We start from the raw sequence: 71,810 nt of genomic DNA, 5'->3' as shown, positions 1-71,810 counted from the left end.
GCGTGCTCCCGGGTATGTAGGCAGATGATAAAGCTGGTAACGTGTGCTGAGGGTGGTGTGAAGTAGATTACAGGAAAGATGAGCCATAAAACATGCCAGATTTCTCCCGGACCGAAATGTCACACGCTGCTCAACTTTGACAGCCAGTCTTGGCTGAATGACCAGGGGGATCATCCTTCGAGAATAGTCTCAGCTGCCTCCACACCGGTAAGTTAGTATGATGTCGAAATGCCATGCTGTCTGTAACTGTCTTCCACTTCTTTTCACCCTGTGAGTTAGTCTTTGATAAGCTTGCGGGGGGGTTAGGTCGACGGTGGGGTCTGCTGCCAGAACAATTAAGGCCAGGACCCTCAGGATGTAGGGGTCAGTGTAGCATTGTCCAATCGACCCATGGGAAAATCTCCCTCTCAGGGTAACTGAGGAAGACAGACCAATAAAGATGACTTCTTCAGAGTCATTGGTGTTGCCTTTTCAGAGACTTGTGTGGAACTGCTCAAAGCTATGAGGATGGGGTGCCTGGGTGGCTCAGTCGGTTGAGCATCTGACTCTTGATTTTGGCTCAGGTAGTGATTTGGGGGTTGTAAGATCGAGCCCCACGTTGGGCTCTGTGCTGGGCATGGAACCTGCATAAGATTAAGATTGTCTCCCTCTCCCTCTGCTCCTCCCTCCCCCGCTCCCCCTCTCCCCCACTTGTGTGCACTCTTTTTCTCAAAATAAATAATTTTGTAAATTTTTAAAAAGATTTTATTTGTTTACTTGAGAGAAAGAGACAGACAGACAGAGACAACAAGAGAGGAAACAGAAGCAGGGGGACCGGGAGAGGGAGAAGCAGGCTTCCCACCGAGCAGGGAGCCTGACATAGGGCTCCATCCCAGGACCCCGGGATCATGATCCAAAAGCAGGCGCTTAATGACTGAGCCACCCAGGCACCCCCAAATAAGATAATTTTTTTAAAAATTAAAGGGATGCCTAGGTGGCTCAGCTGGTGAAGCATCTGCCTTTGGCTCAAGTCATGATCCTGGCGTCTGGGGATCGAGCCCCACATTGGGCTCCCTGCTCGGTGGGAAGCTTGCTTCTCCCTCTCCCACTCCCCCTGCTTGTGTTCCTTCTCTTGCTGTGCCTCTCTCTATCAAATAAATAAAATCTTTTTTAAAAAGCAAAAACTAAAAATAAACTGCCTAACTGTGTGCATAAGAGGCGGTACCATTTTGCATTTCTAGCAGCAACGAATAGGAGTTCCTGTCGCTCCTGTGCTACAGGTTTGGGCCATTCTAACAGGTGCATGGTGGTATCTCATTATTCTTTTGCTTGCATTTCCCTGATGACACATGATGGGAAGTATCCTTGCTGCCATCTGTTTATCTTCTTTGGTGGGGTGTCTGTTAAGATCTTTGGCCCATGTTTTCAATCTAGTTGTTTTGTTTTTGTATTGTGGAGTTAAAAGAGTTCTTTGTATATGTCAGATAATAGTCTTTTGCCAACATTTTCTCCCAGTCTGTGGCTTGACTTTTTTTTTGCAGAGCAGAAGTTTTTAATTGGAATGAAGTCCAACTTATCAATAATTTCTCTCATGGATTCTGCTTTTTGTATTACATCTAAAAAGTCATCATCAGGGGCCCCTGGGTGGCTCGGTGAGTTAAGCATCTGACTTTTGGTTTCAGCTCAGGTCTTGATCTCAGGGTTGTGAGATGGAGTCACAGGTTGGGCTTCTGGTTCTGGGCAGAATCTGCTTGGGATTCTCTGTCTCTCCCTCTGCCTCTGCCTCCCCACGTACTTGTATACACACACTCTCTCTCAATAAATAAATAATAATAAATAAATAAATAAAGTCTTAAAAAAAGTCATCACTACACCTAAAGTCATCAAAAAGCTTGTCCATCACCCCAAATAGAAGCTTTGTATCCGTCAAGCACTCTCTCTTCCCCGCTCTGCTCAGGCCCTGGTGACCTCTGTTTTACCTTCTGTCTCTGTGCATCTGCCTGTTTTAGATATGTCATGGAAGTAGAATCACACAATATCTGTTCTGCCATATCTACCTTATTTCACTTAACGTCATGTTTTCAAGATTCATCCACGTGGAAGCGTGTGTCAGAATTTCCTTCCTTTGTATGGCTGAATAATATTCCTTGGTGTAGATATACCTCAACATGTTTATCCATTCATCCATCAATGGACTCTTGGGCTGTTTCGACCTTTGGGCTATTGCAATCATGCTATAAAGGTGGTTGGACAATGCTGGTATGCTCTGAGTTCTTTTCTTTTCTTTTTTTTTTTTTTTTTAAGATTTATTTATTTGGGGAGTGCCTGGGTGGCTCAGTTGGTTAAAGCCTCTGCTTTCAGCTCAGGTCATGATCCCAGGGTCCTGGGATCAAGCCCCGTTTCGGACTCTCTGCTCAGCAGGGAGCCTGCTTCCTCCTCTCTCTCTCTGCCCGCTTCTCTGCCTACTTGTGATCTCTGTCTGTCAAAAAAAAAAAAAAAATCTTAAAAAAAAATTTTTTTTAAAAAGATTTATTTATTTGAGAGAGAGAGAGAGAGAAAATGTGTGAGTGGGGGGTGGTCAGAAGGAGAGGGAGAGCAGTCAGACATAGTGCTGACCACAGAGCCTGACTCAGCTTGATTGCAGGACCTTGAGACGATGACCTGAGCTGAACACCCACGTGCCCCTCTAATTGAGTTCTTGCTTTTAATGCCTTTGGGTACATGTCTCAGGATCGAACTGCTCAGTCATAGGAGTGTATTACTGTCTTTTTTTTTTTTTTTAATGATTTCATTTATTTGACAGAGGGAGAGAGTATACAAGTAGGAGGAGCAGTAGGCAGCGGGAAAGGGAGAAGTGGGCTCCCCAGATGGGGAACTCGATCCCAGGACCCTGGGATCATGACCAGAGGGCTGATGCTTAACCGACTGAGCCACCCAGGCGCCCTGAGCGCATTACTGTCTTAAGCGCTCTTTTAGGCGCCTTACATTCTACAAGGAAAAGGAAACAGTGAATCGAGAAAAGAAAAAGGCAGCCCAGATAGACGACTCTTCTGAATATTTTGCTCCTTTGGGAAGCAGAGGCATGGGGTGGTAGCTGCACGGGGAGGCAGGCTCACGGGGAAGTTCTTTAAGATGGAAGTAACTAGAAAGGTTTGTATGCTCATGAGACTGTGTAGAAGTGAGGGAATGATTAGCGCCATGGAAGAGAGAGGAGAAAAGCCCCCTCGCTGTGCAGACAACTGGGCATGGTGTTGGCTTGAGGCAGGAGCAGGGGACGGTCCATTCCCAGTGGCCAGGCAGACACAGCAGAGGTTGTGCAGGTAGCTGGGCTGGGGGAGGCTGCACAAGTCGTCTTCAGTCGGCTGGGTGAGCCAGGAGGCCAGGCCATTGGCCTTGAGTGAGGATGGAGGAGAAGGCGTGGGAGGTACGAGGACATCGTGGGAGGTGGGAAAGTGGAAGGATGAATGGACTGGGCAAATACAGGATGACAAGTGGACAGTGTATAGGATGCAAAAGAAGTTCATGGCCATTACCTTAGAGTGGGCTCAGTCAGCATGCTGGGGACTTTTCTCCACCTGCGTGTGGGCCGGAGTAGGTGCTGGAGCTGGTGGGAGCTGGGCTGTGGTGCTGGGCTGCAGACACAGGGCAGTGGATGTGGATCAGTGGAGGGTTCTGTCCCAGAGCGGTAGCAGTCCTTAGGCATGGCATTTGAGCAGCGTCAGGAGGAAACAGAGGCCATCGGGTGGGAGAGGGACAGTGGGAAGGTGGAGCCTCAGTGATGCTGGAAGGCTGGTGCCATGGGAGGATGTCAGAGCAGGAGTCCTGAGGACATGAGCTGGATGGAGTGTCAGGAGGCCGCAGAAAGAGCAACGCGTGACCCTGAGTCGGAGGAGAAGCTGTAGTGTTTGGGTGCAGACCTCAGCTTTTGCTGTAGAGGTAAGTGACTAAGGGAGGCTGGGGACGAGAGAAGTGGAGGACTGGAGGGCAGAGAATGGAGAAGCCAGCCTAGCAGAAGATTCATCTCCCCATCGATGGACCTGGCTCCCTCCTGGATGAACACATGCTGCTTCTGGGTATTCTGAACGCCATCAATAAAGGTCAAGGAGAAGACCTGTGTTCTTTGCCCCTCCTTCAGCAGGGGTTCAGAGGGGACTGTGGGTAGCAGACAAAGATCACCACCCCTCCCCCGAGCCTTCTACTCCACTCTCTTCATGGGGGGGGGGGCATCCAGGGTCCTGTGTTTATTGAGCACCTACTCTAGGCCAGGCAACAAGACTAACACTTTATTTCTTCTACGCCCAGCAGTTTACATTTCTCTTGTTTTGCCTGAGAGGAAAGTACTGTGGGTTTTGTTGTTGTTTTTTTAAGTAGGCTCCATGCCTTGCATGGAGCCCAACACAGGGCCTGAACTCAGAACCCTGAGCTCAAGACCTGGGCTGAGATCAAGAGTCAGACGCTTAGCCGACTGAGCCCCGCCAGATGCCCCAAGAAAGTAGTGTCAATGGGTCCATTTTACAACTGAGAGAAATGGAGGCTCAGAATATAGAAACCCTGGTGGGCCTATAGCGGAATCTGAAACCTTAAACAGGCCGCCTCTCCCATAGTGGGCCATCTGGAGTGAACCGGATCCAGCCCCTGACCTCAGGCATGTAAACAAGTAATTGTAGAATTTACCACTTTCATTCTTTGTCTCGGGTTCCCCCTAGCCGCCTCTCCTGGGAAGCCCTGTCCAACCACACCCTCTCCCTTCCCCAGCAGCTAGGGTAACCCGAGTCCAAGGTTGCCCGGGACCCAGGGTTTTCTGAGCCTTTAGTGGTGAACTTGGGGCGATCTGGGGCCTGCCACGATGGTGTGGTCTCCCCAGCTGCAGCTCACCCAGTGGCTGCTCCTCTAGCTTTTTTTCCCCTTCCCCTTCAGTGGCTTTGCTCATCTCTTGCATGACATTTGTTTGACCTCTGCTGTCTCCTCGGGGGCCCCAGGTACTTCTTGAGCTCCCTCTGGGAGCCGAGCAACGGGTCAGAGGGAGATCAGAGGCTGCAGTGAAGGTCTGGAATGGGCGCTTTTAGATAAATGCCCTCAGGGTGCCCATAGTCAACCAGAACATCACCCCCAAACAGACACATCATTCACATCAACAGGCTAGAACATTCTGGGCTCTGCTAACACCTGGGGAGAAAGAAAAGGGCAATCTCTTAGGCAGGTTCCCCATTCAGTTCATTCATTCATCAAATACTTGCTGAGCACCTATGGGCCTGGTCCTCCTCTAGGCAGCAATGAACAAACCAGACCAAATCCCCGGCTTGGGTTTCCGGGTCTCCTGAAGCATTTGTCTCCCTGTCTCTTCAGTTAGAAAAGAAAAAGGCAGTGCTGAAAGTCTTCGTGTGCCTCGGTCCCCGGCACCCAGCGTGGGATGTGCTTCGTAGAGGTCTGGTAAACTTGAAATGAATGGCTGCATGAGGGATCCTGGCTTCTGACATTAATGCCATAAGTTCCACCCTGAGAGGTCCGCTAACTTTGATAAGGTCTCCCCATGTGGAAGGCAGGTGCGTCCCAGAGGGACAGGAGCCGACTGTGCTTAGCGCGCTTAGTGCGAAGGTGACCGCAGTTGGAAGATGGAGGTCTGTGGGAGGGTGTAGGCCACCATGGCAAAGCGAAGGGGACCTCAGGGAAGCTGACAGCTGGCTTGCGGCCCCAAAGAAGCAGGGCCAGCAGAAGGCACCGAGCAACGGGGGGAGAGACCTTGGAGGAAGGTGAGCACAGTAAAGAGAAAATGGTGGCGCTCATTAAAGATGGCGGCAGACTTCCTTCAGGACCTTCCTGATGTGTGCAGGGACCCCTGCAATGGGTTTAGAGAGCCTGCCTTGCTTTCACATACAAGAGGACAGGTGGAGATTTATGGCCAAGGAGTAGGGCTGGAGTCACTGGAATGAATGACCCAGAGGAAATGCCAGGGGTAAAAGGGATCCTGACAAAACCAACTCGATGGGACTTTTGCTGAAGGCAGGCGGGCGTGATGGGATAAGGAGGGTGGGGGGTGAGAAATTTGATCAGATACCAAGGGTGGGGGATTTGGGTTAGACAGAGTCACCAGGCTTCTTGCTGAAACTGGACTAAGGAGGCAGAGCCACTGGGCCAAGGACAGAGCCCAAGGTTGAGGCCTAGTCAGGAGTCCTTGGGGGAGTCTGACTCAAGTTTGGTCAAAGGAGAGAGTCTTTGTCAGCACAAAGAAAGGCACCCACAGCTGCCACCCTCTGCTGGCCCTGAAGAGGGGGACCTCTAGGAGGAAGGTGCTGGCGGCGGGGAAAGGGCTCGGAATTTTCCTCAGAACAAATCCTGGTCCCATGCTGAACACGTCACCCAGGAAGGACTTTGAGCGCTGGGGTTGACAGACTGGGTTCTCATGCAGCTCCATGGCTGACTACGTGACCTGGGGCAGTCCCTCTGCTGCCGCGTGCCTCACTTTCCCCATTTGGCAAATGAGGGTAATACTCCTGTTCTCAGGATCATCTAGGGCAGTGGTTCTCAGAGAGGTCTCCAGACCAGCAGCATTGGCTGGGAACTGGCTAGAAATGCAAGTTCTCGTGTACCCTAGACCTGCTAAATGGGAGTACCCTAGACCTGCTAAATGGGAAACGCAGAGGCTTTTACAAGCCTCTAGGGGATTCCCACGCACTCAAGCGCTAGAAACACCCTGCTAGGTCAGGCCAGCTAGGTCAGGTCAGGGCGTGAACAAACCCCTTGTAGGTGAGCAGCTCCTTTTCTCTACCCAGACCACAGAACCAGGGGCGCGGATCTGAGGCCTGCCCTCTGGGTGCACAGTAAAATCGCCTGGCCTCTTCCCAGACCAATTACTTCAGACTCCCTGGCGGTGGGGGATGCCAGCCACCACCCGCTTTTAAAGCTCCCCAGATGATTCTGCGTGCAGCCAGCTGGCGGGTATGAGAACCTCCTGGAAGGCTTGTTAAACACAGCCAGCCAGCCCCACCCCCAGGGCACCTGATTCCCTAGCTCTGGGGTGGGGCCTGAGAATTTGCATTTCTTTCTTTTTGGATTATTTATGTATTTATTAAAATATTTTATTTATTTATTTGACACAGAGAGTTCACAAGTAGGCAGAGAGACAGGTGGGGGTGGGGGGATGCAGGCTCCCCGCTGAGCATAGAGCCCAATGTGGGGCTCCATCCCAGGACCCTGAGATCATGACCTGAGCTGAAGGCAGAGGCCTAACCCACTGAGCCACCCAGGCACCCCAGATTTTATTTATTTATTTGGGGGGGGGTGAGGAGGGGCAGAGGGAAAGGGAGCATCTCAGACTCCCCGCTGAGTGCAGAGCCCGACATGGGGCTTGATCCTGCAACCCTGAAATCATGATGGGAGCAAAAGCCGAAAGTCAGATGCCTAACAACTGAGCCACCCAGCCCTGTGGAGAATTTGCATTTCTAACAAGCTGTCAGGTGCTGCTGGTGCTACTGCACTTGGACCACACCCTGAGATCCACTGGTGGGGCGTGGGCTGTAGATGATAATGGAGAAGGATGGAAAGTGAGGGAGCTCAGGGAGAAATCCCAGATCCTTCCCCACTCCGTTGCGCAGCTCCCTTACCTGCATTTTCTTTCTTTAAAGATTTTATTTATCCCTTGCCTGCATTTTTCTCGGGAGCAGGTGCTTTCTTTTATGTTTTCACTCCCCTCTGCTCCCAAGCACCCCTACTCGGGAGCGGACTAGGGAGCCAGGAGGCTGACAGGTTTTCTGTGGGGTTTTCCATCGGTCCACATTCGTTCATTCATTCATTCAACAATCATTTTATATAACAAATATACATGGCAGGGTTAGGCGGGCAGGGAGTCCTGTTTTGTTCACAGCTGGATACCCAGTGTCTGACACAGAGTTGGTGCTCAAGAAATATTTGTTCAGTGATGGGGCTGAGCTGTAGGCTAGTGCCTCCACCAGTGCCCAGAGCGGCGTGCCTAGACGAAAAAGATGCTAAGCCTGTCTTGCAGCCTTTGGTGGAGGCCCCGTCCCTGGCTTTGGGAGTCCAGGAAAGGGCTTCCCCAATGGGAGGTATATGTCAGTTGAAATCTGAAAGATGAACAAACCAGGGGAAGGACAGAGGCAGAGAGCGGACTGTCTTTCATGGGGCAGGTGGGGCGGGTGGCATAAAAAGTGGTGTAACCACTTTGGAAAACTGGTAGAATTGTACTCTTGACCTGTGAATGATCTGGGGCATCCGGCTCATTCAGTAGAGCGTGCAACTCCTGATCTCAGGGGTTGTGAGTTTGAGCCCCACACCAGGTGTAGAGCTTACATTAAAAAAAGTGTGAATTGGGTGCCTGGGTGGCTCAGTGGGTTAAAGCCTCTGCCTTCGGCTCAGGTCATGATCCCAGGGTTCTGGGATCGAGCCCCACATCAGGCTCTCCGCTCCTTGGGGAGCCTGCTTTCTCCTCTCTCTCTGCCTGTCTCTCTGCCTACTTGTGATCTCTGTCTCTCAAATAAATAAATAAAAATCTTAAAAAAAAAAAAAAAGTGTGAATTGGGCACCTGAGTGGCTCAGTGGGTTAAGCCGCTGCCTTCGGCTCAGGTCATGATCTCAGAGTCCTGGGATCGAGTCCCGCATCGGGCTCTCTGCTCAGCGGGGAGCCTGCTTCCCTCTATCTCTCTCTCTGCGCCTGCCTCTCCATCTACTTGTGATCGCTCTCTGTCAAATAAATAAATAAAATATTTTTTAAAAAAAAATTTAAAAAATTTAAAAAGTGTGAATGATATTTGAATATGGTTCGAATGGTGACTTCTATGTGGTAGGAAGTTTACCTCAATAAAAACCTTTTTTTTTTTCATGAGCTGTACTATTTGTGTTTTCCTGTACCAAATGAGATAAAACATTGCACCGAATGAGGTAAAATGCTGCCAATACAGACCAAGGCCCAGGTAACTACCTTCCTGCTTCTACTCCAGGGGTAACAACCAAATGGAACTTCATGGCTGTCATTTTTGTATGTCTCTATTTGTAGGACACAGCCGTGTGCCTCTGTGTAACCCGCTGTGACGTGTGTAGTGAACGCTTTTGTGTCTCCCTGTCATCCTGCTGTCTTGCCGGGGCTCTTAGTTCAACTGTGTGTCTGCGAGGCTCCTCTAGTTGGCATATGGGAGGCCACCTTGACCACTCTCCGTACTGTTTGGGTTCTACGGTATGAAGACACTCTAGGAGGTCAGTACTATAATATATTTTAAAGATTTTACTTATTTTTTAGAGAGCGAGCATGAGCAAGGGAGGTGGGCAGAGGGACAAGCAGACTCCCTGCTGAGTAGGGAGCCCGATGCAGAGCTCGATCCCAGGACCCTGGGATCACAACCTGAGCCGAAGACAGATTTTTTCACCCACTGAACCCCCACGGGTGCCCCTTTAGTTGCTAGATCTTAATCCCATGCTGCTCCCAGTACTGTTGCTTTCCAAAACCCATCTACCCTCGGGCTAGGAGTCTGTGGCTGGTAGGGGGAGCCCAGGGCTCTGCAGGGAGCAGGAAGGCTATACACCGAGCCTGCCTCCTCCCCCAGCTATGTGACCTTGGGTAAATCACATCCTCTCTTGACCTCAACTTTCTCATCTGAAAAGTGGGATCTCTGCTTTTGTGTCTGAGGTACTTGTATCACGTCCCTTCCAACTCTAAAAAATTCTTTGCATCTTGAGCTGCCACAGAGATGGAGAGGGAGACTTGGGGGTCCACTCACTGGGCTGGGAGGGGAGGGACTCCTACTCGTGGGCTTGGCTGCCCCATTGCAAAAGTGACCACATGATTCTTTGTAAAAGGAAGACAATTGCTTTGTCTTTCTGGATCATCGCCAGCCAGGAGAGGCCCAGGACAGGGAATCCATGAACCAGGGCAGCTGGCCACACTGTGTAACTCGGAACTACTTGTACTTGTGTCTGCATGAATCAAGGCAACTCGGTGCCTTCATCATAGTAACAGGAGACAGCCCCATGGACAGGGACACCTAGATGGACAGATTGGGGCCCACAGCCAGGGCAGAGGAGGCCCAGGCCTGTCCTGGCCACACTGGCTTGGATGGGAGTAGAGGGTGTGGTAGAGAAGGGAGCTGGCCCCTGCTGCTCTGGGCGTGGCTGGAGCTGTTTGCCTTCCAGGGAGAAGCTGGCAGGAAGCCCACCCTCCAAGTGTCCCGTGTGGGGCTGGCTGGTGGCTCCCATGGGTGTGACCAAGGTAGGGCTAGAGCTCAGAGCCCAAGGGCCTCTGTGCTAACTCAGCCATCTGGCCTCTTCCTTGGAGAATTTCTCTTCCTCCTTCCCACTACCCCCAAAGTGGGCTTCCTACGGCCTGGCTGTGTTCCTTTCCAACACACAAAGTCCTTGGCCACCAGAAAAAGTCACAAGGCCTGACCTGCCACGTGAGGCCTTGTCCAGTTCAGCCACAGCCACACATCCAGGCTGACCTTTCCCAGGCCCAGCCATCAGGTGCACCTGGCCCTGGCTCCAGCTGCCCCAATGTCCCCCCTCCCCACCCCCTTAGAAACATGGCCTGGCTAAGGCCGCCACCACACAGCAAAGGCTTTCCCAGTGTACCTTCACCTGCTGGTCTTGGACACATGCCCCAACTTGCTTAGAACCCCATTGGTACCTGCTGAGCCCCATGCAGCAGCCGCCCCACCCCGCCCCGCTTTGACACCCATAGGCCAGATTGCCCACCTGTCTTCTCTCCTTGACCGCTGCCTGCATGACAGCAGGCCATATGGTCCCTGTCACAGCTGCACCCCGTGCGGTGCCCGGCACAGAGCTGGCGCCTGGGAAATAGGTGAGCAATGAGTGGATTTCTCGCCACCGGTGGCCTGCAGGGGTGGGAATTGGACTTCCCAGGCTATCAGTGAAGAAAAGGAGCTTAGAGAATTTCTTGCTCGGGTCCGGCAGCCAGCCAGGTGCAGAGCAGGTCACCTAAGTCCTGATAAATAGCCCTGCCTCTCCAGACACTGAAGAGAAAGTACTCGAAACAATTCTACCGTAGCATCTGCCGATGGCGGGCGAGAGCATGTGAATAAGTAACATTCGTCAGTGTAGCTGCATAGCATTTGGGGGCGTTCTGAATTGTGTGTGTACGCGTAGGTGTGTGTGTATGTGTGTGTGTCCTCCCAAGAGCTTGCCTTCCTTCCCCTTGCTTCCCCTTCGCTACCTCATGGCCTCTGAGAATCTTGGCTAAGAGTTTGCTTCCTAAAACTTAAGGCAGTTGAGGAAATTCCCTGTGCCCTGAGGGAGCTTTTAGAAAGCCAATGCAGGGGCCAAGCACCAGGGAGAAGCGGAGAGAAGCAGAGGGCCCTCCGGGGAGAGGAAGGAGAAGACTGTGTGTCTCAGAGCTGTGGGCGCAAGGCCTGTGTGGTGGTTAATTGTAGGGGCCAACTTCGCTGGGCCATGGGGTACCCAGATATGAGGTCAAATATTCTGGGTGTTTCTGTCAGCATGTTTCTGGATGAGACTAACAGTTAAATTGGTGGACTTTGAATAAAGTAGATTGTTTTCCCTAACATAGGTGGGCCACTTCCAAACAGTTGAAGGCCTGAGTAACACAAGAATAGCCATTACCAAACAAGAGAGAAGTCTCCAGCAGATGGACTTTGGACTACATCTACACCTTCGGCTGTTGACAGCCTGAAGACCAGACCTGCCTCATGGGCTCTTCCTGGGGCCGCAGCCTGCCCACCCACGTTGCAGATTTTGGACTTACCGACATCTCTAAACCATGAGCCGATTCCTTATAATACATTTTTTTCTCTCTATATATACATCTTATTTGTTCTGTTTCTCAGGAGGAGGCTTACTACAGCCTGCTTCCTGCCAGAGCCTCGGTTGGTGCCCGCATCCATGCCCTCGGGCAGGAGAGAGATGGGCCTTGTACCCACCGTAGTAGGAAGGAACTTAAAAACCTTGCCTGGAGCTACAGTTCTTTTGGAGCCTTGGAGCTGGAGCTGCTCTCCCTGAATGGAGAAGCTGGTCTTCCTCCCTGAACCCTCCCTCTTCCTCGGTCACCTGCCAGCTTGGCCCTCAGAACCCCGGAGCCTGGAGGTCGATCAGGCCGCCCATGCTGCTCGAGGTGCCTGAGTCCCGATGTCAGCAGGAGGCGGGGCTCCTCCGTGTACTGGACCTCTCCTTGTAGCCGGGGCACCTGGGAAGGCATGGGAGGGCAGTCTTTCTGGACATCCGGGGACCCAGTCCCCCTCTGTCTTAGTCTGCTTGGGCTGCCATCACAAAATACCACAGACTCAGTGGCTTCACAGAACTTTATTTTCTCACTGTTCTTGGAGGCTGGAAGTCCAAGGTCATGGTTGGGTTCTGGTGAGGGCCCTCCTCCTGGCATGTACATGGCTGCCTTCTTGCCAGTGCTCACACGACAGAGAGAGCTGCAGCCAAGTGTCTGGGGTTTCCTTTTAGAAGCACACCACCCCACAATAGCAGGGCCCTCCCCTCATGAACTCCCTGAACCTTAATTTCCTTAATTAAGGGCCCCAGCTCCAAATACAGTCACATTGGGGGTTAGGGCTCCAGCATCCGTGTTGAGAGGGACATCATTTGGCCCATATGACCCTTGCAGGTGAATTCTTTCCCTCAAAGGGTCTCTGCCTGGTCCCTAATACTGCTGGGCTCCCGGAGCCTTTGGAGAAACAGGAAATGCTCCGAAAGGCTCTCTGGGTACTTTATACTTATACTGCCTGTGAAGCACTAGGAAAGCGCCACCCAGAGTTGTCCCCATCAGTCACACCTGCAGCACCCACCCTGATGGGCAGGGAAATCACTGGGGGCAGGGCGGGACTAGGGTTGGGGTCAAGCCTAGGTCAGGGGTATTTTTGTCAAGGGACTCAAAGTTCATACTAAGTCAAGGTGGGGAGCAAAACTCTGTGTGTGTGTTTGGGGGGGGGGAGAAAGGCACATGGCCAGGAGGGCAACAAGCTCAGGTCACCCCAGCTGTCTTTGTAACCTCAGGTCGCCTCCCTCTGTGGGCCTTAATTTCCTCTTCTGCAAAAGGAAGGCCTGGATTAGATCACCCCCCAGGCTGCTTCTAGCCCTGACATTCTGTGATTTTCTAATTTCCTTCAGACTCCAGGGGCCTGCAGACCCCATGCTAATGTGCATGAATAAAACATGGGCGTCCTCAAGCTCGAAATATCGCAAGTATTTGCTCTGGATTTGTTCTCACTTCACTGTGTGGTAAGCAGCGTCCAGCTGGGGCCCCACGGCCTCCTGTTTGGATTGTTCTAGTGTGGCCGGGCTCCCTCAGGAGGCCGATGGTGTATGTGGGGGAGGTCCAGCCCCCCCAACGAGGGAGCACCTCCCTGTGCCTTCCCTCCCTTGATCCTCCCCCACACTCTTTGTTCTGAGGCCTCAGCCCCAAACCCACCTCCCCCAAATTGCCCTGCCCATGGGTGCTCGGGTACCTCATCCCACCGCACTGGGGCCGTCTTCCTCGGATGTCTGCCCCAGCACCTTCACACAGTACATGGCCACCTGGAGAGAGAGAACAAGCAGGGAGCACAGCAGGGGGAGAGGGAGAAGCAGACTCTCCTCTGAGTGGGGAGTCCAACCCAGGGCTTGATCCCAGGACCCCGGGACCATGACCTGAGCTGAAGGCTGATGCTTCACCAACTGAGCCACCCAGCTGCCCCTTAGGTTTTCTTTTTAAGTTATTTTTTGGACCAAAGGTTTGGGTTTACAGAAAAACTGCTCAGAAACTATAGAGAGGGCCCACATCCCTCCTCAGCCCCTCCCCCACCGGCCCCCTATTTTTAATATCTGGCCTTGGTGTGGTACTTTTGTTACCATGGACCAGACAGTATGGGTACATTGTTATTTAGTAAAGTTTGGGGCTTATATCAGGGCTCCCTCTTTGTGTTGCGCAATTCCACGGGTTTTGCCAAACATGTGATGTCATGTATCCACCATTACGGTACCATATGGGACAATTTCTGTGCCCTTGGCAGCCCCTGTGCTCCCCCTAGTCATTCCTCCCTTCTTCCTTTCCCCAACCCCAGGCAACCACTGGTCTTTTTCCCTGTCACGTAGTTGGACTTATACAGTATGTAGCCTTTTCTTTTTTTTTTTTTAAGATTTTATTTATTTATCAGAGAGAGAGAGGAAGAGAGAGCGAGCACAGGCAGACAGAATGGCAGGCAGAGGCAGAGGGAGAAGCAGGCTCCCTGCTGAGCAAGGAGCCCGATGTGGGACTCGATCCCAGGACGCTGGGATCATGACCTGAGCCGAAGGCAGCTGCTTAACAAACTGAGCCACCCAGGCGTCCCTATGTAGCCTTTTCTGATTGGCTTCTTTCACTTAGTAACATGCATTTAAGGTTCCTCCTTGTCTTTTCATGGCTTGACAGCTCATTTCTTTTTAGCACTGAATAATATTTCATTGTCTGGACGGACCATTCAATAGATAACATTTGTGACTGATGGATTGGCAGAAAAGACCGGAAGCACGAGATGAACAGCCACCCTCCAAACATACGGTCGGTAAGAAATCTAGGTCTCGGGACGGTTCTCAGTGATGTACACAGTGTGTCCCATGGAGAAAATCCAACACCCTGAGAGCTGAATTTTGAGTATTAGCTGCGAGGTGAACTACTTTTATTACCCAATGCTTCTTTCTTAAATAATTGCATTTAAAATAGGATTCAATTAACGATTTTTCTACAGCAGTTCAGGCGTGTGTTCACACTAGAAATTACCTGTAGCCATATTAGAGATTGTGAAAATAGGGACACTTTGGAGAGTAAAGAGGGGGTGCTATTAATAATTATGCTCAGACAACAGGTGTAAGCCAGGATGATCCCAGATAATATATAGTCTTTCTATTTATAACTGGTATCTGTCTGCTTAAAATAGCTGAGGGAACACGGGATATTTTTGTATTTCTCCAAAAATATTAGTTGGTGTATCATCCGAGGTTACATTAGCAGTGGAAACACAAAGTAGCAAAGCTTAGCTTATTTTTCACTCATATAAAGGCCAAAACACGCCTTGCTGATGGGCAGGGGTGGGAGTTGGCAAGGCATGGGGGCTCTGCTCCATGCACACATTCAGGGATCCCGGCAGATGGAACCTCTGCTGTCTTCCATGTGTACCTCTTCTCAGGTGGGCTGACCAATGGTCTGTTTGTCAGGGAGTGGAGGTCTTCCCAAGCTGTAGACTCTCAGTACTAAAACCAGGCCAGTTTCTGGGAAACCAGGACAGTTGGTCATCTATTTCAAGGTTGTCCTGAAGACTGACATCCAGCTGCCTGGGAGAGGAGGAAGAGATTAATAGAGAGAGAGGGAGAGAGGAGGATGGCATGGCTGGCTTTTCTGGGCCAGACCAGTCATCACTTCTGCATACTTCCTATTGGCCAGAACAGTCACATGACCACACCTGGCTGCAAGGGAGGCTAGGAAATGTAGTCCAGTTGTGTGCCTGTAGCAGGAAGAAAATGGGTTTGGTGGCGAGCTACTACTACAGGGCCCTCAGATTGAGATGGACTTTTATCCTAGCTGGCTTGTGTCTGGGAGGGACTGGTACCTCCCTTTTGTGACTCTAAGTCTCCTTTGCCTAATAGTCAGTGGTGTTCAGTTCGGGGTGTCCATATGGCCCAAGCCTCTGCTGGTGGACAATCTTGAATGCTCCAGGATTCTGGGAGGGTTGGGGGCATGGCATTGTGGAGGTTACACCTGGCAGCTGCAGGAACCCACTAAAAGGGAATCGGGATGTGACCAGGGAGGTACCACGTGAGAGGGTGTGCTTGTGCGGCACATGGAGACCTTTGCAGTCTGCGAAGTCAGTACACGGCTGCACCCATGTTGAACACGGAGCAATAGAATCCATTTTCAGCATGAGCACCCCTGTGGCCGTGTTCTCTCCAGTCCTTAGCTCTCAAAGCGTCCCGGAGAGGTGGGTTCGGGCTGTCAGCCCCACGCCGGGGGAAGCTGCCATCTATAGGGTGATGGCACATGCTTGACTTTTGCAGGTTCTGTCCTCCCCTGGGCACCCTTGATGTAGCCGGGGATCAGGTACAGAAGGCCACCTTCAGGTGCCTGACTCCAGGCGCTCAGATACAGACACTCTCTAGCTGCCAGGGCGAGGGGCAGGTGGTGCCGGAAACAGAGAAGGAAAGGATATACTTTCTCTCACTTCTCTGTCTGGACGTCTCCTGTGGGGTGACAAGGCTGGGAACTGATGGGAATGCGCATCAAGGGGCGCCTGGGTGGCTCAGTGGGTTGAGTTGCTGCCTTCGGCTCAGGTCATGAACCCAGGGCCATGGGATCAAGCCCCGCATTGGGCTCCTTGCTTGGCAAGGGGGGGATCTGCTTCTTCCTCTCCCTGGCTTGTGCTCACTCCCACTCAAATAAATGAATTAAAAAGAAGAGTGGGCATCAGGAGGACCACCCAGGGCAACCCCAGCTAGAGGGACCTTGGTATCTGCAGCTGCCAGCCAAGGGACCAAGGGTTCTTTTTTTGGAGTGTGGGCTTGGAACCCAGGCCTTTCTTTACTCCTTCTTTGAGGCGGGGTGTGTGTGTGGGGGGGGGGGGCAGACTCAGTAGGCCACTGTATTAGTTTTCTGTGGCCTCTGTGACAAATGACCACAAACCTGGTAGCTCACATTTCTGGAGGCCAGAGGTCCCCAAGCAGCATTCCTGGGCGGAAATCCAGGGGTCTGAGGACTGAGCCTCTGGAGGCCCTAGGAGAGACTTCGTTTCTTGCCTCTTCCAGCTCCTGGCGGTTGCAGCTTTCATCATTCCAGTCTCTGCCTCTGTAATGTCCCTCTGCCCCGCCCCTCTTCTTGTGGCAGGATTTCCGGTCCATCTGAGTAACCCAAGTATGTATCAAAGGAGGGGAGGATGGGAAGGAGGACACCTGCTCCACACTATGTGCTCCTGATCTCATTTAATTTTTCCAGAACCTTCTGAGAGGGTATTCCCAGTTCCACTTGACAATGTGAGGCTCAGAGTGGTTGAGTGACTTACTAATACAGCACAGCCGGAAAGAGATGAAACTAGACTTAGATAAGGCTGTCTGACTCCAGAGCCCCCGTACTCCCATGGAAACACAGTAAATTCCACGAGGGCTGACTCAGTTGGACTACAGCTAACCATGCACGGTGAGCTTCTCCCTGACATAAGAGTCTGTCCTTTTTGCCTGTGCGATACAGCGATTTATAAGAAGAAATATCTATTTGGTCTTTTTCCCAGTTGCTGGTTCAGAGCTCCTAAAACCCTTGGGGATTTCGAGAGTCTTTTGTTATGTTCATGAGGCAACTTTGGGAACCCCCACTTAAGGATGGGGGCTGTTGATCAGGGGAACCAGCCTTGAAGGGACAGTTGGAAATTTCAGTCCCAGCCCTGACCTCCGGGGAGGGGAGAAGGGCGGGATATTAAATTCAATCACCAATGGTCAAAGATTTGATCAATTGTGCCTGTGTAACGCAGCCTCCATAAAACCCCAAAAGGACAGGGTTCTGAGAGCTTCTGGGTTGGTGAACACATGGAGATGTGGGCAGAGTGGCGGGCCTGGAAAGGGCAGGGAAGCTCCTCGGCCTCTCCCCCTACCTTGCCCACCCTGTGCATCTTTTCCTTCTGGTGTTCCCTGAGTTCTGTTCTTTTGTAATCGGTGATCTAGTGGGTAAGAGGTTTCTGGGTTCTGTGCGCCACTCTGAAAGAGGAAGTCATGGGAGCGTCCCATCTGTAGCTGGTTGGTAAGAAGGACCAGTGACAACCTCGATCCAAGTCATCGGAAGTAGGAGCGGGGCAGTCTTGTAGAACTGAGCTCTTGCCCTGTGGTACCTGAGGCTGCCTCAGGGTAGACAGTATCAGAACTGAGTTGACTTGTAGGACGCCGCCCAGCTGATGTCTGGAGCACTGGCTGGATGTATGGGGGAAGCCCTGTCCAACACACATACTGGAAATTGGGTCCAGGAACCCAAAAAAGCCTGTCTCTGGGCTCACCCCTTGGTTTAGGGCTAACAAAGCCTGACCGCAGGCCTGAGTATACATTCCACAGACCCAGTTCCTGGAGAGTACCCCCCCCCCCCCCCCGCCAGCCGCTTCTTTCAGGGAGTCCCTTTCCACTAACATCATCTCTTGGTTTCACAGATAACTTCTCTAGTCATCCATCCCCTCATTTTTGGCTCCTTCTTTTATCTCCAGCTCGGATCAAGCCATCGCTTCTTTTCATCCGTGGTGTTCCGGAAAGCTCCTTTTCTCTTTACCACTGTGTATTTGGTAACTTTTTCATCTATGGGAAAACTGGCTTCACACGAAGAGACACACTTCTGAAGCTTATTTACTAGGCTCGTGCCTCAGATGTGAGGATGATAGGAGTTGAAGGATGAGGAGTTTTACTTCCTGCTTCCCCTCTGGACTCCCTTTACACTGAGTCAATTTTTCCTGTTTTTTTTTTCTCTTTTTCTTTTTAAACCAGTGTGTAAATAAATCCAAGCCATCTACCACTCCTCCTTTTTGATGAGAGCTGGGGATGGAAAGGCAAGCTAACTTTTGCATTTGAGACTTTATGGCCTCTTGGGCAACCAGATTAGCAGTTGCTGGAACACACAGGTAATTAAGAGCTACGTGTAAGCACACACATGCACACGTAGACATTCATGCACACGCCCATATACTTCGGCTGACGAAAAATTCCTATGCCTTAGAAATTGTAGAACTGGAAAAGCTGCACGCTGTAGGCTCCTCACACTCTGTTTTAGACTGGCAAGGGTGGGCTGTCAACCCTCGGCATAATAAATAATAATAATTTCTCCGCCTTCACACCCCTGTACCTTGCTCTACATTTAATGGGTGCCATCTTAAGGCATCTGGGAATTTGTGGAAAGGCCATGCCCTTAGTCTGATCTTCGCTTTGAGTCATTTTGAAACTCAGAGGTTTCTCCAGTGCCATCTCTTACTTATTCGCAAAAGAAAATTTGACTGAATATTTTGTCCTGTGTAACACGCATCACTATCTTAATGACCTCTGATATCTTGTTCCTCACTTTCTGCCGCCTCGCCTTAGGGTTGAGGTTTTAATCTTGGCAAATCCTCATTTCCAATACCAATTTCTATATTAGGATAGGATAGATTACGCTGCAGCAACAAATTAAGCCCCCAATCTCAGGGGCTCAGACAGACAGAGGTTTCTGTGCTCCTCCCATGAAGAAGTCCCGTGTGAGTTGGGCCACTGTCGAGGGCAGTATCCAGGATCTCAAATGCTTCGATCTTACCATCTCGATATGCATCCTCTCTGCTCGCTGCTGAAGGTGAAGGTTGCACAAGCTATTTTTAATGGCAAAGCCTGGGAGGAGTGCTGTACATTATTTCCACTTACAGCCCATTGGCCAGAATCCTATCACATGATCTCAGTCTAACTTCCAAGGGACATTGGGAAGTGTAGTCTTTCTGTGAGTCCAAAAAGAAGAAAATGAAGCAGTAGTCCGCGAATACATTAAGATTATTTCTGGGAACCTGGGTGGCTCAGTTGGTTAGGCAACTGCCTTCAGCTGAGGTCATGATCTCAGGGTCTCAGCGTCCCCCATTGGGCTCCTTGCTCAGCGGGGAGTCTGCTTCTCCCTCTCCCTCTGCCTCTCTCCCTGCTCATGCTTTCTCTCTCACTCACTCTCTCTCAAATAAATAAAATGTTTTAAAAAAAAGATTATTTCTTTCACATTCCCTTTGTAGGGCTTTCCACTCTTGTTTATCTGTCCCTGTCAGGTGTCTAATGCTCCCTCACTTATCCCCTACGTCCTGTGCCTTTCCAGATTTCATTTGCACTAAGGAACATAAATGGCTGATAATCGCCTAAAATGTGACCCCTCTTACAGGCAGTTGTGCATTAAAGCAAATTTTAAGCTTTTGTCTAGAGGGTTAATGCTGTGATTTGGGATTTTCAGGCATGAGGAGGCTAGTAGGAGAAATATTTTTAGGGTTTATGAAATGACAGACCAGGCAGGTCCTCTACTATCTTTTGTGTGCCATTTTGCCATGCCAGAGGAACATTAGTGTGAGATATTTTGGACTCAGGGGACATCCGGCTAACAGTATGAGTGGCCATGAGTATTGTTAGATGTGACCAGACCATTAAAGCATGATTTTCATCTGGCTGTCGAGAGGTTATTGATATGAAGTAGGGAGAAATTACTGTCCACTCCAGCTGATTTGGAATCAGCTTTCTGTTCATCCATCTGCCATCCCTCCCCCACTCCCTCCCCTCTGCAGAATGCAAGAGGCTCAATCCACAGTGGGTCTATAATGGGCCTCATGAGGGATGGGGAGGGGTTGGGGGAGGTGTGGACAGAGTTTCCCTGAGGTTCTGGGGGTACCGAGGTGTCTTATGTTCTCACTGTCAGACTCTGGCTCGCCCATGGCTGTCTTTGCTCATGCTGGCTCCAGCCCAGGGAGAAGGAACGGAAAGCTCCTTTGACTGCACCCATTCCCCAACACATACTCCAGCCCTGTGGTGCTTTTACCCTGTGAGCACCTAGTTAGAACTACATTTCCTAGAATTCCCATCCAGGTGAGGGTTGGCTGCACGAGATTTAGGAGATGGAGGTGAGGCCACAGCAGCTTTTATGAGCCAACCTCACTCCTGTTATTGCTGAGCCTAAGAGTCGAAAGGTCACCTTTGGGGCCTTAGGGTATAGCCAGGCCCCTAGCTATTTCTGCTTTTTCTGGATCTTCTCCTTTGGCTTCTGCAGATCCTGAGGCAGGTGTCTCTGAAGCTCTGGTTGAGAGTACCACTTCTCCCATCCCAGAGAGGTCAGAGGCAGTGAAATGTGGACTCTAGCTGCCCTGGTGAGTTCCAGTTTGTCTCCGCACTTCCCCACACCAGCCTCCCACAGGCCCCAGTGAATCCTACCTTCTGGTATTCCTCTCCCTGAGTCCTTCTATGTTGTACCGAGTTAGTCTATGTGTTGTCTGGACAGACCATTCGATAGATAACACGGTGAGGATGACAGAAACAATGGGAGGCCACTTATGACTTAAGCAAAAGACAAGGCACCTTCCATCTTAGTCTCTCTGCCTCTTTTTCTGAGATCGCTTGAACAGAGGAAAGCCAGCTGCCATTGTCAGGAGGATCCCTGTGGAGAGGCCCAGGCAGTCAGAAAGTGACGCCTTTGGCCAACAGCCAGCAAGGCACTTGAGGCCTTCCAGCAGTAGATACGTGGTTGAGCCCTCTCGGAAGCAGATGTCCCAGCCCTGTTTACGCTTTCAGATGACCACTGGCTCCAGTGGACACCTGAATCGCGACCCATGACAGACCCTGAACCGCGACCACTCAGCTTTACCGCTCTGTTCCCAACCTTCAGAAACAGTGAGCTCATAACTGTTTCTTGTTTCAAGTCACCAGATTTTGTCGTGGTTTGTTACACAGTGATAGATAGCTACTGCGGGGTCCAATGTTTTCATCTCAGCTGCTGGCCCTGGTGCTCTCAGGCCCTCAGGCTTTCACCCAAACACAGGCCAACGCTCTCACATGGGCAGCTTAACCAGCCCCCACAATTGTGACAGGCTTCATCTCACAACAAACCCCTATTTTGTATCACTCCGAGTGGTTCTGCTTCCTTGATCAAACCTTACTTGATATCACAAGAAACTAAAAGGAGAGATTCTTCAGATCTTCATGATTGGTTTTCCCTACTGCACTGGTCTCAGCTTTTGAGCAGAACCACCCTAAGAGCTTTAAGAGAAATACTGATGCCCGGATCCTATCTCTGGAAATTCTGATTTAATTGGTGTGGCCTGTGGCCTGGGCTTCGGGATCTTAAAACTCTCAGGTACTTACAATGTGTAGGTGGGGTTAAGAGCCACCAGTGTAGTCTGGCTGACTCTACCAGTCCTATTAGGTCTCCACTTCTCTAGCCATCTTTGGGCTGGGGCAGAGGCACCCAATCTAGACACCCATGGTAACTTTCAGCTGGGGACTCCACACCTAGAAGTAGGGGCCCCAGGAAATCTTCCCACTGGTGGTGGTAAATGCAGCACGACTGAGTTTCCAGGGTGGCAGGGCAACTTGGCAATGAACCATGGTGTTGGTTTTGGTTCCTTCATTCCATCATCACTTTCATCAATGCTGTGAGAATTACCCAACACCACTTTTTTTTTTTTTTTTTTTTTGAGAGAAAGTGAGAATGTGAATGGAGGAGAGGGAGAAGGAAAGAGAGAGAGAATCCCAAGCAGACTCCCTGATGAGCCTAAAGCCCAATGTGGGGCTCCATCCCCCCACCCTGAGATCATGACCTGAGCCAAAATCAAGAGTCAGACGCTTAACCCACCAAGCCACCCAGGTGCCCTTTACCCAACAGCTTCCTGACTGCATTTCTTTCTGCTTACATTATAGGACCTTTGGGATCTATTCCAACACTGAGAGTCTGGATCAGGCAACTACATTTCACATTAACTCCCCGAGTGAACTTAAGGGTATATAGCCCTTCTCTGGGCCTCAGTTTCCTCATCTGTCAAGGGGAGGGCTGTGTTAGATGGGCTCTAGATCCTTTGTTTTGGGTTGGGTTGGGAAACAGGCTCTGAGATGGAAACTTGTGTGCAGACAGTTTCTGGAGGAGTGCCTTGAGAGTCAACACTTGTACGAGGGGTAGGGAAGCAGGAGTGAGCAGACGAGGGCCTGAGCTATGATGCTCCCATGATCCCCTGGGAGCCTTGGAACGGGTATGGCCCTTCAGAGCTGTCCTGAATTGAGGTAAGGGGGATGAGCCTTTGTACTCCACTTGGCCATTGAGTATGGTCTGCTCCAGGGAGAATAGTGTGACTTTGAGTGAGGCAGCTCTCTTGAGCACTTTCTGGAGAGGGAATCAGTGGAGAGCTGTCAGTAGCCAACACCCCGGCAGCTGGAGGAATGAGTCCATCAGGCTTGAAGAGGTTGGGAGGAGGTTCTGAACAATGCGCCGCATTGAGCGCTGCACCCTTCCAGCTCAGTCCATGAGCCTACATAGCCTTAACCCCAGGGTGACCTTGATGAAAGGAGTAGATCTCTTAGTCCCTTTGGCAAACACCCCAGGAGAGTAGCTGGAAGGTTCCAGGAGACCACAAGCTTGATTAAAGCACGGCTCTTCTTAGAACCTCCCTCTCATTAGCAGAGGGAGAGCCAGGGGAGGGGTACTATGGACTTACTCCAAAGAAGCAAGGCCCCAGGGAAAAATTAAAAGCCACTCCTGGAGGAAGGAGTGGCTTCCAGAAGGAAAGTCTCCCAGGTATCACGCTCAACTCTCCCAGGTATCACGCTCAACTCCCAGGAGCACGGAAGATAACAGAGCTGCAAGGGACCGTGGTCGCCATGGTAATGGCATCTTGGATTCCAACTGAATGAAGGTACTAGCTGGCTTGTCAATCACACAGTGGCTGCACCTTCAGTGGGAGCCAGTCGGGCTGGCTGGGGCAGGGAGAAGAGACGGCCCTCCTGGGCAGGCACAGCAGGCTTATGAGAGTGCTGATGTTCAGGGGTGTGTCTTCGCATATATGATTATAAGGGCGTCTGTGCACATGTTTGCAGATATAGTATGGAAACCCGAGTCCAGGGTACATGTATATTGGGGCTGGGGCTGGGGTCTGCACGCTGGACCCACTGTCCATGAACGTGGGGCAGAGCAGATAACTCCACTTAAGAGGCATGATGTCAGGGCCTCTTTGCCATTCTTCAAAATATGCGCAACTGTCATCGTCCACTCATCATCCGAAAGCCATTTCTTTGAAGAAATGTTCTCCCTTCCATAGCCTCCTTTAAAATGCAAAGAACAATTGCGGTGCCCAGGTGGCTCAGTCAGTAAAGCCTCTGACTCTTGATTTCAGCTCAGATCATGATCTCAGAGTTGTGAGATCAAGCCCAGCATTGGGTACTGTGCTCAGTGGGAATCTGCAGGAGGATTCTCTCTCCCTCCTTTCTTCTGCCCTCCCCCATTTCTTCCCCCAAATAAATAAATAAAATGCCAGGAATCACTGCTTGACCAAGAATGGTGGGCTTCCCCAAAAGCTAGGTCAAGAAGCAGAGGGGAAAAAAAAACCAACAAAAACAAAACTAAACAAAACTAAAAGAAGCAGAGGGGAGAAGCTGGAACTTGCTTAGTGCCTCTCACCTGGTAGGTGCCCAGCCCGTTGGCCCACATTTACAAACGCTCAAGTACGTGAATAGAGGGCTGTGGGAGGGGAGGGGCAACCGGGAGACAGAACAGTCTCGTGGGGAAGTGGAAGGGTTCCTGATGCTGGCCTCAAGTCAATTCCATTCCATTTCCTGAGCTCCTTTCTTCAGAATTGGGCTGGGAGCAGATGGTGGGCCGGGCAGAGTAGAGCCCTCCAGAAGCTCAGAGTCTGTTAGGGATGGGGGCTCCCTTCACGGGTTTCCTCCAGACACGTCTGCTGCAGCCTGTGTGGCCCTTCCAGCAGTGTGACTGGGGCAGCTGGTCCTTCTGGCCACAGCTTACCAGATCCGGTGGTGACAGACTTCAGGAATGTTCACTGGGCAGCAGAACCAGGCCAGCCCACCCGGCAAGAAGCAGAGTCTGCTCACTTGTCTTGACGCAAGGCCACACCTGGTCTGTCAGCCGAGGACTTTGGTCCTCAAGAGATATCTGCAGGGCTCTCAGCTACCATCACCAACCCCACACCCCACCCCCCTCCTTCTGTTCCTGATTCCAGGCTGGGAATTTTCCCCGGATACTGGCAAGCACGCCTGGCCTCTGCTTTCTCGAACTCCGGCTCCTTGTCTGCTGAGCTCTGCTTTCCCACTTGGCCTCGCCACCTGTTTGAGGGGAAAGGCCTCTGGATCCTGCCCCTGTAGCCTCCCTGCTCTGAATGGAGAGGAGACATTCCTTCCCAGATTAGAATCATCTCCATCCTCTGCAATCCTCCAGCCAGAGAACTGAAGACAGGAAGAGGGCCATTCAGAAGATCGGGGCTTGGCAGCCTTCCCCAGGCTCATCATGTCAAGCTGTTAACTTTCCTACCCCACCCTGCTTGGATTCCCACCCACTTCCAGACTCGCTGGACATTGGGTTCAGTTCAACAGCTGCTGGAGGACTTACTGTGAGTCCAGGACCATACACCTGAAGAGAAAAGAAGGAAGTCCAGCTGAGCCCGCGACACTGGCCACCATGGGAGCCACTGCAGGACTGAGCACCTCCACTCTTGACTGGACATCTTTCTTTGCCTTTTCACCTGTCTGGGCCAGAGCTCAGAGAACCCTTATGATTCAGGCACATACCGGGTTTCTGAACACCAGAACGTGGGCCCCAACTCAGGTGAACTGCTTGACACTAGCTTGAGTGGGGCCTCGGGTCAGTGAGGAGAATGCAGAATTTTTAGGAAGCATTATGGAAGGGGGAAAACAGTTCATCTTCTTTCATACAATCCTCCTTCCCCAACCACCCACCCCTCCCCTGCCATGCCTTTCCTGGTGCCCAGAAACAAATGTCCCCCCCCCCCCGCCTTTTTTTTTTTTTTTTTTTTGAGAGAGAGAAAAAGAGCACGAGTGTGTGTGTGAGCAAGGAGGTGGGGCAGAGGGAGAGGGAGAGAGGGAATCCCTCACAGGAACCATGCCCTGTGCAGAGCCCAACAACTTGATCTCACAACCCTGAGATCATACCTGAGCCAAAATCAAGAGTTGGATGCTTAACTGACTGAGCCACCCAGCCATCCCAATCTGACAGATTTTTAAAAGTCCCACATTTTTATAATGCTGCCAAACATCATTTCTCTGCCCAAGCTTAATGTGAGGTCTGTGGAGTTTAAGTGTTTGATTCCCATTATACAGATGAAGTTACCCATTGAGGCGCAGAAAACCCCAGAGTAGGCACCTGTTTCAGTGAAAATCAGATAAAGAGACTCAAAATAGCTGTGACTTAAACAGATGGAAGTTTACTTTTCTTCGCCATCAGAGTTGGGGAATAGGCAGTTCTGCTCCACAAAGTCACAGGGACCAGAGATCTCTTGCTTTGCCAAACCTGGGATGTAGTCCTTACCTTCATGCTCCAAGATGGCAGCTGGAGCTCCACCCATCACATGTGCATTCCAAGCAGCAGAATGGAAAGATGGGTGAAGAATAAAAAGGGGGGAAATAAAGCATGCCCTTTCCCTTTAAGGACACTTTCCAAAAGTTGCACTCACCGTTTCTGCTTTCACTCTAGAATTGAGTCACCCAGCTGCAAAGAAGGCTGGAAAAAGTACTCTTTGCTCCAGATGATCATGTGCCCAGATAAAAATTGGGGATCCTATACCTATGAAAATGGGGAGAACATATACTGGGGGAGAACCAGTCATTCCTGCTTTAGTGACTTTGTCATCAGGGGGAGGAGTCAACTTCTGAATCTAGTTTTCCTGCCTTCTTTCTCCTGCACATTATGTGGTATCTTTTATGTGTAAGAGATTCCCAGAACTATAGCATTTCCTCATGGAGAAGGACTTTCTGAAGGTCTTTCTGTTCTCCCCTGGTCACATGCCCAAATTAGCCCTAAAACATCCTAGACTAATGGCCATTGCCTTTCTGAAACATCTCATAGACCAGTCCATTGGGAAGGAGCTCTCAGTTAACAAAGATCTTTCTGTGATTGGGCCCAAACCAGTTTCTCCAGCTCCCCTGACCACTGGTCCCCATCCTGTCCTTCAGGACCTGTCTGAGCAGAAAGCTCCCACTCTTCTCTTCCCTCCTCTGCAGAGAAGTCCTTCAGATGTTTGAAAAAGACCCTCCTGACCCCCCCGAGTTCTCTCCTCGAGACTAAATGTTCACTGTTCCACTCACCAGTCTTAAGCTGGCTGCTGTTGCAGTCCTTCGCCTTTCTGGACATCTTCCCAGTGAGGGCTGCTCCTCTTACAGTATGGCTTCCACACTAGGATACACCCCCAACAAAGAGGGGGAGTCCCTCAAGACTGGAACTACAGGGCAGGTGACTCTGCGGGGTAAAGGTAGGGATGACGGGAGGTCTCTGTTTGTGCTCTCTATTCTCTGCAAAATGCATGGTGGGATGGAGCCAGAATAGAGGAGCCCCCTGCTTTGACATCTGGGATGCTCGTTCGGGGCTTCTTTCGTCGCTGGGATCCTAAGTATTATGGACTGCATGTTTATGTCTCGCCCATCCCAGATTCTTATGATGAAACCCCTAATCCCCAGTGTGATGTCATCTAGAGACGGAGGGAATTGGTCATGAGAATGGAGCCCCCATGATAGGATTAGCACCCTTAGAAGGGATGCCTAAGCGCTGGGTCCTGCTCACTCATTCTCTCTCTCTCTCTCCCCAAAATAAAGGAATTGGATTCAACTGCTTCTCAAGTCCTCTCCAGCTGCGATTGCGTGGGAATGGGCCGGTGAGATACTCCATGAAACTAATGGAAGAAACACTTCAAGGGCTTTGTCACCAAAACATCTGGAGTTTGAATCCTCACTCTGCCTTAACCAGCTGTGTGACCTTGAAGAAGTCACTTACCATCCCTGAGCCCGATTTCTTCATGGGTAACATGGGGATAATTCACTTCTACAGATTGCTGTGGGGGCCCAACTCCTGTTCCCAGCACAGAGATGGGCATACGATTGGCTCACTGAAATGGCAGCCTGGTCCCAGTGCTTTCAGCGGGGGGAGCCCGGGTCCTGCTCAAGCTTCCACCGAGGCCAGGAGCTGCCACCTCTCTCTCCCTCCCACCCATCACAGTCACGCATGGTGACTGCTAAGGCTCCGGATCATCCTGGAGCCCCTGAGGTTGCCCACTAATCAGTCCTGGCAGAGAGAATGGGGACCACCCACAGAGGCAGCTCTGCATGGATGGCGGCCACCTCGGTGGATATGAAACATTCACCAAACAGTAGAGAGGAAAGGCTGGCAGCACTTGAAGCAGAGCGAGGCCACGTGGTGCTGAGGCCATGCAAATGAATTCCGGCTCTGCGCCTGCGCCGCTGCCACTAGGATCACAGTGGAGGGTGGTACCCTCAGCCTGCCCCGGGCCTAGAAGGGCCTCCTGGGCTGGGACCGGCCAGATGTCCTCTCTGCAGCCGGACCCCGGCACTTGAAAGTTTCTTAAAATAGAGCCGAAAGGACTCCTGCTGACAGCACCATGTTGTGGAGGGCTTTTCCCTGTCCTGCCCTGGTTCTGGTTCCCCTTGATAGGACCACTTGGTATCACTGACTGCTCTGAAGGAGGCTTGGGGTCTCCGATGACACCTGCTGAGGACTCAGAGCTGAAGGAGGCTTGGAAGTGCTAATGGAGCAGCTAGGGCAGGACGTGCTAGGGCTGTCCTGCTGTCCCCTGCCGCCTGAGGACCTACGGTGTGGGGCCTGTTAGGAGCAGAATCGTGTCCCTCCCCCAGTTCATACACTGAAGGCTGAACCCTCATTACCTCAGAAGGTGATCCCACAGCTGTAAGCCCTCATCCAGCCTGACCGCTGTCCCTCTAGGAGGGGAGGTGAAGACATGGACCCTCCCAGAGGGAAGACTATGCAGGGCCACCGTGGGTAGGCAGCCAGCTGCAAGCCACACGGTGAGGCCTCAGGAGAAGCCAGGCCTGGGGACTTCCTGCCTCCAGAGTATGAAAAAATAAATTTCTGTACTTTAAGCCCCTGAGTCTGTGGTACTTTGTTATGGCGGCCCGCGGAGACCAAGACAGACCCCTGCAACCCCATTCCATGCTTTCATCCTGAAAAAAAGAAAAGCAGAAGAAGGATCCCAGCGTGAGTAGATTTAACACCCATCTTCTCAGGTCTGTAAAGTTCCAAGGGCATGGTCCCTATCATTAACAGAAAGTTTTAATAATAATTGCCATCAGGAGCTGATTGTGGCCAATAGCAAGGTCTGAAGATGAAATCTTTTGGGGGAGACTCTATTATAAAAAATAAAAAAGAACACAAAATGGCAAATACAAAACCTAGTGTGAAAGTGAATGTTGTTAGGGCACTTAGGGGCTCAGTTGTTAAGCGGCTCAAGTCATGGTCTGGGGTCCTGGGATTGAGCCACACATCAGGCTTTCTGCTCAGCGGGAAGCATGCTTCTCCCTCTCCCACTACCCCTGCTTGTGTTCCCTCTCTCACGTTTTCTCTCTGTCAAATAAATAAATAAAATCTTAAAATAGAAAGAAAGAAAGAAAGAAAATGAATGTTGTTGTTATTGTTGTTATCTCCCAGTGTGGGGCTTGAACTCGTGACCCTGAGATCAAGTGGCATGCCCTAAGCACTGAACCAGCCAGGCACCCTGAAAGTGAATGCTTGAAGGAGAAAAGAAATAACAAATTACAACACTGAAAGGTTCATGGAGGCCTCAAACTTCACAAAATCCAGGGAAAAAAAATAATATAATACATTTAGTCATTCACTGTCTGAAACACTTCCTTGATTCTTTCTTTCTCCTCTTTTGGGCTGCATGGCTTTGATTGCTTCTCATACGCTAACGATTTTTTAATATCGTTTTCTAGAGACACAATAGAAAGATCATTCCGTCTCTCCCGCAGCGTGCTTGAGCTCCCTTTTATAAAATTATTGATAGTGCTGTGAAGTTTCTCTCGGGTTCACAGGTTGTCATTGGGAATTAGTTTCCATTGTGATGTAATCCCGGAGTGACATTTGGAAGCATCCGGATGTCTCCTTTGTTTGTTTTTGACTACTGCCGAGATATTTCGATCTTCCTGTCCTCTTTGAGTTTTGCTATGATTTGTAATTCTTAAAAAAAAAAAAAAAAAAAAAAGGCAAAATTAATGTGAAATTAAGGGGTCCATATTTAGCCGCCTAATTGCATAATGAAATAAAATGACTCTCAGGCTACACACGTTGACGTGTTGATGAACACATGAGGCTTGTCACCGGAGCCTGTGTTTCTTTAGGCCGTCTTGCTACATGAGTAGCAATTTTGTGTGCGGCTTTTTCTGGATCCATCAGATGGCACCGCGACAAGATACGTCAGATACGCTTCAGCACAAATACTGCATGCGTAAAGCTCCCGGCTCTTGAAGCGAACGGACCTGGGTTTTGCAGGATGGCTGTAGTTTTGTGCCCTGCAAACTCACAGATCCCGATAAATCCTATTCTGTGCAACTCCCATCAGAAAGGAAATAAAACCAAATGGTGCGTTATTAATTGCACACAGCGCATTATTGAGTCTGTTCCTAACAGAAGCGAATTTCCGTTCTGACTAGGCGACAGTGAGAACGGGGTTCGTCACTTCCAATTTTCCACATCTTGATGAGTGGAAGATTTTCCGCAGACTAGCTTCTGGCCTCCTACATTTCAGGCTTTGTTTCTCTCCATTATCTATATACTTTGTTGCGGGGCGGGGGGAGGGCAGGGGGCCATAGGGTACTGGGACAGATTGGATTATTCATGATGGTCCCAACAAGGTCTCCTGTCCATGTGCTCTTTGTGTAGCAGATGTTGACATTCTTCCCACTGAGGCACGGGGCCTGTCCTTCCCCCTTCAATGTGAGTGGGTCTGTGAGGACAGCAGAAGTGACGGTATGTGACTTCCAAGGTTATAACGATTCTAGAAAGTGATACAGTTTCTACCTGGCCCTCTTGGTTCCCTTGCCCCAGGAACTCAGTTGCCATGCTGTGAGGAAGTCCAGACTCAGTCAACGGCCAGCGTCAACCACCAGATAGGCGAGCGAGGAACCTCCAGGTTGAGTCTAGCCCCTAGACTCCAAGCCACCCCAGCGGAGCCCAGGTGAAGCAGTGACAGGCTGCCGCACTGAGCCCTGCCCCCTGCAGGTTTGCCGTTGTTTTAAGCCACTGAGTTCTGGGGTGACTTGCTGTGTTGCAATAGATGCCAAGGACTGACATACTTGTATTGTGAGACAACGTGTGGCATGCACCTTCAAGTCCCAGTACAGGACAAGTCAGCCCGGAGGGCAGTAAGGGCGTTCCCAAAAGCCAGTGCTACTGTCTCGTGTGTTGGCCAGCACCAACTTCACGTGGAAGGGGCCGCAGATGCTATGTACACATGCATATCCCTTAAAAAAAAAACAAAACAATAAACCTCACTGTGCCTCACTCTGACTTCCCCATAGCCAGATCCCAAATAGGCCCATGGCTACTCTCACACCACCAGCCCCAAAAGGAGGTATGATCAAGTGACTGTCAAATTGGAAACAGATGGTGGTCTGTACAAAATGTAAGCGCCCTACTCCCCTGAACCAAGCTTGGAAGGGGCCAGTGTAAGTGACATGCCTTGGAGCTTAAGCTTTACTCAGTTCACAGTAAATCTACTTCTAGAGCCAATATTTATTGAATGCTTATAAAGGCTAGGTCCTGGGCTAACCATTGGGCTAGCCAATAACCAAATGGGCTAACCATTTTATGTAAATGGTTATATTTGAGCTTAAATTATGACCCTATAGGTAGATACTGTTCTCCCTGCTTTATATATGAGAAAACAGAAGTTCAGTATCATTCAAGTATGTTCAGCATGGACTTATTGAGCTTTTACAACTAACAAATATTGGTATGCTGTCTTATATTATACAAAGGAGTGGGAAGTCTACCCTGGATGTGATGAGGACCCTCCACGCATAATTCTTATGTCCACTTCATAGAGACGCACACTGAGGTGAGGCACTGAACAGGGATTGTGGCAAATACCAGGAAGTATAAGATGCCTTCTTTACTCTTAAGAATCTGGATTCTTCTGGGCACCTGGGTGGCTCAGTGGGTTAAAGCCTCTGCCTTCGGTTCAGGTCATGATCCCAGGTTCTTGGGATCGAGCCCCACATTGGGCTCTCTGCTCAGCAGGGAGCCTGCTTCCCTTCCTCTCTCTCTGCCTACTTGTGATCTCTCTCTTTATTTATTTAAATAAATAAAATATTAAAAAACAAACAAACAAACAAAGAATCTCGGTTCCTTAAGGGGCACCTGAGTGGCTCAGTCAGTTAAGTGTCTGCCTTCAGCTCTGGTCATGATCTCAGGGGTTCTGGGATCGAGTCCCATGTCTGGCTCCCTGCTCAGTGGGGAGTCTGCTTCTCCTTCTCCCTCCGCCTATGGCATCCCCCTGTTCGTGCTTGCGCGCGCGCTCTCTCTCTGTGTCAAATAAATAAATAATCTTAAAAAAAAAAAAAAAAGAATCTGGGTTTCTCTAAAGGCCTAAGAAATACTTTTAAAGGGCGCCTGGATGGCTCAGTCCTTGGGCGTCTGCTTTCGGCTTGGGTCATGATCTGGGGTCCTGGGATCGAGCCCCATGTCGGATTCCCTGCTCGGCGGGAGGTCTGCTTCTCCCTCTCCCACTCCCCCTGCTTGTGTTCCCTCTGTTGCTGTCTCACTCTCTGTCAAATAAATAAATAACATCCTAAAAACAAACAAACAAACAAAATGCTTTTAAGATAGAGAACTGAGGTCTTTTGCCAATAACCAGGATCAACTTGCCAGCCATGTGAGGGAGACACCTGGAAGCAGATCGCCCAGCCCTAGTCAAGTCTTCAGGTGTCTGAGGCCCCAGCCAGCATCTGGAATGCAACCTCATGAGAGGCCTGGAGCCAGAACCATTCAGTCAGGCTGGTCCTGGTTTCCTGATCCACAGAACGGTGTAAGAGAACAAACGTTTATTGGTTGTTTTTTTCCCCCCAGCTATTAAATACTGGGATAATTTGTTACTTGGCTCTAGATAGCAAACAGCTAATACATCATCTGATAACTAATCCACATTCCAAGTTCCCCAGTTATCCCCAAAAGTCTTCTAGAGTTTTGGGTTTCTTTGTTTGTGGAGGTGGGAATCAAGGTTCACATATGGGCCTTGGATGACATGTGTCAGCCATCTCAGTGAGGAGAACTTGTTGACTGAAGGCCAAGTAAAAAATGACCCACGCATGTTTGGGAATAAGCTGAGACTCAGGTGAATGATTTACCCTGAGGAACAGTGGAAGATCAGGTTGAAGTAATGGTGGTTGCCTCCCGGGTGTTTACTATAGGAGTTAAGGACCATAGTAGTTGGGGGCACCTGGGTGGCTCAGTGGGTTAAAGCCTCTGCCTTCGGCTCAGGTCATGATCCCAGGGTCCTGGGATCGAGCCCCACATCGGGCTTTTTGCTCAGCAGGGAGCCTGCTTCCTCCTCTCTCTCTGCCTGCCTCTCTGCCTACTTGTAATCTCTGTCTGTCGAATAAATAAATAAAATCTTTAAAAAAAAAAAAAAAGTACCATAGTAGTTGGGCATGGTCAGCATTGTCCCCATTTACAGATGCGGTAACTGAGGTACAGTGGGGTTAAGTAATAGCTTGCCACAGTCACCCGTCAGTCACTGATGGAGCTGGGATTTCAACCCAGGCATGTTGGCTCCTCATCCCATGCTTTTAACCACGACGTCGTCATGTTTGAACTATAGTTTTTGCTGCAGCTTTTGGAAGGAGGTCTAGAAGGATTCAGAGAAGAGATTGAAGAGATGGACAACAAATGCTGTGAGAGCCCCTAAAAGGGATTATACTTATAACGTGGAGGGAAATCACGGGTGGAAAATGGAGGTGTCAACCATTTCAGTGTGTATATAAAGCAATGAGGATTGATTGGTTCTTCCTCATCTTGACACGGATGTCTCAGAGGAAACGCCACTCAGCCTCATCTAAGTGTCTGGAATGAGGACATAAGAGCCAGATAGTGCTGGAGAAGGAAAGCTGCCTGGGTGGTGGGATGGTTTAAATCCCCTTCTCTGGGCAGTTGAGGACCAAGGTCTAGGACCTCTTAGGGTTCTGCTGAGCCCAAGTATTGCCCACTTGTGACTTGTTGCTCCTGTCTGTCTGCTTCTGGTCACTACTGTTGGTTCCCTGCCCATCTGTTCGCCCTCATCTGCCCATCCCTGTCCTCAACACAGCGCTGTCCAATAGAACTTCCAATGATAATAGAACATTCCCTACCTGCACCGCCCTGTGGAGGTTGAGCTCTTGGAATGGGGCCAGTGTGCCTGAGAAATGGAATTTTATATTTCATTTAATTGTAATGAATGTAGATTTTAAGAGCCATACGTGGCTAGTGGCTACCTACTGGACAGCACAGAGCTTTTGAATGTTGTTTGCCGAGAACACATGCAACTCTCTGCCTGAGGACTTTTTTTCAGTCAAAGGAGCTCCGCTGCCTACTCCACCCCCAACCTCGCCCCACTCTGCCTCTGTCCTGGCTCCCGGCAGCTGGTGATAAGTTAAAGATCCACTGCCCCTGCCACTCCAGCAGCCTCCCTCCAACTAACAAACTGAGGAGGCGAGCCCCTCGATTGGGTAACTCTGAGACAGCTCCTCTGGGTCCCAGAGTTCCCCAGGGGCGCCAAGACCCAGTTGCCCACAGAGGTAAATGACTTGATATTTATGACCTTGTATTGGTAGTAGACCCTTCTGTTTCCCTTCCCTCCCAAATAAAGTACTTGGACTTGTTGTGGGGTTGTTTTGGGGTACCCAAATCAAGACCTGCCTGCTGTCTGCTAAGTTTAAATCAAAGAAAGAAATGCCCAAGACCTTTACACCCCTGCTTCTATACACAGGGAAAAATGATCTGACCGGTCCATCTTCTGCCTTTATGCCTATGTACAGAACTGATATGCACCTTTGCCCTGATGGTGACGAATGTCTCACTGTCTTCATTCTGCTGGCTGCAACTCCAGTTGCCCCGAGGACCCCAGGCTGGAAGGACACCCAGGATCGTCCTGGACCCAGCAGAGCTCCTCCGTTTATCTCCGCCAGGAGCCCTCCAGTTCTGCGAGTGTGGGCGGGGCCTCGGTTTCAGGATTGGGTGTGTATCTTCATGCCAAAGTCAAGCTCGCTGAGGGAGCCAGGTCTCTCCAGAGGGCAAGAGCAAAGCCACATGGATCCCATCTGTGGTGAAGGGGGCTCAGCCTGGAGTGGCATTTTGTTGTTAAACCTCTTCTTTCAGTGTGGCCCAAACAAGGGGGATGGCTCAGCCTCAAACATGTCAAACATGTTTGAAACTATCTCCTCTCCTTTGTCCCACCATCTCCTCCTCTGCTCGAGCCCATTGCTTTCCCTTCTCTATATCTCTTATTTTTGTTTTTAAAAGATTTTATATATTTATTTGACAGAGAAAGACACAGCGATAGAGGGAACACAAGCAGGGGGAGTGAGAGAAGGGGGAAGCACCAGGGAGCCTGCTGGGACCTCGATCCCAGGGCCCCCGGATCATGACCTGAGCTGAAGGCAGACGCTTAATGACTGAGACACCCAGGCGCCCCTTGATGTCTCTTGTTTAATAAAAGGCAGTGGACTCTTTATAACCCCCACCCGCTGGCAAGTGGCCACATCTATTCCCTCCTGTCCCCAGAATCTAAAATCAGAGATCGTGAAAATAAGACTTACCCCTCTCCGACATTATACACAGATATGCGCCCCAAATGGCAGCATTTCTTGGACTTAACATGTGTACTATGTTCTATCTTCCCTCTTGTGACGAGCCTTTCTTATAAAACTTTCTTGTGACCAACTATTCCCCCTTCGCTGCCTGGTCGATTATTTCTGCTAGGCAGTTCAGCCAATGGGCTGGAATGAATGCAAAGTGTTTTTCTTTCTTTTTTTTTTTTTTTTTTTTCCCTAAAGGGTCAGCACAGCCTGTCTGATGGGACTGAGCAATTGTGAGCAGGCTTTCTCTGCCAGCACCCAGGACAGGTATGATTCCGGGGCTCCAGGGCTTTCCTGAAAGTGGAGGTCCCAAGAGGATTCCTGGGTCCAGCAGCAGAGCCTGGCGCTCTTGCTGAGGAGCCAAGCACAGAAGCACGGCCGGCCGGGGCTGAACGGGGACCATTTGGAGCTGGTGTAATTGCTTATGTAGTTTTAATTGCTCATTCATCATGCTAACAGGCCCAGAGTACTGATCATTTGCCACGTGCTCAGTAATTAAAAGACCAGGGGGTGAGGTAGGGTGATGAGGAGTGGCGGGGTGAAATGAGGTGAAGAAAAGCCAAAATGCACAGCCCAGGAGGCAAGTGGGGGCGGTGGCTAGTCCCCTTTCTGACACTGAGCGAGGGCGGGTCTCCCCACCAGCATCTCACAGTCCTTGGTTTGCATCGGAGAGCAACCTCGCTCCTGGCTCCCTCAGGAGGGAACCCAGTCCCTGGGCCGCCCTTTTCGGATCACAAGCCATTTCCATCCACGTCATCCTGCTTTCTCCTAGATGACCCAGTGAGATCCATGCTCTCTGGGCCTCCAGTTTTCAGGTGAAGGGAAAAGGCTCCATAAAATGCCTTGCCCAAGATCCCATGATGGCCGGCCATTGGTGGAGATGAAACCCAAATCCACGTCTTGTCATGCCAAATCTCCGACTTCTCCTCCCTATGGACAAGCAAAACGTGGGCTTTTCTCTGGGTCCCATTGGCGTTGTCACAATAGCTGAATTTTGGAATGAATATCCAATTGCCTAGGGAATTTACAATAAACTACAACAATTCACTGATTCCGAAGTCCCACCTTCAACAAGGGTGGCAGCATTTCTGAGGGTCAGGGTGGGAGTCTGTGGATAGGATGTTCCCCTGTCCACTCTACTAATTGGTCTGTCTGAAAGATCCTTGTTCCAAAGGACACACTGCTGGCACCAGTCCCTCTTCAAGGAAGGGCCTCACGGCAGGTGTCTTGGTTTGGGTTCCCCCAGCAGCAGATCCCAAGTCAAGTATTTGAGTGCAAAAAAGTTTATTTGCAAAGACGGAGAAAATTCTGGAAGAACTGGGGGGAAAAGAGACAGGGCAGGGATGGCAGAAGACATAGGGCAACTTACCAAAGAAGTTACCTCTGCAAGCATTGCAGGCTTAACCCCACTGGGGACCTCGAGGGTACAATGCATTACATGATTCACAGTTCTCTCATCCAAGGGGCGGGGACGCTAAGGTGTTTATACTCCAGCTCTCCTAGAGGTGGGGATGTCAATTCCTTGCCACGGTCACTTTCAGCCCACCTTGCAGAGCAGAGCAGGCCCCAGCCCCAAGAGAAGGTCCTCTGGCAAAAGAGATGAAGGTTCTGGCATTTGTGGGTTTGGCGGGTGTACGCCACAGTAGAAGGCCCTGGGGAATATGGGCAGGATGGGGACAGTGTCCAGACAGCAGGGTATCTGTCATACTGCTGCAGGGGAGGCTCCTGAGGGTCCCTGCCCCCGACCGTGTTGTTCATCTGCCTTCATTGGCCGCTCAGCTGTTCTGGAACAATTTGCAAGCTGAAATAGTATTAGCGTTCCCCTGGGAGTTATTTGTGCATTCATTTTCCCTCTCGCTTCTTTCTTCTTCTTCTCCCGCTAATGCAGCAGATCCCCTGACCCTAAAGACCAAAGGGCACATACCCACCGCAGGCAGCACGGGGAGGGCGCTCTGTGATGATGGGCTGTGAGCAGGAGTGACGTGATTATATGTATTCTAATTTCTTTAAGCAAATAGTGTGAGATTTGTACGTTTTATGGTTAACAACAAATTTTGTGTGAGTCAACTCACAGCTGACGGGGTCAATATTCATTGAGAACCACCACTCTGTGCCGTCGCCAAGAAATGTGTGCTTTCTTTTTGTATCTGGGGCAGGAAACTTCCTGGAAACAGTTTATTTACATGCACGGCCAACTTTCCATCAGTTGATCAATAAATCAATCAACAAATATTGATTGTCTCCATTGTGAAGAGCATTGTGGAGACTTATTATAAATATAAACACGCTCCCTGGCTCAGAGGAGCTCACTGCCTAACTGGGGGTAAGATCTGTAGACATGAGGGCGCCTGGGTGGCTCAGTGGGTTAAGCCGCTGCCTTCGGCTCAGGTCATGATCTCAGGTCCTGGGATCGAGTCCCACATCGGGCTCTCTGCTCGGCAGGGAGCCTGCCTCCTCCTCTCTCTCTGCCTGCCTCTCTGCCTACTTGTGATCTCTCTCTGTCAAATAAATAAATAAAATCTTTAAAAAAAAAAAAAAAGATCTGTAGACATGAAAAGGTAACTTACAATGCAGAGTAGTCTATAAACACTGAATGAGTGGTGTACATTGACTGGGTCTGGGAGATATCAAGGAAGACTTCCTGGAGGAAGGGTGATTTGAGCTCAGCCTTAAATGATAGGTAGGAGTTGCACAATAAGAGGACATGGAAGGTATTACAGACAAGAGCAGCAGTGCCAAGGAGGAAAATCCCAAGGCCTGTTCAGGACTGTGAAGGGGTCTGCCTGGCTGCAGTGGGGCTCCTAGATGGGACGGTCACGGCCCAAGCCTATGGGACAGTCTGGAACACTGTTGAATCTTCCTCATTCAAAGAACCACCCAGTCGTCAGTATTGGAACTTTGTCACTGCTGGGAACTGAATTTTGGCTCTCCAAAATGTGTATCTTGAAGCCCTAACCCCCAACGTGACCGTTTTTTGGGGGAGATAGGGCCGGTAAGGAGGTAATCAAGGCTAAGCAAAGTCAGAAGGGTGAGGTCTTAATCTGATAAGATTGGTGGCCTTATAAGAAAAAAAGCGCTCTCCCTTTCCCCTCCCATTGCCCTCTCTGGGACCTACAAGCCTTAAGGAACTACAGTTCTCTTCATAGTAGGGATGTGCATGAGGTTCAGGCTGGGTTGACCTGCTCTGCTGCCCCACACCCCTCCCCAGACCATTGTAAGAGGAGGGCAGCTGATCTAGCAAATAAAAATATAGGACACCTAGGGCCATCTGGGTGGCTCAGTGGGTTAAAGGTCTGCCTTCAGCTTAGGTCCTGATACCCACTAGGGTCCTGGGAGGCTCCCTGCTCAGCGGGAAGTCTGTTTCTCCCTCTCCCTCTCCCCACTACTTGTACACACACACACACACACACACTCTCTCTCTCTCTCTCTCTTACATACTCTCTCCAATAATAAATAAAAATCTTAAAAAGAATATAGGACACCTAGTTAAATTTGAATTTCAGATAAACAATGAATAATCTTGATAGCCTAAGTATGCACGTCCCATGCAATGCTTAGAACGTACTTGCACTAAAAAAAAATCCCTTACTCATCGTTTAGCTGCAATTTAGCATGTAACTGGGTGTCCTGTGTTTTATCCCGCAACCCTCTCAGGGAGGGCTCAGGACCCGTGTATGGCCAATCAGAAGACCCCACTGTGCTCTGGGTCACCGTAATTGGTTCAGCTTGGGGCATGTGACCCAAGGTCGGAGCCCTTCCTGCCCATGCGCACTAGTACTGGAAGCTCCCAAGCTGTCAGGACCGCAACAGGGAAAGTTCTCCAGCTAGAGGAGACTTCCCCGAGGGAAGCACCCGTGTGACAACCCAGGTCACACAGGAGGAAGTAGAGCTGAGGGAGAAAGCAAGCCTGAAGACAGTGCTTGATTCGGCTACACCCCCTGAACTACAGCTCAAATGGCAAGTGGCTTGAATTGGGAATCCTTCGCTCACAGCTGACTTGTTCTGGCAAAATCTGTGGGAGCTAAGTCACCTGAGAACTGTAAGACTCAAACCTGACTGAACTCAAAGGGAAGGCTGCTCCTAAGACCCCCTCCCTCCATTTAATCGCTGAGCAAACAGGGCCTCCTCGGCTCAGGGGCAGCAAAACGTCCCAACAGGTCCCTCACGAACACTGGGGACTCCTCTGTGTGGCTCCGAGGTGTCACCTCTGCCACATCCACATCCCCTGCTGCCAGCGGGCGGAGGAGCCCCCCCCCCCCCCTTTTTTACCCCCCCCCCCCCCCCCATATCCCCCCCCCCCTTTTCTATCGAAGCCCTTTTTTTTTTTTTCCTTATCAGCCGTATCTTTTACGTTCCTTCTCTTCCTTGCCTTGCCCTCCATGCTCACTTTTCAGAATACAACCCACAGACTCTCTCAGCCCCACAGGATGTGTGGATTTATTCTGGACTGGACTAGAAATATTGGAGCCAAAAAGACCTTAGGGCTGATACAATCCAGCCCCCTCTCTGTCCTGAGCTAACAGAAGAGGAAACTGAGGTTCACAGTGGTCCAATCACAAAGGCTCCAGCGAGAGTTATGGGTAGATTCTAGAATAAGAGGAAAGCCGAGCGGTTGAGGGCAAGGGTCCCCGGGTTTGGATTCAGAAATCCTGTATATTTATTTGGGTTCTACTACAAATCACTTAACCTCTTTATGTCCATTTCTCCGGCTTGAGGAGGAGCTTAAAACCCCCTTCACCTCATCATGGCTTCTGCAGCTGACAGAATTATAAAACTGCCAAATGAGTGTGCTGGACCAAGGCTGCACGGTATTAGTGTTGTTGGTGTTACTATTATTATTTAACGAAGCTAATCCGCCAGTGAAGGAAATGAGCACACATCACGAAATTAATTATAGATTTTTTTTTAAATGACTGTTTATATTGAAAGGAAGGCCTCGTAGTTGCCGCACAATTTGAGGATAAGTCGTGTTTGGGAAAAATATTAATATTCAGAGCTGTGTTGATTAGCTTCACTCTTGTTGCTAGGCAACAGGGTCCTTTGTAGCCTCTGCAGTGTGGGGATTTTTCTAGGGGTGGAGGTGGGGAAAGGGATGGGGGGATTAGAGGGAGGAGAAGTGTATTACAGTAAGTGATTCCGCTGGTTCAGCCAATTCCAAAGTTGCCTTAAAAAAAAAATCTCCTTTAACAACCTATGTGATTATAGTTGTTGGATAAGGAAAACCAGAACGTGACCCCGAGCTCACCACTCACCCATGACTTGAGTTTCAGGTTTGGCAAGACTTGTGTTTACGAGATCAGAACTGAACCACACGCGGCCCCGGGGTTTACCACCGCTGACGTTCGCCATGGCCCAGCAAGGGCAGCCTGCCAGCGCGCAGATTAGGGGGTTGTGAAAGGCTGCCATGAATCAGATGATCCAATCTCCTTTAATAGCAGCTGTGGCCTTCCAGTTGAATTCTAACACTCGAATGGGGCCGACTCAGAGCAAGCCAAAGAGCATGTTTTCGCAAGCAAAATGGAGGCGCTCGAGGATCTGGAATTCACTGGAAACCCAGGACAGGTTATGTGCGAGTGACGGTCTAGAGCATCTCCTGTGTGCTGGGCGCGTTGCAGGGTTTGCTGGTGGTCAGTCTGGCCCCGACACTGGGAAAGAGGCAGTACTGGCCCCATCTGGGGGACTGAGATTTGGAAGGGTTGAGTAACTTGGCCCTGGTCACACCAGCTAGCACAGGGCAGAGCAAAGGAATTAAACTCATCTTTCTGTACGTGAGTTCAGGGCGCTCACTTAACCAGGCCATCTGCCCTTACCTGGCTGGGAGGGGCTGGGAAGGGCTGAAGAGAAAATCTTGGGGCTTTGCATAAAGTCATCTTGTGGCCTCTGTTGGGTTGAGACTCACTCAGTGAGTTTCCGGTATCATCACAGATCACTTAATATACAGTCCTGTTCCAGCCCCTGCTGCTGCCTAGGCCACCTCCGAACTTAGCGGCATAAAACAAGACCCATTTCATTATGCTCGTGGGTCTGTCAGTTAAGAATTATTCAAGCAGGGCTCAGCTGGGCGATTCTTTCGCTCTGTGATGCATATACTGAGACCACCTTGTGGCCTGGTATGCTGGGTCTGGAGGGTTCTCCATGCCTTTGCTCACATGTCTGGTGCTGGGACATCATCCCAGCACAGCAGTCTTGGGGGTGGTTGGACATCTTTCATGGTAACTGCCCTCCCCCCAACAGCAACTGTTCCAAGAGACCCAGGGAAAGGCCACATGAACCTTTCTGACCTAGCCCAGAAGTCACACAGTGTCACATGTACCATAGTCTGTTAGTTAAAAGAGTCACAGCCCACTCTGACCCCAAATCTCGATGGGAGAGCTATCAGAGAATTTGGGGACTCTGTTAAAGACAGCTATAAGGGGTGCCTGGGTGGCTTGTTTGGTTAAGCGTCTGCCTTCGGTTCAGGTCATGATCCCAGGGTCCTGGATGGAGTCCTGCATGGGGCTCCCTGCTCAGTGGGGAGTCTGCTTCACCCTCTTCCCCTCCCCCAACTTGTGCTTTCTTGCATTCTCTCTGAAATAAATAAAATCTTAAAAAAAAGAAGAACCCAGCTCTAAGTACCGAGTTCTTCGTTTCAATGAGAAATGGATAGTCAAAAAACTTTGGATCCTCTGAAAATGAAGGAAATGCATAGGCAATATTCAGTCCTGCAAATCGGACTTATTTTGATGGATTTAGGATGAGGCTGGTTGAATAAAAGGTATGCTTAATAAGGGCTTTTGTTTGTTTGTTTTGAATTTCATGTTCAGGGGTAGTCGCCAGCTGAGAAGTCTGTCTTGCTGACCAGCTAAGTCTCATTTATAATTAATAGTGATTCCGTTTGCATACAGTGTGCTTATGACTTTTAAGACTTCATTCCACTATGATCATATTTACAATATTAGTTTGGTTAGGGAAGCCTTTTCTCCTTATAGAAATCAAGTGAGATAATGATGTCGTTGAAAGACTCTTTGGATATTTTAATGAGCTCTGCAAACTTATGCTAGCCTACCTCTCCTTTCTTGATGTTCTATGTCAGGCATTATGCTGGAATCATTTAGAATACTGAGATGCATAAAGACCATCTCTGGCAAAGACTGTCCCCCAGTATACTGCCTCTTCCTCCAACAGAAATCAAACTCTGATTTTATGCTAGGGGCTACGTTTCCCAGACTCCTTTGCAGGAAGTTACGGCCATGGAATTTAAAAAATCAGGCTATTGGGATAGAAGTGGAAGTATCACATGGATGCTTCCAGGAACCTTTTTTAACAGAGAGCTGATATTTAACCATTTCTCTTTTTTTTTCATCTCTTGCTGCCTGGAATGTAGATGTAATGACTGGAGCTATAGCCTCCATTATGGACCACGAGTATGGGCTTTCACTTTAGGAATGGTGGAATGGTAAACCGGAAGGAGCCTGGGTCGCTAAGATTCTCTCAGGGCAGTAGCCGTTCCCATGATGAACTGCCTATCTCTGGACTTTTACAAATGAGAAAAAAACCTCTGTTGCATTTAAGCTGCTGCAATTTTGAGTCTCTGTTGCTTTTAGCCAAGTTTAATCCTAATCAGTGTAGTCTCTCTCTAAGGAGGCCACAGTCTAGTGAGGCAACAAAGAAGTACATAATTATGATCGAATGAATAAATGAAATAAATGGCCTAATCACAGTGATCACAATTATGAGAAATAATCTGAGAGATGCAGTTTTGATGTTGAAATACTGGAATAGTGTGGCAATATTTTTCAATGTAGGACTAATCGAGAGAATAGAGGACAAATGGAATCTATATAGCCAATACCAGAGCCAAAAGGAAAATGCCAGATGAGTCCTGAGAAAGGAGCAAGGATTTTTGTTGTTGTTGTTGTTAGATTTATTTATTTATTTGAGAGAGGGAGCCCAAGCAGGAGGAGGGACAGAGGGAGAAGACTCTCCACTGAGCAGGGAGCCCAGTGTGGGGCTTGATTCTGGGATCATGATCTAAACCGAAGGCAGATGCTTAACTGATTGAGCCATCCAGGCACCCCACGGAGCAAGGATTTCTGTTGAGGGCATCTTACTCAGATTCACGGAAGAAGAGGTAGAAATTTTAACTTGGTCTGGAATTTGGGGCCTGCGTTTTAAACAAAGAGACGAGCAAGAACAAAGTCCAGGTGGTATGGAGATGTATAGAGAGTCTGTAGAAGGGTCCACGTGGCTGGGTGGGAGATCACACTGGAGAGTCCTATTTGGTGGGGAGGAGCAGGCTGTTTGCCCAGCTCCCTCGGCCTTCCTGAGGTGGAAGGGTGGGACTTCTGGCACTTGATGCCCATCGAGGGTCTTCATAGACCACCCCCTCCTTTGAGGGTCTCCTACGAAGGTTTCTTTGGCCTCACGTAACTTGTATCACTTTGAGTTAATTTTTGTACCTGGTGTGAGATAGGAGTCCAGCTTCGTTCTTTTGCACATATATATATATATCCAATGTCTTGTCCCACTTTCTGCCCAGTGTGTGGATCAGACATCGAGGCCCGCAATTCGTGGGACAAGCAAGCACCACATATGTCCAGCAAACAAAATGAGGAGCCTGAGCAGAGGCCAGGCCACACTTGTGGTGCTGTTGTTCACTTATTCTGATGTGGGCAGTTTAGTTTTAAGTACTGCACCTTCTGATCATGAGACTTGTGCCACAGGAAGGAGTTCCTGGAAGCCCAAACCTCTCTTTAAGTGCCTCTCTGCAGAAATCTTTTCTTTGGACTTGGTGAGGTTTAGCAGGTGTGTGGATTAGCAGTGAGGATTAGCACAGCCCTGCTGAGAAGGTGGCCCATTGCCCAGAGCCTTGGTCCACAAAGGCTATGTTAATAATCTGATGTGGGATGAGGGCAGGGGACATCATAATGAGATTCTTAATAAAATCCCTTTTCAAAGACTGCGGTTTAAAATAAAAATTTAAACAATGACAGTAAATAAAATGTTCCAGTGCCTTAGGACACTAGAGGAGTTTTTGGTGTGCCAGACCTGTGGAATACTGGCTTTTCAAACCCCCTCCTTCCAGGGAAATCTAAAGGGCAAATGGTCAGGATAAGGAGTGAGTAAAGACAAGCATACTGTGCCTTAAAATGTTGGCGTAGAATACTCAGGATTTAAGTCTTTGATCCATTTTTAATTAACTTTTGAGTAGGTCTGAAGTATGGATTCAGCTGCATTTCTTGTGTGTATGGCTATCCAGCTGTCCCAGCGCAATTTGTTGAAGGGCCTACTCTTTTCCTCTTAAGTCGCCTTGGCACCTTTGTCAAAAATCAATTGACCATAGATGCATGGGTTTATTTCTAGACTCCCAAATCTATTCCATTGATCTACATGTCTGTCCTTATGCTGGTACTACACTGTTTTAATTACTGTAGCTTTGCAGTAAATTTTTTATTTATTTATTTATTTATTTATTTATTTATTTGACAGAGAGAAATCACAAGTAGATGGAGAGGCAGGCAGAGAGAGACAGAGGGAAGCAGGCTCCCCGCTGAGCAGAGAGCCTGATGCGGAACTCGATCCCAGCACCCTGAGATCATGACCTGAGCCGAAGGCAGTGGCTTAAACCACTGAGCCACCCAGGCACCCCGCTTTGCAGTAAATTTTGAAATTGTGAAGTGGGAGTCCCCCAACTTTGTTCTTTCTTTTTCAAGATCATTAGGGCTGTTTGGGGTCCCTTTCAATTCCATACCTATTTTGGGATCTGCTTTTTCAGTTTTGAAAAAAAAAAAATGACACTGGGGTGTTGATAAAGATTGTATTGAGTCTGTAGATTGCTTTAGAGAGTATTGCCATTTTTAACAATACTAAGTCCTCTGATCCATGAATATGGGATACCTTTCCATTTGTCTAGGCCTTCTTTCATTTCTTTCAATAATGTTTTGTAGTTACCAGTAGACAAGTTTTGCACCTCTTTGGTTAAACTTATTTAAAAAAAAAAAGATTTTATTTATTTACTTTGACAGAGAGAGAGAGATCTTAAGTAGGCAGAAAGGCAGCCAGAGAGAGAGGGGAAAGCAGGCTCCCCGCTGAGCAGAGAGCCTGATGTGGGGCCCGATCCCAGGACCCTGAGATCACGACCCAAGCTGAAGGCAGAGGCTCAACCCACTGAGCAACCCAGGCACTCCTAAACTTATTTTTAAGTATTTGATTCTTTTCCATACTATTGTAAATGTAATTGTTTTCTTAATTTCACTTTTGGATTGTTCATTGTTTGTATACAGAAATACAACTGATTTTTGTGTGTTGCTCTTATATCCTGCAACTTTCCTGAATTTGCATCGGTTGAAGGACTTGCAAATTACATAGAAACCCATTCGAACTGGCTTGAACCCTAAGAGAGATTGATTGGTTCACATAATTTAAAAGTCCGGTACTCCTGGGTGGCTCAGTTGGTTGGGCAGCTGCCTTCGGCTCAGGTCATGATCCCGGCGTCCTGGGATCGAGTCCCACATCCGGCTCCTTACTCTACGGGGAGCCTGCTTCTCCCTCTGACTCTGCCTTCCACTCTGTCTGCCTATGCTCGCTCTCGCTCGCTCTCTCTCTGACAAATAAATTAAAAAAAAAAAGTCCGGTGGGATCTAGGCATGATTCTATCAAGGTTCTAGCTCTGTTTCTCTGTACTTCTCTCAGTTTTGCCCTTCTCTAAGAATTGGTTCTGTGTTCCTGTTGACCTCCCTTATGGTTTGCAGGAGGGTAGCTGACAAGAAGCTAGGTTTGCGTGCTACCTCAGTCACATCCAAGGAAAGACAAAAAAGCGTTTCCTTCCCTCAAAAGTCTTGAGTGTCTCTTTGATACTGTCATCCCTGTCTAGTGACTAGAGAGATGTATCACTGTGATTGGCTTACGCCGTTGAGATAGGGTTGGGTTCAAACCCACCCAGACTACAGTTGCTGTACAGAAGGAGATGGTTCTTAGAGGAAGATCTCAGGGTTGTTAGGAAGGGGAGTGACAGTGTCAACCAAACCTATGAAATTTGTATAGTACTGAGCTGCAATGACTGTTTGCTGCATCAGTGAATGAATTAAAGGAGTCACTAGTCCTTTCACGGATACCCAGTTCCCTAGGGCTGTCACAGCCTCGGTTTTAGTGATGGCCAACCCTGCAACCTCTAGAAATCCCCTACTGAGATCCTAGACTCTTCTATGGGGAAGAGAGAATTCTTTCTTCGGGTTCCATAGCCTCCCTGATTCCTGAGCTGCAAGACCCTGGTAAAACAGACCTGAAGAACTGTGAACATTGGGGAATCCACATATTCCGAATAAGCAGGGTGGACCTTGGGAGTCTGTGGTGTGGCTCTGAAGTCCTCATTTACAAATTGTTTCTCAGGCCTAATGCCTGACCCTCCACCTTAGGAATTCACTCCTCTGGTTAGTTTGAAAGGCTTTTACACCTTTAAGACCAACATCCCCCACCACAACTGTCAACTGGGGCTTTGGTTGGCAATCAAGCATCTTTGTATGAACAAACCCTACCAATACTGATGTATTCTGAGGAGTATTTTCCATGATAAAGAATCATCTACACCAGAGAGTCAGAGTCAAGGATGGGGGTCCCGGGAGCATCAGGTCCTGAATTATGAAAACTTACTTCTCTTCATAGATATAATGTTTGAGCTTAGTTCCTTCAATTCAAGACTCTACCCCTTCTCTGACTAATATCAAACTCCACTGTACAGAAGGTATTTTCCAAAAATAGCTACAACAATAGCCCCTGTCCCACGTGCTTCTCCAGGTCCTTCCCACTTTTACTTCCACAGGTGGAGTCTATGACCCTTACCATTGAGCCTGGGTGGGCCTTTGTTACTGCCTTGACCAATACAGTGTGGCAGAAGTGATACTGTATGACTTCCGAGGTACTCCGAGGTATACCTCTATGTAAGGTACTCTTGCCCTGCTCTCTTGGGACATTTGCTCTGGGAACCTGGCTACCATGCTGTGAGGAAGTTCAGGCAACTTATGGAGGGGACCCAAGGCTCCCAGACCACAGCCCCAGCTGAGCTTCTAGCCAACACCCAGTGCCAGCTTACTAGTCATGTGACAGAGTCCTCTTGCAAGTCAGTCCTTGTGGTAGGTGGCATCAAAGATGGTACCCAATGATAGATTCTTGCTCTTGTATAATCTCTTCCCCCTTAGAGTAGACCACACTGAGTACCCAGCTCCTAGAGTACAGCAGAAGTCATGGGATGACTCTTCCAAGATTAGGTTAGAAAAAGATGGTGGCTTCTGTCTTGGGCACTCCCTCACACTCTCTTTCTCTTGCATTTCTTTCCCTGGAGGTAGCTAGCCACCATGTTGTGAGGCCCTGAGCTGAAGGAGGCACCCTGCTAAACAGCATGCAGATTTCTGATCCACAGAAACCATACAAGATTCCAAGCATTTGTTATCTTAAACCACTAAATGTTGGGGTAATTTGTTAGGCAACAAGAGGTAACTAATACAATCTTCTTTTCCCCCCAGATCAGGTTGGATTAGCCGACACTGCATAGAAGAGCCCTTGCCTGAATTACAGAATTGTGAGTAAAAGAAACAATTGCTGGGGTTTTCGCCCACTAGGTTTTGGGGTCTTTGCTAGGCAGCTGTGGTTAACTTTTTCTCACTGAGAACCATCTGACAGGTGTTGGAAAAACAAAGCAAAAAATAAACCAGGCCGAAAGACTCATCTCCTGTAGTCTAGTGTTTTAGTCCCCTTGGACTGCCACATCATGGCCCACAGACTGGGTGGCTCAGAGAACAGAAAGTTCTCTCCTCATTCTCGAAGTTAGAAGTCCAAGATCAAGGTGTTGGCCAAGTGGATTTCTTCTGAAGCCTCTCTCCTTGGCTTGTAGATGGTTGCCATCCCACTGGGTCTTCACGTGGTCTTCCCCCTACACCTGTGTCGAAATCTTCTCCTCTTAAAAGGACACCAGTCCTTTTGGATTGGGGCCCACACTAAGAGCCTTATTTTAACTTAACCACCCCATTTAAAGACCCTAGCTCCAAATACAGTCACATTCTAAGGTCCTGGGGGTTAAGGCTTTGACATGGGAATTTTTGGGAGGAAACAGTTTAGCCCATAAGACCTAGGCCACCTAACTCCTTGGCATGGCCTAATTCCTAACTCCTCAATGAACTGATTTTTCTTTTCTTTTTTTTTTTTTAAGATTTAAAAAATTTATTCATGAGAGACTGAGAGAGAGAGGCAGAGGGAGAAGCAGGCTCCCCATGGAGCAGGGAACCCAACATGTGGGGCTTGATCCCCAAATCCCGGGATCATGACTTTAGCCGATGGCAGATATTTAACCGACTGAGCCACCCAGGTGCCCCAAACTGATTTTTCAAGAGATTAAAATATGTCCTTCTTTCTTCTGGCTGGGGCATTTTATAATGGGACAATTTTCATCATCTTCCCAAAGCTTTTTAAAAAGCTCTTTGAGGGGTGCCTGGGTGGCTCAGTGGGTTAAGCCGCTGCCTTCGGCTCAGGTCATGATCTCAGGGTCCTGGGATCGAGTCCCACATCAGCCTCTCTGCTCAGCAGGGAGCCTGCTTCCTCCTCTCTCTCTCTCTGCCTGCCTCTCTGCCTACTTGTGATCTCTCTCTGTCGAATAAATAAATAAAATCTTTATAAAAAAAAAAAAAAACTCTTTGAAACTCACTTCAGCCCTTTAAAAAAAGCAATACCTTCCTCCTAGTAATTCCTTCCCCTCCCTCCCTACAGGTGTCTGGGCTTCCCCACAGCAGATCCAGAGGCCCATGGTGTTGGCAGGATCTATGACAGAGACTCAGGGAGACCCAGACCCACTGTGCACCCAGACCCACGCCACAGAACCAAGAGCAGACACAGGCAGGACTTCAGCAGCCCCTGGGCCCGGGGTCCGGACCTCCTCCAACTCCCGGGCTCAACACAGGGCCCATGGTCCTAGTTTTGTGGCAGCTTCAGCCAGGCGGGAGGAGCTAATTCACAGGTCTCCTTAAATACTTCCCAAGGATTCATGACTATGGAAGAGCTGATGGCCTGAGGCAAAGCAGAAAGCTGGTACCCTCAGCTCAGCGTTAATTCCCTCGTTATCATTATCAGGCCAGACACTTCTTCCAGGTGGTTTTCTGTTTTCCTGCAAAATGGAGGGTGAGCAAGAGGGGAGGTTTTCAGCTTTGGGGCCAGATTCTTCTGCGGCAGAGCTCTCCTGCTGGGGGCGAGGGGCAGGCGGGTAAAGCCGGGAGGCTGCAAGCGGACAGAGACTTTTCCTGAGCAGAAGGGCTTCTCCCAGGTGCTCCTAGTGTGTTGGAGAGGATCTCCACCCCAACCCCCACCACCCATCTGCCCTTTTTTCGACAAATGTGTAGACCATGGGTCAGGCACTGTGCTAGGTCCTTATTTTCCTTATGTGATTTGGATTTATCCTGCTTCCAGAAGCCCTGCAAAGACCTTTCCTTCTACCCACAAGCCCTGGCCCTGGATGACTTGAAGTCTTCTCCAGGTAAATAGGCTTTGTTGGCGGTTATAGCACTGTGTATGGGGGGGGGGGGGGTTTGCAGCAAGTGGGGCATAGGAAGGAGGGGCTCCTGGTGGCTTCTTCCAGGTCTAGCTGCCCCTGAAAGTGGGTGTGGGGCAAGTGTTGGAGGCACAGAGAGGCAGCCTTCCTCCATAGGATTCTTGGCCTGCCTTCCAGGCTAGTTTGCTCGCCTGTTCTCAGTGAACACACCCTGCCAAGGAAAACAACAACCAAGGGCCCAGGAGAAAAGCCACTGTGTACAGAGCACAAGCCCCTAAATAGCTCTTCAGCTCCTGTCTAAACCTCAGAAATGTGACTTTGGGGTAGGACAAGGGCTGCTGTGGAACAGAGTTGGGACAAATACATAACAGAGCAGGGATCCTGTAATTCTACTTAATCGTAGGTTTATTTAAAAAGTGGCCTTCACGGGAGACTCTTAAAGTGCCCTGTGGTGGCGAGGCCTCATTTTACGGAGGGGGGCCCCCTGAATCACTGCCTCAGGTTGGGGGTTGGTGTGCAGGGGCCCAGGGGCTAGAAGGCCGGGTCTGAGGAGGGCTGGGATGCGGACAGGCCTCAGGTCTCCAGTCTCGGGCCTCAGCCCCGACCTTGGCCAAGGCTGGAAGATCCTGATTAACGTGAAAACGGAAGACAATTCGGGCGTCCTCGTCCTCGGGCAGCCCAGCTCCTGTGCAGCTAAGGGAGGAAGGTAATCATTCTGTCACTGTCTTTCGGGCCCAATTAGATGATTCAGCATATTCCTGGCCTTTCTCTGCGCAGAGGTGATTTATCGTGAGCTCTGCGGGGCCTGCCGAGGGTGAGTGATGGGGAGAGGGGCCCGTCCTCTGGGTGTGTGCGCACACTTCACACATCACGTACACAGCGCCAGATGGGGTTGTGTGTGAGACACGAAAACATTGGCGGGGCCTCTCCCAGCCACCCCTCTTGCTGTTTCTCCTGGAGAAACGCTTGTCTGGGGTGAAAATATGTCCTTGCTCTGGGTGGGGGTTGGGGGGGTCTCTTCACGGGAAGCCCAAGATGGGGGCAGGAGTTTAGAGGTTAGCCCCCTGGGCGGCTTGGGTTGAAGAGCTTCGGGAAAACAAATGAGAAGGTGGTTGCTTCGAGGGAGGCGGGAGGGGTTGAGCTGCTGAGCCGCTGAGCTGCTGGGCCACTGCCATGGGAGCAGAGGCCTTGGGCCAAGGGGCCTGGTGCTGGGCCGCAGGGTGGTGGCTGCGGCGGGAATGTGTGTGGAGGCCATGCCTGGGCTGCTGCCTTCTCCTGCATGTTCTGATGGGCCACTCTGTGTCATTGTTGTCCATCCTGGGGACTGGAGGGATCTCATATCTACTGCACCAGCTCAGCAAAGGAAGCTGTGTTGGTGTCTTCTGGGGTAAGGAAGCCCCAACCTGAGCTTCCTGAAGGAGTCAAAGGTGGGCCATGGCGATCCAGGGGCCGCCAGTGTGCATTCTTTCCATCCATCCATCTTCCCCAGAGAGTCTCCGGCTTCTGTCATGAGCTCTTAACATCAGTCATGGAACACTGCCTATGCCCGGCCACTCCCTAAGTCACTCACTGGAAGTCCGAGGGTCCTGGCCTGACATCGCATTCATACTGGTGATGTCATTTTTACTCACTTGTGAAATACATATTACATGCTAGCAGTTATTCCGGATGCCTCATGTACCTCATTTCTTCCCAAGACAATCCTTTGGCAAGGCTATTAGCATCCTGTGATGGTTAACTGAATGCACCAACTTGTCTGGGCACAGGGTGCCCAGACATTCAGTTAGTGGTGATTCTGGGTGTGTCTAGGAGGGTGTTTCCAGATGAGTTTAACATTTGAATTGGTAGACTGAGTCAGCAAATTGCCATCCCCAGTGTGGGTGGGCTGTATCCAATCAGTTGAAGGTGTGAATAGCACCAAAAGGCTGAGTTAGAGGAAACTTGACCTGCCTGCTTGTCGAGCTGGGATATTGGTTTCCTGCCTTTAGAGTAGAACTTATAGCATCGATTCTCCTGGTTCTTAGGCCTTCAGACTAAGACTACAACTACAGCACTCACTCTCCTGGGTCTCTAGCATACTGACTGTGGACCTTGGAACTTCTCAGCCTCCTTAGTCATGTGAGCCAATCCCTTATAGTAAATATCTCTCTCTTTGTCTCTCTCTCTCTCTCTCATTTTCTCTCTCTCTATATATATATGCACTTTTGCATGAGAATTCTCATAGTTCTTTTGAAAGGTAGATAATTGCTCTCACATATGGCATATATATATGTGTGTGTGTGTGTATGTATATACACACACACGGACTAATAGGATATATATGTACTAATACCAATATACACTCACCAGTATGTATATACACACACCAATAGGACATATATATTATATAGGGTATGTTCTGTTTCTCTAGAGAACTCTAATGCATATCCCCATTTCACAGATAAGGAAACTGAGGCATGGAGACGCCATTTCATTGTAGAGGGTCTTACTCAAGAAGCTGGGATTTGCGCCAAGGCACTGTGACTCCCAGGCCCTCTTGCCTATACCACAAGTGCTCCTGACCTCTGACTGCTTAGCTTCTGCACATTCAAATATGGTCCTCAGCAGATTCAGTGCAGAAGAATGAGGCGAGAACCGTGGCTTGTGGCTCATGCCACTCACTTGTGCTTCCCGTGCAAGCCAGCCAGGCCCCATCATGAGAGGATGAATGAGAATTCCCAAGGGCTGGCAGGTGGCATCCAGCGTTCTCAAACCTGGGTGGCATGAGGAGACAGGTGATCCAGTGGATGTGGGAAGAGTGGGAGGCTAGCGAACCAGCTTCTAGGTCTCTCTGGCTGGGGGCATGCCATGTGGCCATCCCCTGGCACCTCGGTTTTGTCAGCTGTTGAGAGGCACGTGTAGGCTCGATTAGCTCTGTGGCCCCAGGATCCTATGATTCTGCAGGGCTGTGGCTTTCCAGATGGCTTGGGGAATAGCCCCAAGTAACCACAGCCCTTTGTGGGCCCATTCCCAGCCCGAGGGCTTCATGCTGAATGTATCCAACCACAGAGGAAGGAACTTGGAGGATGACCATTCAGGTTTGCAGCCAAACTCTGCCCTTTCCTGAGACTTTGGGCAAGTTCCTCAATCTCTCCCGGCCTCTTTCTGTAAAATGGGGCTAACAACGCCAGCTCCCAGGATTGCTGAGACCATGAACGCAGGCATGGTGCTAATCTAAGAGGCCGCAGGGTCTGTGGCGTTTCCTTACCTTCCTGACTCAATGCATGTCACCGTGGCTCATTGTCCCAGCCCGAGGACTCAAAGTGTCACCCGTATCTCTCCCCTTCCCTTTCAGGATCCTGAGAAAGCCTCAAGGACACTGTGGGATGCAGCTTACTCTCTTAAAGGGTCAGGCTTGCTTTCTGTCTCCATTTTTCTTCCCTTTTCTTGTTTCCTGGCTCTTTTCCCTGATTCCTTTCTTTTTCTCAACAAGCAGTTGCTAAGGAACTCTGTATATGTGCATTTGTGCTGTTTCTTTCAAGGTTGTATTTCCACCAGCTCTCGAATGTGAGGCAAACGGCCTTCCTTCTCTTCAACCTGGCATCACGTGACCCTTAAAGAGGCGGATGGAGGCTACCTGTATGGGGCCGTGTGTGCATATGTGTGTGTAGTGCAGAAATCCACCTGTGTGTGTGTGTGTGTGTACACGTGCAGACACCCACATGTGTACACTTGAGCATACACAAGAACGCCCAGGTACACACCAGAATGTGCTTCTCTAGCAGATGCACAAAAGAGTCTGATAAGGCCCTCTTCTTACTCTGCCCCCAAAATGCCAAATTGCCAATGAAATTCAAGTCATGTCTCATGGGTTTGAAAGGGAGTGTGTGTCTGGGTAGAAGGAAAGAATCCATGCCAGATCGTGGTGCTCTTTTCATCTCAAAGCCCCACATTTTGAGATGTGCCTTTGCCCAGAGGGGAGGGAAAATGAACTAAATGAGGTAGGGAAGAGACATACCAGGTTCATGGATTAGAAGACTCCACAAAGAAAGGATGCCAATTTCCTCCCAAATCCATCTATATATCTAACACAATTCCAATTAAAACTGTAGCAGGATTCCTCGTAGGTATAGAAAAGCTGATTCTAAAATGTGTGTGGAAAAGCAAAGGAACTAGAATAGCCAGAACAGTTTTGAAAAAGAAGAAGAAAATTGGAAGAATTCCACTACTTGATTTTAAGACCAACCACAACGTGACAGTGGTGGAGGGATAAACATATAGATCAGTGGAATAGAGAGCCCAAACACAGACCCATCAATATATGGCAAATGGATTTTTGAAGAAGGTACAGGGCAGTTCAAAGGAGGAAGGATAGTGTTTTCAACAAACGGCATTGGAATAATTGGACATCTGTAACAAAAAAATAAATCTCAACCTAAACCTCACTCACACCTTATCCAAAAAACTTAACCCAAGATGGATCATAGGTCTGAACGTACAACATAAAACAGGAATTCTTTCTAGGATTAGGCGGAGTTCTTCGACATGAAACCAAAAGGGTAATCTATGAAAGAATAATTGATGAACTGAATCTGACCCAAGTTGAAAACTTTTGTTCTGTGAGAAACATGCTTAAGAGGATGAAGCAGCAGCAAGCTACAGACTGGAGAAAATATTCGCCAATCATGTATCCAACTAAAGACTTGTCTGCAAAATATGTCAAGAATTCTTAAAACTCTGCAGTGGGAAAACTAACAGCCTGATTAAAGTCAAAACACTCCGACACTTCACCAGAGAGGATAACAGATGGCAAATAAACAGAAAACGATGTTCAGCATCAATAGCCATGAGGGAAATGCTGAGATCTGTATTACACACCTATCCGAATGGCTAAAATGAAAAACGCCGACCATATCAAGTGCAGGCAGGATGTGGAACAACGTAGCACACATTGCCAGTGGGAACGTCCAATGCAGCCTTCCTGAGAAACGGTTTGGCAGTTTCTTATAAAGTTAAACAATGATCTCCACATGACCCGGCAATCCCACACCCGTTATTTATCCAAAGGAAATGCGAATGTATGTTCCCGCAAAAATCTGCCAAGAAACTTGCTAACGGTTCTGTATGATTACCCCAAAGTGGAAACAAAGCAAACATCCTCCAGTGAGTGACTAGTTAGACGAATGGTGCTATACCCATCCAACAGAAGACTATTCTGCCATGAAAAGGAATATTAACTATTGAAATACTCAATGTGGAGGGATCTCAAGAGCATTAACGTTGAGTGACAGAAGCCATTGTGAAGAGCTTACATTCTGCATGGTTCCAGCTATATGAGGTTCTGGAATAGATGACACTACAGTGGTGGGGAATGGATCGGTGGTTCCCAAACATTAGGGGTGGGGAAAAACTTGACTAGAAATGGGGAGTAAGATGCAGGAATTCAGGATGATGGAGATGTTCTGTGTCCTGATTGTGGTAATAGTTAACAAGAGTCTTTGCATGTGTCAAGATTCATAGGACTGTATACACACACACACACATACACACACACACACACAAAACACAGTTTGGGGGTTGTCCCTTAATGAATTAAACACCCAGTACCATTTATCTATTTGAAGGAGTTACAATTTCTTTCCTCTTTTCAGAAGGGAGACTGGACACATGGACTGGTATTAGACAGATCTGTTCATCACCTGTGAAGGCTGGAGGCTAAATATCTGGTACCGAACTTCCCTACCACCCCCCCCCCCCCCCCCCCCCCCCTGGATGCCCCAATTCCTTTCTGCTACACTTTCCCTAACCCTTACTTTGCTATCACAACGTGCCTGTACCTGTAGGGATCCTACTTTTTCATCCTAAGCAGGTCATGTGGTCTCTGTTAGAACCAGTGTGCTTAGGGACACAACAGGACAGCAATGTTTAAAATTGAGACTGACTGCAGGACACTCTGGGCCGAGGGTGGTCTTGTGCAGACAGTGTCTCTGGCTTGCCAGTGATCCCATGTATGTGCTGCATTTGTCCCATTCGAAACCCTCTTTCTTGTTACCCGCCCCCCACAGCCCCCTGGTTCAGAAAAGGGGTCAGCCATGGTAGAAATGTGATTCCTGACAAACAGATAAGTAGATGAGGGCTGGCAGAAATTAGGCCCCTCGAAGCAATCAGACTGCAGATAAAACAGAAATTTAATGAAAATTGAAAATACAATCCATATTACGTAGCCATTAAAAATGATGTTTACCAGGAGTTTGCAATCACATGAAAAATGCTTGTATCACTACGCTGAGCAAGAAAAGAGCAAATTACCAAATTGTGTGTACAGTTGATCACAATTATATTTTAAAAGATGTAAAGTAAAAAGACGGAAGCTAAATATACCGGGCGGCTGGCAGTGACCGACTTTCAGTGGGAGGAGGAGTTCCCCCCTCCACCACCACCGTGGCTCTGTACTTTAATCTATACATTCCAAATATTTTCTAGATTGACTACGTTCATCTAATTTAAATTAATCTTCAAACTGAGGAAATAGAACGTTGGGATTTTATTTTAAAAATACAATGTGGAGCCCTGGCGCTCTGTGCGTAAGTGATCAAATATTTATTTAGTACCTCGCCTGTCCTGAATCCTTTGTACAATAACACCGTCACTGCCAGCCCTGCCCCCGCCCCTTCCCCTCCTGTAGCAGAGCCTCTCCAGCACACACAATGTCATCATCTGAGCACTGCATTTGGGACTAAGTGCCTCACTGAATGACTGAGGCAAGCTTAAGGATCTGGCACAGAACATCACTGACAAGGCAGCTTCCTTTGGACAATTTCGCCATGACAGACCCCCTCCAATAAACCCATGTCTAGGCCTGAAAGGTCCCCAGTTAAAACCCCTGTGTCTCCCGTGAATCACAGGCTCCCAGCGACTCTGGCTCAGCCTCCCTCTCTGGCAGCCCAGCCCCCAGCGCTCATCAGACAGGTCCCCTTTTGTATCCGCTGGCCCACTCTCTCACTGCCAGCTTCCCCTGATTGACAGCACCCACCTGTCAATCACAGGCCCCACTCAACGGCCTTTGCAGGGTTACTGCAGGGCCCCTCGGCCTGCCTCCCAAGACATGGGCATTCTTCCCCTCGGGCTAAGACCTCTCCCAGCCCCCTGCCATGCCCCGGAGTGATCTGCAGGCCATTCACAATGCCTGGCCGCCCTCATTAGCCCAGCGGCCTTTGGGGCCCCTCCTCAGTGCAAGGCACCATTCACGCTGATCCCCGCCCTCCAAATTCAGTGTTAGGCCACCTGACCCCTGTCGGCAACAATTTCTGTGACACGACTCAGTGTGGGAAAGGCCAGTGACACTTTCTAGACAGATCAGGCCCCACATGGCCTTCTTTGACCCTGCCCCTCTCCTGCGGCCACTGCTGGCCCGGATGGTAGGTGGGGAGAGCTTCTGGGCCTGGAGGGCACACCCTCCCGGGCTCTCCAGAAAGGGCTCTATCGTCCCTTGTTAACCACAAACGTGGTGCAAGCCAAACCAGGAGAAGCAAACACGGGGCTGAATCTGCCAAAGTGGAGGAGAATTAAGGAATGGGGCTCAGAGCCCCTGCTGGGCAACAGGAAAGGTGGGTAGAGCACATCCCAGACAGTCAGAGAGAGAGAAGGTGGGGGAAAGGAGGAGGGAGAGGGAGAAGACCAGCACTGTGCTTGGGCCAGAACTGGCAAGAGATATTACCAAGTTCCAGAAACCTCCGGCCTAACGGGGCGGGCACTTGCAATGCACTGTGATAAGTGCTGTGACAGGCGCAGGTATAACACGGCACGGATTCCAGAAAAGGGATTTGTCCCCCAGCCTCTGGGTGTGTGAATGTGAGTGTGCACGAACGTGTACAGTGTAGGACGTCAGGAGAGGCCTCCCCAGAGAAGCTGATAACTGAACCAAGTCTTGGGCAACGGGCAGCAAGCAGCTGGCCAGGCAAAGGAATAGGGATGAGCGTTCCAGGTAGAGGGAACAGAATGTGCAAAGCCACAGCCCAACGCCAGCGTTCTCCTGTTTTCTCACAGGGGGACCTCAGGGGACTTCACCTAGGAGCTTGGCGCAAGCTGCACTTTCACTTTCTGCCTCAGGTCATTGGTGATGGGCAGGCTATGTATCAGACACCTCTGATGTGGCTTGGGTTCTCACAGCATGGTGGCTGGGTTCTGAGAGGAAGTGTCTGTGGAGGTGGCATCCAGAGAGCGAGTCTCTCAAGAGGAAGGCTTAGCAGGGAAGCTTCATGGCCTTGGCTGGCCTAGCCTGGGACATCATTCCCTGTCACTTATATTGTATTCTACTGGTTACAAGTGAGTTACAAGGCCATCTCATATTCAAGGGGCAAGGACATAGACGCTTTGGAAGACGTGTCAAAAGATTTGCGGGCGTGTTTGAAAGTGCCCTGGATGATGCTGATGAGCTGGTCCTGCCCTCTGGAGACTTTCTGATGACAACATTAAGAATGAAACCTGAGGGTTCCTGATAGTACCACTGGTGAGTTTATTAGGGGGAAAGCCCAGCTCTAAGAGTCGCACGTTATTTGAATGACAGCTTGAACCAGGACAGCCATCAGCATCAAGTTCATTCCAGAGGGAACTTAATGTGTACACCAGCTCAAATAAACGTCTGTTCCATCTGTTGGTGGGAACAGCAAATGTGAAGGGTAGTGCACACAGGAGAGGAAGGAAGGCTTTAGAAGGAGGGAATGGTGGGCGCTTGACTGGCTCAGTTGGTTGGGCGTCTGTCTGCCTTCTGCTCAGGTCATGATCTTGGGGTCCTGGGATGGAGCCCTGTGTCAGGCTCCCTGGGAGCTGCTTCTCCTTCCCCCACTCATGCTCATGTGCACTCTCTCTCTCATCTTAAAAAAAGAAAGCAGGAAAGGTGAGAGAGTTATTTCAATAATTAGCAAAATGCGAGAAGTGCCCTCCTTTCAAGGCCTCTCTCTCATAACGGAGCCCTAGGAGGAGTCAGAAATTGTTGGGGGCACCTACCTGGCTCAGTTGAAGAGTGTGTGACTCTTGATCTCAGGGTCGTGAGTTTGAGCCCCATGTTGGGTGTAGAGATTACTAAAAAGAAAGGAAAGAAGGGAAGGGAAAGAAGGAAGGAAGGAAAGAAGGAAGGGAGGAAGGAAGAAAAGAAAGAAAGAAATTGCTTAGGACTGAGTTTGACCAGCTACATGGCTTTGGCTGGGTCACTTTGGCTTTCTGGCCTCTGTTCCCTCATCTGGAAGATGAGAGGGTCAGAGGAAGGTCTCTGAGGTTAGTCTGAGGTGACTCTTCAATTTTAATGAGAGGACTGGCATCCGGTAGGCCATGGGGGGTTGGGCTAGTACAGGGGGGCCATCCTTCAGTTCAACAAGCTTTGCCAAGCCTGGGGGCCTGGGTGGGAAACCAGCCAAGCTAGGCCTGTGCTGGCAAAATGCCACATATCCAAGGATGTTCTCAGCCAGAGTGTACAGAGTTCCCAGGAATCAGGCACTACGGTTTGTGTTCCCCTTGTGAAGAATCACATCCCAGGGCACTGTTCAAGTTAATATCAAAAAGACAGAAAAAAGAGTTCTTCTGCCCCTTCTGGGCAATCTAGAGAGAGAAGATGGAGCAACTATTCTCAGCTGACCAAATTGCCACGTGACAGATGACTTTTTACATTGTGAGTGGGGTTCCTTGAAACCGCCCACATGGATCACCACACCTGGATCAGCTCGCTCACTCCTGAGCCATATGGGATTCTGCAAGGCCAAGGGGACCGCAGGACCAGGACACCCCGGGTGCCTCTTAGAGGCCCAAGCAGCAGGTGGAAACCTATGCTACGAGGCTGGCCCCATTCCCCTAGCGTCAGGCTTCTTCCAGGTCAGGACACAGTGGAAAGGCTGATGGAAAAGGCTATCACATAAAACAGAGAGGAGTAGGGGAGATTTGCTTCTGGAAGGTCCCTCTACAGAGGCACAGTGCTCATTCTGTGGAAGAAGATATTTTCCAAAGATGGCGGTCATAAGAGTGCTCATTCACCCCATACACCCTTCTGCAATGCAGAGTGGGGTCCATGTCCACACCCCCTTGAATCTGATGGCCTCTGACAAGAGGAGGTAACATGATCTGACTTCTGAGGCTTGGTCTGTAAAGGCCAGCGAGTTTCCTCAAGGTTCTTTCTTGGGACTCTCACTCTTAGAATCCATAAATCACATTGTGAGCAAGCCAGAGACCCATGGGCAGGCCCAAGTGTTCGTGTTCCACTCCATAGACCCCGCTGAGGTACCAGCCAACAGCCGGCATCAGCTCCCAAACGTGGGTATGCAGGAGCTTCCAGATGGTTCCAGCCCCCAGCCCTTGAGACAGCCCCAGCTTCAAACCTTTCCCTCTGAGGGCCCAGACATTATGGAGCAGAGACAACCTGTCCTTGTTAGAACCTCTCCAAATTCCTGACCCACAAAAATCTGTGAACAAAATAAAATGGTTGTTTTAAGCCAGGAATTTTGTGGCTTGTTGTCAGTCAGCATTTCTCAAATGGTAATCCTTGGACTTCCCATGATGGGCAGGGCTGAGGGTGGGATAGAAGTTTGCTGAAAATACCATCCTGACCCTACTCCAGATTCAAGGAATCAGAACTCCTGGGGGATAGGGTCAGAAAACGAATATTTTTAAAAAATATTTTTATTTATTTATTGAGAGAGAGCATGCGTGCATGAGCAGAGGGAGAGGGGGAGAGAGAATCTCAAGCAGACTCCAGGCTGAGCACGGAGTCTGACATGGGGCTCAGTCTCACGACCCTGAGATCATGACCTGAATTGAAATCAAGAGTTGGATGTTCCACTGCCTGAGCCACACAGGTGCCCCCAGAAAATCAATATATATTTTTTAAAGATTTTATCTATTTTTTTTGACAGAGAGAGATCACAAGTAGGCAGAGAGGCAGACAGAGACAGAGGGGGAAGCAGGCTCCCCGCTGAGCAGAGAGCCCGATGCGGGGCTCGATCCCAGGACCCTGGGATCATGACCCGAGCTGAAAGCAGAGGCCTTAACCCACTGAGCCACCCAGGCGCCCCAGAAAATCAATATTTTAAACCACCACCTGCACATGATTCTGAGGCATCGCTGTGGGCAACTCTATTAGCACAGGGTTAGGGAAACAATCTTGATAATGATTTGTCTTAGTTGTTTGGTTGCAATTTACAAACCCAACTCTAGCTAACTGAAGCTCCAGATGAGACTTTCTGAACAGAAGTACATGCTTCTTGCCTCCTACTTCAGACCAACCATCTCTCCTCCCGACATTCTCGCGGCCAGGTGTGCCACGTGACTATGCGGAGACATAATGGGAAAAGCCATGGACAGAACTCTAGGAGACTTCCTTCAAAGACAGCTGATGTGTCCTTTGCCCCATTTTCTTTTTTCTGCTGGTGGGAATGTGGACATGAAAGCTGGAGCTGGAGCAGCCATCTTGGACCAAGAAGAGATCCGGAGAACAAACACTAGGCACACATGAGTGACAAGATAATAGGAAAACCAACCCTGGGCTTCAATATTCTGAACTTTTGTGTATGAAACAAATAAACTCTCTTGTTCAGCCACTGTGACTTTGGGTCACTGTTACTTGCACCTGAATGTCACCTTCACCAGTAAAAACAGCAGATGTGGTGAGCAAAAATCTCCAGGTGATTTGGTACCTAGGGCCAAGGGCTGACAGGGGACTGCCAGGATCCACCTAAGACACGTGTCTAGAGCAAGCCGAGGTCAGAAAAGCCTCCTAGACCTAGAAACCTACCAGGAGACGCCCGCTGGCTGTTTTGAAGTTCTTTCCACAATCCAATGGTTTGTTTAAGATGGGGTGACAGGCTACGTGCTCCTTCATCCCAGGCTCCCACGAGGACTTAGATAATGTTGGTCAAAGCCAGCCATACCCTAGGTGCTCCGGGGGAGCAGTTCTGGTGGTAGGTGCCGAGGGTCTGGCTTCAAACTGAGGTTTGTGCCCAAGACCTCATTAAGGTTCAACTTTTATCTAAGTACTCTAAGATTTATTTATTTATTTATTTATTTATTTATTTATTTATTTATTTATTTATTTAAAGGTTTTATTTCTTTGTCAGAGAGAGAGCAAGCACGTGCACAAGCAGAGGGAGTGGCGGGCAGAGGGAGTAGCAGACTCCCCCACCAGCAATGAGCCTGACTCGGAACTCCATCCAGGACCTGAGCCAAGGGCAGACGCTTAACCGACTGAGCCACTCAGGTGTTCCCTACTCTAAGATTTATTCATAATAATGCCATTTAAGGAGCACTTCCTATGTACTAGGCAAAGTTTGCTAAGCACTTAGCGTACATGATTGCATTTATTCTTTTTTTTTTTTTTAAGATTTTATTTATTTATTTGACAGAGAGAAATTACAAGTACACTGAGAGGCAGGCAGAGAGGGAGAGAGAAGGAAGCAGGCTCCCTGCTGAGCAGAGAGCCCGATGCGGAACTCGATCCCAGGACCCTGAGATCATGACCTGAGCCGAAGGCAGCAGCTTAACCCACTGAACCACCCAGGCACCCCTGCATTTATTCTTAAAAGAACTCTATGTGGAAAAGTCCCTCTTACTAGCTGTGTGAGAAAGCAGGCTCAGAGGGGTGGCGTGTAATGAGCCCAAGGTCCCATGGATGGCAGAGGAGGAGCTAGAACTCGGACCCAAGTCTCCGAGATTCCGAAGTTCAGGGGCTAACGTTTTGGTGACCTTCTGGAAACCAACTTGTCCCCTTCCATGTGACCGGAGCTGGCTCGCCAAGCGGGCACTCTTGCTTCTCCCCAGAAGGCAGAAACCAGGGACACTCCCAAAACAAGGCTGTAGATGAAAGAGAACACGCCAAGACAGGCTTGGGCAAGTGGGCAATGCCTCTGCGAGGGGTTTGGAGATGATCCCTGGTCCAGAACTTGGCGAGGGTGAGAGAGAAAGTGCTTTTGGCCCCCAGCCACAGCAGCCACCTGTGAGAGAAAGCTGGGTGTGTGTTTGCATTAAGCCTAATGGGGAGTGGATTCGGCCATGGATGACTGCTCACGGGAACTTTTCAGCCTTCAAAGCACCCCTGCTTTCCAGTGAATTATTACTAATTGCTCATTCTAGAAAACCAGAAGCCCCCCTCTCTTCTCATCTTTACCTTTACCTCTCTCCACATCAACTCCTTGACTCGCAAACCACCAATTAGGAGCAACAGAAACTACTAGCCGCTAATTAATACTAATTAACAGGGCTACTTAAAGTAAATGCTATTTACAAAGCCAAAAGCATTTACCTATTATGAGTTAAATGGGAAAGGTCATGCCAAGTTTACACAGCTGCCCGGATGTCCTTCCATTCATCACCTTTCTTTCCGGAGTCTTTCTTCCACCCCTGGCCACTGCCTGTGTCACTCCAGAAGACAGAGACTCATCTTTTTTGATAACCATCAGCCACCTTCTCCACGGTTCCACAGTGTCTGGAATCAATGCTTTGGCGGAGGCAGAGGACACTGGAATGAGTCTGTAGGGATGTCTGCAGTGTCGGAAAACCTCAGAGGGTTTTCTGAAGGTGGCCTCGGGGATATGGATCTTACAGTCTGGATACCCTCATCTCCAAACCCTTCCGTGTCCTTGAGTGTTTGCACATCTGAGTGAAGGCGCTCCGGAGGTCAAATCAGAGATGCCCACTCCACGTGGCTGGCTCCCCCACCTGCCATGCATGAGGAGGAATTGCACTTCCTGCCTGCTTCCCCCGCCACCCGGGGATGACGGGGGCCACCTGACCCATCAATGGCAACCAGTGAGTTCTGAGCCGGAAGTAAGCCAGTTTTCCCTCCGTCGCAGTAGATGGCACTGTTCGAAATAGCAGCCCATTGACCTGGGTTCTGGAGTGAAGGCCAGAGAAAGGAGAACCCCCCAGTCAAGCCCTAAGGGGCACACTGTGTGTGAGTGAGAAATCAATCTTTGTTGTGCCAAAGTCACTGAGAATTTAGGGGACCACGGATGACTAGTGCCCGCCACAGGGGTTCTTAGCCTGTCCATTCCCAATCTGGGAATTCTTGTTAGGATACCTGAAGGGATTTGAAATCTCACCTGACACTAAGCAAGCCTATGGCCAGCACAAGTAATTCCCTGCAGCAGGCGTTGGGGGGTCCCTCCAGGCCCCCACAACTATCACTCTTCAACCCTTGACACCTTTTTGGCATTGCTAAACTCTCACCCACTGCAGATAATTGGGATTACCTTAAAGCTGGCTTGATGGTGCGCTACACCTCTTTCCTGTGCTTCTAACCTCCACGCCTGACCTGCTCAGAACAATGTTCTGTCTGACACGGAGCCAGGAGACTTTCATCCTCCATTGTGACTCACTCGCCAGGCAGGAACTCACCTCCATCCGACCGTGGCCCCCGAGTACACCTCCAGGCAAGCTATCCCAGAGATCACGGGCAAGCAAGGCTCACAAACTCAGACAAAGAGCTCGAATCCACATGGTGTAGCAAAGCAACTGGAAACACACCAAAGCGGGGAGAGAGAGATGGGGTAGGATCACATACTTAGGACAGGGTACAAGCAGACAGAAGGACTGCACTGCTTGAATCCTGGGGTAGGCGATGCTCCGTCTCTCTCTGCTGCCTCTATCAGCCTTCCCCCGCTGATTGTGTGGGTACGAGACCGTAGTTGAGGTTTGGGGTGCATAGAAGTCTGGAAGGTGCCTGGGGCCAATGGCGCACGCATGCTCTATCAGAGAGATGCAGAGACAGCATGTCTGGCCTCGGCTGCGCGTCTCCAATTAGCCCGAGGAACAGCCATGGCAGTAATTTGCATTTCTTGGGCATGGGACACATGGGGCCAGAATGAGTGTTACCAATGGGTGGCTGAATATTGAGTGCCTCATATGCCTCATGTATATTTAGTTTATTATGAATATTTAGTGCCTCAGGTGCCTTAAATATATTTAGTGCCTCATGAATATTCTGTGCCTCTTGTATATTTAGTACCTCATGAATATTAGGAATCTCTCCCTCCTTCTACCTCTTTCTCTCTGTGTTCGCCCATATGCTCTACCTTATCTGCCTAACGCTTTCCCCAGCTTACTAACTTCCTTATCAATGACGAATTCCATCCATCCCACTGCTTTCTTGTCTTCAATGGCAGAACTGAATGTCCTCAAACACAACAGTAAGTACACACGGTGTCTTCGGTCATAGCAAAAAACAAACTCTCTTGGTCAGAATTCGATCACAAGTTCGCAAGGGCTCACCAGGCACAGACATTTTCCAAGCTTATCACGTGATGGCACCCCGAAGGCAGGATTCATTTTGCTTCCTTTACATGGAAGGGCGTTGAAACACAGAGAGGTTTAGAAACTTGCCAGAGGTCACACAGCTGGTAAGAAGCATAGTCAGAACTTGAACTCAGAGTTAATGCTTTTTGGCCTTTCATCTCCACTGGGGAGTAGGGGATGTTCTACATCAGCTTGATGCCTCCCACCTGTCACCTGAGCTTCCTATTATTTTCCAAATAAAGATCCAAACCCTTGCTACCACTTACTACAAGGCCGGCATAATCTGGCCCCTGCTGACCACCCTAGCCTCTCCTTCCCCACTCCATCCCCCTCACCATCTGTCTTCCAGTCACACGCAGATCTTGTCTTTTTGTTATTTTTTTTAAAGACTTTATTTATTTATTTGACAGAGATCGCAAGTAGGCAGAGAGGCAGGCAGAGAGAGAAAAGGGGAAGCAGGGTCCCCACTGAGCAGAGAGCCCGATGCGGGGCTTCATCCCAGGACCCTGAGATCATGACCTGAGGCAAAGGCAGTCTTTACCCACTGAGCCACCCAGGCGCCTCCCCCCTTTTAAGATTTATTTATTTATTTGAGAGAGAGAGAAAAAGTGAGCATGCACATATACGCACTCGCAGGAGGGAGGGGCAGAGGGAGAGGGAGAAGACCTCCTTGCTGAGCAGGGAGCTCAGTGCTGGGACTCCATCCCAGGACCCCAGGATCATGACCTGAGCTGAAGGCAGACACTTAACCAACTGCACCACCCAGGCGCCCCTCACATCCCGATATTTTATCAGCTCTCAAATAGGCCATATTACCTCCCATCACAGGACATTTGCACATGCCACTCCTTCTGTCTGCAATGCTTTGCCCTTCCTTCTTATCTGGCTCATGCCCATTTGTCCTCATATCTCCACCTGCATGTTCCCTCCTGCCCCACCAAGAAATTCTGACCCCTCTAGTCTAGGTCAGTTTCTTAGTTTACAGAATCCTTCCCTTCAGAGTACTGGTGTCAGCTTATAGTTATATTTGCATTGCTGTCATTATTCACTAACCTCTTCACTGACTTGTGCATGCTCTGGAATCAGGGACCCTGGGCTTTTGCTCCCCAGCCGTATCTTGCATGCCTTCCTTGTAGGTGTTTGTTGATGTCAATATAGGTGCTTACCCTGAGGAAGTTGCCAGGGCCCCTGTGTCAGACATCCTCCTCTAGTAGTTTCTTTCTCAAGAGGAAGAGAAAAACTACCTTACCTGGAATCAAAACTGATGACCACCTGTGTCGTGTGACCTGAAGAGGTCTCAAAATTATCCTCCCTCCCTTTAGTTTGCTGGAAAATGCCGTGACAAAATGCCTTTGGAATGGCGTTTTCTGTGGAGATGCAAATCTGTCTAGGGGAGCTTTCACATGAAACCCAAGCTCAGTTAGAATCAGATTGCAGGGGGGGCTCCTGACTGGCTCAGTCGGTAGAGCATGTAACTCTTGATCTCGGGGTTGTGAGTTCAAGCCCCATGTTGGGTGTGGAGATTCTTAAAAATGGGGAAAAAATTATTATTAAAAAAGAATCAGGGGCGCCTGGGTGGCTCAGTGGGTTAAAGCCTCTGCCTTCGGCTCAGGTCATGCATGATCCCAGGGTACTGGGATCGAGCCCCACATCGGGCTTTCTGCTCAGCAGGGAGCCTGCCTCCTCCTCTCTCTCTGCCTGCCTCTCTGCCTACCTGTGATCTCTCTGTGTCAAATAAATAAAATCTTTTTTAAAAAAGCTTTTAAAAAATAAATAAATAAAAATAAAAATAAAAAAAGAAAAGAATCAGATTCCAGTCACATTTATTGAGCACCTACTCTGTGCCAGGGAGCATGCTAGGCACTTATTACCCATATAAAGTGTTAGTTATCTACTGCTGCATAAGAAATTACCCCCAAACCCAGAGGCTTAAAACAGCACATGTTTCCTCTGTTACAGTATCTGCAGGTCAGGAATCCAGGTGTAGCTTAATTGGGTACCTCTAGTTAGGGTCTCTAGTGAGGCTGTGGTCAAGATATTGACCAGTCACAGGTTCTACTGGGGGGGTAGGTGGGGTGGAGGACTTCTGAGCTCACTCACGCGGCTGTTAGTGGCCTCCCGCACTCACTGGCCATTGGCTGGAGACTTTCTCTCACCATGTGGGCCTCCCCGTGAGCACCTCACAACATGGTAGCAGGCTTCCCTCAGAGTGATTGAGCGAGAAAGCAAGAGAGGGTGGGCAAGGTGGGAACCAAGTCTTTGTATAGCCTAATTCCATGTTCCATTTCTGTTCATTAAAAGTGAGTCAACAGGTCCAGCCAGCACTCAGGGGGAGGGGATTACGCAAGAGCATGAATACCAGGAGACAGAGATCATGGGAGTGAGCCACTGGCAAGGCTGCCTTCCACCTATCAGTTCCCATTTCATCCTACCGGCAGCCTGGTGAGGGACTTTTTATCTTCATTTCAAAGGGGAAAAGCTGGTTCAGAGAGGCTAAGGGTGGTGGTTAAATTTTATGTGTCAGCTTGGCTAGGCTATGGCCCACAGTGGTTTGGTCAAATACTTCAGATGTTGCCGTAAAGGTATTTTTGTAGATGTAATTAACATCGACAGTCAGCTGACTTTAAATAAACCAAGATTACCCTCCATAATGTGGGTGGATGCCTCCAATCAGTGGAACGCCTTAAGAGGAAAACTGAGGTTTCCTGGAGAAAAAGGGATTCTACTTCAAGGCTGCAACATAGGAATCTTAGCCCAGTTTCCAGCCCACCAGCCCATCCTACAGATTTCGGCGTCAAGACTACAGTGTGAATTCCTGTTGGGATTTTCCGTCTGTTGGCCTGCCCTGTGTATTTCCAACTCCAGACCGTGACATCAATTCTCGCCTGAGTTTCTGACCCTACAAGTTTCAGACTTGTCAGCCTCCACAATTGTATGCATCAATTTCTCAACATAAATCTCTTCATCTATATATATGCACGTTTATGTTGATGTTTATATCCTGTTAGTTCTGTTTCTCTGGAGAACCGACTGATAACAGTAGGTTGTCCCAAGTCATGTGTGATTGGTAAAGTGGCAAAGCAGGGAGCTGGAGAAAGAGGTCGAGAGCATAAAGCAGTCATCCGTCAACAAATATTTACTGGGTAATGTGGCAGACGCTGTTTTCCAAATATGGCCTCCACAAGATATCCCAGCCTACAAGCTCGTCTTACAATGTGATTTTGAGGCTTCTCCCATCAAGAGGTGGGGTTTGTGTTCTCTCCACTTGAACATGGGTGGGTGTGTGACTACAGTAGAAGTATGGCTATTTGATTCCCAAGCCTGACTCCTAAAAGGTGATGCTGCCTTTTTTTTTTTTTTTTTTTAAGATTTTATTTGAGAGAGAGAGAGAGATTGAGAGAACAAGGGGCAGAGGGAGAAGCAGGCTCCCCATTGGGCAGGGAACCTGACACAGGGCTCGATCCCAGGATCCTGGGACCACGACCTGAGCTAAAGGCAGACACTTCACCAGCTGAGCCACCCAGGTGCCCCGATACCACATTTTTCTACCCATCTTGAACCAATCCCACTTGGAACTCCACAGTGATGCTGTGAGGCAACCCAAGCTAGTCTGGGTGGACCGAGCCCGTGAAGAAGCCTTGTTGCAGGTGTTCGGGCTGAGAGTTAACAACCAGCACCCACCAGTGGACAGACCTCTGGGTGATTTCAGCACCAGCCTTTGGACTCCCTGTCCTTCTAGAGTGGTGACAAGCTGCCCCTGCCATGCCTTGTCCGCATACATGCCAGAAATTTTGAAGCATTAAGAAAAAAGACTTGCCATTTTAAGTTGCTAAGTTTAGGGGTGATTAGTTACACAGCAATAAATAACTGGGCTGTCTGTCCCTGCACCAAGTGCTGTTGGTGGTCCCAGGGGTACACTGGCGAGTGAAATAAACATGATCTAAAGGAGTTTTGTATCAGGCAGCTTGGGCGGCTCTAACAAGACATCATAGACTCGGTGGCTTAAACAAGAAACATTTGTTCCTTGCGGTTCTGGAGCCTAGGAAGTCCAAGTTCGAGTTTCCAGTCAATCCAGGTCCTAGTGAGAGCTCTCTTCCTGACTTGCAGAGGGTTGTCTTCTTACTGTACCCTCACCTCTCTCCTGCTGCCTCTTCTTAGAAGGGCACTAATTCCATCATGAGGACCCCACCCTCGTGACCTCATCGAAACCTAATGACCTCCCCAAGGCCCTGCCTCCAAATATCAGTACACTGGGGGTTAGGGCTATAACATAGGAATTTGGTGGGGGCTGGAGGAAGGCACAAGCAACAGACATTACATCTAGCAACGTTACATACCTAATGGAGGGAAGAGCTCCTGATCACAGAAATGAATGAGTACATAAGCTATCAAAGCTATGGAGAAAATAGAACAGGTGATGTGTTCCAGAAGTACTGATTGGGCCAGGGTAGTCAGGAGAGGCCACTCTGGTGCCATTTGAGTAGAGATGGGGATGATGGGGAGGGGCAGACAAGCAAAGAGCAAGGAAAAGGCATTCCCGGCAGAAGGGACAGCAAGTTCAAGGCTGGAACCAAGGCCAAACTAGGATGGGGGCTCTTTGAAGGGTGTCAGCAACTGGGGAGACAGCAGGTGGTGGGGATAGGGAACTTCATTTGCTGATAATGAAGGGCCAGGAGCTTCCACTGGTTTCTTCACAGCCAACATGTGGTGGTGGTGGGACTGGAGCGCAGGTCAAATTCAGTGCCTCCAAGAAAGAGGATCCTGGGAGGGACTGGAGGCATGAGCTCCCTCAGAGTTGGTCCAGCCCTGCCCAAAGCCTGCTCTGTGCTGAGCTGACCTCCACCCCCCAACCAGGGGGAGGGAAGGAGGGGAGGAGGCTGGAGGGGCAGAGGGACTCCCACGCATATCAATGGGCTCTTTCTCCTTTCACTAAGCTCAGCAGAACTCTGGCCTTTGTCTGGGGCCCCTGCTCCCAGGGCAGATCTCATAAAGGGCGGACAGGCCTGGCCAAAGTACCCAGTCCTGGCTGGCCTCACAAAGGCAGGGTGAGGAGGTTAAAGCCCGGTGTCAGCTGCTCAAAATCTTGTCCCTGGGGCTTTTCCTGCTTTTGTTGTTCCTGGCCATAGGCCTGATATGGAAGGGGGGCCTCTCTGCCATTACTGGCTGAAGAAACTCCGATGGGGGATGGCGAGGCTGGCCTCTGCCAAGGTTACAATGGACTGGTGAGCCATGGGGGCGGGCGATGCAGGGGAGGAGTGCACCGTCTCTGGGCTTTCAGATCCCCAGCTCCACGGGCTCCACGGAGCTCATAAATCCGTATCATAGATCCCTGCAGTCTTGGGCAAAGAACCCGAGACCTCCTCTTGCGGACAGTGCCCCCACAGCAATTTCGCTAATGTTCCAAGGGAAGGACCTGGCCTCTCCAAGACACTGCTAGGGGACTGGTGGTCTTCCTACCAGGACTCTCTGGAAATTGTGAATGAATGTGCTAAACGTGCACATCCCTGTCAACAGGAGAAGGACAGATCAATCGGGGTACAGTTACAAGACAGAATACTATGCAGCAGTGTAAAAGAACATGCTACTACATCCTCGGTAACATGAACGAAGCTTACAGACATCACATCGAGTAAAAGAAGCCAGGCGCGAGAGAGTAAATGCTGTTGGGTTCCATTTATGAGAAGTTCACGGACAGGCAAACCTCACTGGTAATGCTGGAGGTCAGAATAGTGGTCGCTTCTGGGGGTGTTGACTACGAGGGAGCATGACAGAGTCTTCTGGAGCTGGTGCTGGAATTGTTCTATAGCTCCCTGCTTCTGGGTAATGGTTACATATGTGTAAATATATATACACATAAATTCATCATGCTGTACATTTTGGATCTGTACATTCCAAGAAAAGAAGGAGAAGAAAAACTGACCTGGTTAACCACCCCTCCCACACACACATCCTGCTGCTTGAGTCAGAGGTAAGTGCTGGGTGTTCACGAGCCCAGGAACAATTCAGGGAGCCAGGTTCCAGCTGTCCCGAGGAGTTCAAGGTGTGGTCTCAAAAGGAGGCTTTTGCTGGCACCTGGTCCCCCCATTTAGTTGCCCTCTGAGCTCTGGTGAGGGCTGCCCTTGAGCGCAGCAGCCAGAAACCCTTCAAGCCAATTTCTAACCCTCCTTCTGGTGGCCCAACGGTGGGCGAGAGGTGGGGTGGTGGGCCGCAGCAGATGCCAAGGCCATGTTCATGCAACCTTGCTTCACCTTTGCTGTGTTCTCCACGGCTTCCTCCCTGTAGCAAGAAGCTGGCTATAGCTACTGAAGCACAGCCTTCCCCAGGAGCTCCTAAATTTTGCTAATTGGGGTTCCTGAACACACTTACTGATTTGATTGAATCTCTTGACTTTCCCTGGCCTGTCCCTCTCCCTCCTACCCCCTCCCTCTCAACTTGAATTACCTCCCCCTCCATGTAACCTGCCCACCACAGACATACACAGATCCACAAACGCCTCTCCTGAAGGGGCTCCCAGCCAACCTGTTCATGTGCAGCTCAGGGAGCTCCTGGTTGCTTCTTCAGATCCTGAAGTCAACAGGAAGTGAAGTACTAAAAACAAAGGCACTAGGAGTGCCTGGCTGGCTCTATTGGTAGATCCTGCGATGCCTGATCTCAGGGTCTTGAGTTCAAGCCCCGCATTGGCATAAAGCTTAGTTTAAAAATAAAAAACAGGGGCACCTGGGTGGCTCAGTGGGTTAAGCCTCTGTCTTTGGCTCAGGTTATGATCTCAAGA

Source organism: Mustela nigripes, chromosome X (genome assembly GCF_022355385.1).
Source record: "Mustela nigripes isolate SB6536 chromosome X, MUSNIG.SB6536, whole genome shotgun sequence".
In the NCBI taxonomy this organism is placed as follows: Eukaryota; Metazoa; Chordata; class Mammalia; order Carnivora; family Mustelidae; genus Mustela; species Mustela nigripes.
The sequence above is the reverse complement of the archived record's forward strand: the minus strand, read 5'-3'. Positions refer to the sequence as shown.